This window comes from Siphateles boraxobius, unplaced genomic scaffold (assembly GCF_051911475.1).
Source record: "Siphateles boraxobius isolate OS27281-9 unplaced genomic scaffold, OSU_SipBor_1 66, whole genome shotgun sequence".
Lineage (NCBI taxonomy): Eukaryota > Metazoa > Chordata > Actinopteri > Cypriniformes > Leuciscidae > Siphateles > Siphateles boraxobius.
This window is the reverse complement of record NW_027509193.1, coordinates 12,672,535-12,744,623: the sequence shown is the minus strand read 5'-3', so window position 1 is coordinate 12,744,623 and position 72,089 is coordinate 12,672,535. Positions and strand designations below refer to the sequence as shown.

Below are 72,089 nucleotides of genomic sequence, written 5' to 3'. Positions count from 1 at the left end.
TTAGTCATTTCAGTACATCAATTTAATTAAATTTTATTTTATTTCAGTTAGTTGCCAGGGCAACATTTCCAATTTTTGTTTCAGTTTTAAGATTGTTTTTTCATCTAATAGTTTTATTTAGCAAGTGCCAGGTGTTCCAGCAGGATCTTGTGTTAGAGACTGATGACAACTTTATTCACTAAAACACTGTTATCATTTAGTGTCCGTCTGTTTAAGTCTCTATAAGACTGGGTATTCTGGTAGATCACTGCAAGTCAATGACAGTGGTTTATTAAAGGTGGTATTGTTTAGTAAGCTATAGTTTCATGTCCAAATGTCAACTAATTATTATATAAATGTGATCACACCTTTCTTTATCATAATCTGTAAAAATAAATACCAAATGGTTTTATTTAAAAACATAATATTCTGAGTGATTTAAAAATCCAGACCATTCAGATCAGAGCCGAGGTCCAAACTGGTTGATGTTTTATAACAGAAGATGACTAGCCATCATTCACTTAGTGTCAGTGACTTTTTGACACCGACATCTCTCTCTCTTACACACACACCCTGCGGCATGTGCCCAACTCTATGGCCATTATCTCTTTTGGTTGCTATGGTAACCCTAACCTGCGATCGCAGGCTTTAGGTGGTGATGACTGTGTGTGTGTGTGTGTGTGTGTGTGTGTGTGTGTGTGTGTGTGTGTGTGTGTGTGTGTGTGTGTGTGTGTGTGCGTGTGCAGTTATAAGGTAGGCTATGATGGTATTGGAATATTGAGTTCATTTGCAGTTACTATTTTTAAAAGTAATGATGTCACTCATGTGCCTTCAAACTGTGACAACTCACAAACTTTGCATGTATAAACATACAAATGCACACACATAATCCACAATCATATCAGTTTCATCCAGTACGGAATGGTGTTAGTGAATGTGCTTTTTTCACTTGAACACACACTTTCTAAAGCAGTCAGTTGTGGCTGACATTGATTCTATGTTCTTCTGGAAGTCTTTGTGGAAGTCTTTCATGAGTCTTTGAAACCATTTTTTATTTTTTTTATTTTGCAGATATGGTCAGTGTTGATTGATTTATTAGAAATAACAAGGATTAAATTCATCCATGACACTATTTGACCTCCTTTCATTCTCCCTCACCTCGATCTGAGTTTTGTGGTCCAAGTTGGCAAGCTACTATAAATCCTCTAAGCATGTTTTTTGGCTGGTCATTTCACATTTTGTTCTGCCTAACTGATGTTGGCCTGGTGGACACTGTACGATTTATAATAGTTCTTTACGACTGTTGCTGGTCAGACTGTAAAAACATGAACCTCTCTATAAGCCATGTCACAGAGTTGGATCTCAGTTGTCATTAATGTCAGACTGTATGACAGTCAAGCCACGTTAAAAACGGACACATGCAAGAAGACTCGTCCGAGTTTTACATCATCTATCCGTGACATGTTCAGTGACTGAGCTGCATTTACATGCGGAATAGAAATGGTGGCTAGCAATCAAAACAAATCTCTAGCAATAATTTTGATCATGGCCTGTCTAGAAACGAAAACGAAGACTATGTGTGTGGAACTATGTGTGTGGAAGTGTTTTTTTGTAGCTGACACACTAATTGCTCCATTAGGTTCGGCGCTCCTATTGGTTTTTTGATTTGATGGTTGTCGTAACAGAAGCCAAACTGCAGGACTGTGTGTCAAATCTTCTGACACTGCCAGAATTTCATCGAAGGTAAAATTTGATTGCAATGGTCATTAATTGGCTGTCAGCGAATGTGTCAAATTATAGCGATCAAAGACATGATCAAAGATCTGAGGAATCTTTTAGGATTCACAAAATTTGCCTCAGACAGCCAAATCTTGGCCAAAATTGTACAGTGTGAACCTGGCTTAAGACAATAGGTCCCAGTAAAGGACCTTTTTTTGGGCACACTGTCTTCTGTAGTCTGCTTAGAAAGACTTTGCCTGATAGAGAATATTCAGAGTACTCAAATGATGGAGTCACTGTCAGTGACTGTTTTTCAGTAGTTAAAGGTTTAGACAATAAATCGCATCAGTTTTGGATGGACTAAAAGTGAGCTTTATGGTCTTGGATATGCCTAGTGCCCTTACAGCACAAGCTGGAAGCTTTTTAATGTTCTGCTGTTTGCCATAAGCACCGGATCATTAACACAATATGGCTTAAGTACGTAAAATGGCTCAAGTACCTAAAATTCTTGAGGTTAAGCATATCCAGGGTCACTTCACTTAGTAGCAGTAATGAACCGATGAAGAGCCTGCCTAAATTGCCCCACTATCTAAGGAACCCATTAGTCCTGATTCTTTGAGCACTCGAACTAGAGAAGTAATGCTCTTTTGTACCCTGTTAACCATGATAAATGCCTTTAACTGTTCAATAGCACGAAAAGCTCTTGATACATATCACACAAGATTAATCTGCCAGCCTTTTTATTCTCCTTCACATTTTATGAACACATGCAAAAACAAGAGAGAATCAACAAAATATTAATAACTGATTACGTTGTAGTGTTTTTTTTCTGTGAGCTTTTTGTTTTTCTATGCTTGGTGCATGGTAAAACAAAACCTGTAGCTATGGTTTGCATTTTTTTTAGCAAATAATTTTGTCAGATGAGTACCTTAAAGAAATTTAGTTTTGTTCTTCCATCATATTTAAATATATACTATTTATCTATATATATATACTATTTTGATAGTTTAATTGAACTTGATATATATATATATATATATATATATATATATATATATATATATATATATATATATATATATATACATATAATATTTTGATAGTATAATTGAACTTGGTGTCATTAATTAAACAAATATCCCCCACTTGTTACAAATATTCTGTTGTGTATGTCCTTAGTTTTGGGTTCCCTGTGTTCCTTTGTTCTTTTCCTCCTACTCTTGTGTTGTCATGGTTACTGATGTCATTAGTTCGTTTAGTTCAGCTGTGTTACATTAATTACCTCATTTGTCAATATACTTAAGTTCAGCCTTTTCCTGTGTTTAGTGTCTGGTCTCGTTTGCAACCTCCTTTTGTTCTGTTTCATTCTGTGGATTACTATTAAAGACTCATGTTATAAACTTTATCCCTCTTCATCGTCTGTCTGTGCGACACATGCTGACAGAAGGCCGGACCAAAGAAATTGATTATGCTGCTTAAATTGTAGCAATTACACAAATGGTGTAATTAGACTTTCTTAATTTCACAGAGCAGTTCTGCCGTCTTGCCGTCACCTGCCCCTATGACAACGAGACCATCAAATCGAATTACCATCACCCTGTAGACCTCCCAGACACCTCAGGACTTGACTAGAGGGAGGCCATTATCAGGTGTCTGGAGAGCGTCTGTTCCCGATTCCGGACACAGCTAAACCCAGAGCCCAGCCCACCACCACCCTCGACCGCGGCGAATTCGCAAGAGCCCACCGTAGACGGAGAGCAACTGCCCACCGTGATGAGTGAGCCAGAGCCTGACATGGGAGGCGCAGCGCCGACCATCGAGCCTGAGCCGGAGACCCAGAGTGAGCCTGACCAGGGGTGTGAGCCAGCGACATCGAGGACTGGCTGATCAATTTGGACACTGAGATACTAACTCCCACCATGCATTATCTGCTTGTACTTCATCATCTCTGTTTCAAGACAGCAGTGAAACTGTATCATCGAGGGGAATTGGAATTTCCCTCATTGATCCCGTCAAACTTGCCTCTGTCACCATTACCTCAAAGCTCAGCCAGTCCTCCAGCCCCGCCTCAGCTGGATGCCTGCAGCTGTTAGTCTCCACTGGGGATGCCTTTCTGTGATGTGAAGCCTCAGGTTGAGCAATCATCAGCCTTGCCTGAGTGAGAGGATCCTTTGGCTTAGCCTCCGGCCTCATATCCCATCGCTCCACCTTGGCCTGTCGGCTCTGCCTTGGCTCCTCCCACCCTCTGCTCCACCAGAGATCCTCAGGCTTGCGGCTTCACCAGGGTTCCCTCGTCCCACTGGCTCCACCTTGGTCAGTCGTCACTCTGCCTAAGCCATGGACTTGCGAGCCTTCCGCTGCGTTCAAGGCCTCTACCCCAGCGGCTACAGCGGGTTCCTCCTTCCCTCCGGCTCCGCCTTTGTCCTCAGGCACTCTGGCTGCTCCTCTGACGCTCGTCGCTGCGACTCCACCTAGGTCTCCAGTACCAGTGATCCATCAGCTCTCTGTCTGCGCCCTGGGATCCATCGATTCCTTCTCCGTTGGTCATCGCATAGATGTCGTCAGGCCTGTCTACAACTTGGCTTCTCCCTCCCTCGACTCTGGCGTGGGCTGTCGTTACTGCTATGCTCTGGGTCTGGTTGCACGAGCATCTTCCATCGTCACCGCCAGGGTTTTGACATCCTCCATCCACCATCCCATCGATTCTGAAGGAAATTAAATGGAGTTAGTTAACAGTATAAATATTTAGGTATAATCATTTATTTTAAATTGTGTTTCAAAACTCATGTTAGCAATCTGGTTTCTAAGCTCAAGATAAAGCTTGGCTTTCTCTACAGATCAAAATCATGCTTATCCATTCGTGCTAGAGAATACCTGGTGACGGCCACTTTTCTTCCCATATTAGATGGTGATCTGATATATGTGAATGCTTCTGCCCAATGCCTAAAGAAACTGGATGTTGTGTATCCTTGTGCATTGCGTTTTTTCACTGGCTGTAATCATAGGACACATCATTGTACCCTTTACTATAAAGCTAAATGGCCCTCTCTTTATGCAAGAAGGTACACTCGTTGGCTATGTTTCATCTATAAGGCACTTCTTGGACTAGCTCCTACCTATCTGAGTATCTTTTTAACAAGTACTCACGCCCATTATGGATTACGTTCAAAGGACATCCTACACTTGTTGGTCCCCCGTGTCAAAACAGAATTAGGTTAAAAAAAAAACTTTATGTTCGCTGCAACTTCTGATTGGAACCATCTTCAGAACTCGCTGAAACTGACTACCTTTATTTCTTATGGACAGTTTGTTTCAACTCTGAGGGATATGGAGCAGATGAATATTGGTCAGTTGTTTATAAAGTTGTATTATGTCTTATTCAACATAGGGGCTTGTGTTATATATGTATATGTACTTGATGTCTTTTATATGTTGAAAATTTTTTTTATGTTATTTTATGCTGCGTCTTGGCCAGATCTCTCTTGCAAAAGAGCTTTTTAATCCCAATGAGACTCACCTGGTTAAATAAAGGTTAAATAAAATAAAATAAAATAAAATAAAATAATCGCAATCTCCTTATTCTCCTCCTAAGCCAACTCCTTCTCAAAGGTCGTGCCTTCCTGGAGGGGGGCGTTATGTTATAAATATTCAATTTTGTTTGTCCTTAGTTTCTTTTTCATGGACTTTTAGTTTGTATTCATGAATTTCCTGTTTTGCTCTTTTCCCGCTTCTCTTGTGTTGTCATGGTTACTGATGTCATTAGTTCGTTTAGTTCAGCTGTGTTATATTTATTACCTAATTTGTCGGTATACTTAAGTTAAGCATTTTCCTATGTTTAGTATCCGGTCTCGTTTGTGTTAATTTGTGTATGCAACTCCCTTTTGTCCTGTTTTATTCTGTGGATTACTATTAAAGACTCATGTTTTGAACTTTATCCTTCTTCATCGTCTGTCTGTGCAACACATGCTGACACCACTACTGTATAGTGAGTATCAGTCAGATCATGATGCTTTAAGGCACACTCACTCTGTGAGGAGATCCTCTTCCTGCAGAGTTCAAACTAGCTCTGCACAAACATCAAACACAAGATTTCTACCTTCTGCGTTAATTGTTCCTGCTTCTTTTTTTGTCACTTTTCAGCCCTCTTCTGGGAGTACACATCACACACTCGCTTTATGTGGTCAAAGATCAGTTTCTCCACCAGAGCTCAATCCAAACACGTATTATGTGTTATTAGCCCATGCTGACCCCCAGATCGGGTCTGGAGCTCGGCAGATCTATTAGGCATTTCTTTCTGAACACAAAAGTGCATGAATGAAAGTGGAGTCACAGGTGAGTAATGGAGATTATTGAGGAAGTATTGTCAGGAGAACAGAGGCGCAAACACCTGCCAGCACACAATGGTGCAGATCAAGCCTGTGTACTGTGGCTTATCCCTCAACTTCTCTATCTCAAACACAATTCCACAATTCCAGCACACTAAGCAGTAACTAAGCAACAGACCAGAGAGGGGAAGAGGAAAAAACGGAGACACACAGAAGGGATGGGGTGACAGGTCCAGTGGTATCTGCGGTTTCTTTAGCATTGATCTAATCAGGCCGGTCTAACTTTTTGTACAAGAAAAAAACAAGCACTCTTTATTTCCCCAATTATTGTTATCTCACAATAGATGCTGTTGTTTTGATGCTTTGATGCACAGAAAACAAAGATACTCATTAAACACGTTGAACTTTCTGTGATATTATATAAAAAGTAAAAAAAAAACACATAAAACAGCAAAAAACAACAACAAAAAACAACACTTAAAACATATAACAATTTTCCCCAATTTCATATTTAAATAAACTCCTTTTTCAGACTAATTCAAATTTTCAGTTTAAATTCACAAGTTCAAGTTCATTTTATTTATATAGCACACTCTATAACAACCACTGACTGACCAAAGTGCTTTACAGAACTACAAAATCTAAGGACAATAATACCATGCATAACAGCACAGCACAGATAAGTACAGCAAAGCTAAGAACAGCCTTAAACAGGAGTAGCAAAAATATTGTTGGACTTAAAATATTAAATAAGAAAACAGAAATGGCAAAAACAGTATCAGACTCATCAATAATAAAACAGAAATGGCAGTATCAGACTTGGATACAAAGGAAAAACAGCATCATACTCAAAGGAGAAATGGTAAAACTACCCAACCTTATTTATAGGCCAAGGTTTAAATTTTTTTCAGTTTAAATGTATCTTCATTATTTACTAGTTGTCCTCTCCTTTGCAACGTCTCTGTATTCATGCTTCTCTGCTACAATACTGTATACTGGAAAGAGAAAGGAAAGTGAATTAATTATTATATTAATAATATTATTTCATGTGATGTGAGTTGATGATTGGAGATGTCTTTGGTGTCTTAGAACATTCTGAAAACCCTTCCAGCCTCCATTCATGTCACTAAATTAACTTTGTGTTAGACATATAATTCAGTTCCAAGCACCGAGTCATTAAATCATGTGACCAGCGTTAGATCTAATTGATCTAATTACCAAACTCCTTGCTGAGTGCATTTCATAACATCAAATCAGTATCCTCCTGCCAGAACAATTTTATGCAACAAAAAAAAAACCCTGCAATGTTTTAAATGCGATCCGAAATACGTATTTTCATCTGCATATGACTGTAACAAAAAGTAGGGCTGTAAAAACTGTAACGACAAAATCGATTATTATCGGTAATGAAAATAATCGACAACAAATTCATTATCGATTAGTGGCGTCTGCGCGTTGTGCTCGGAAACATCAGCCAGTCATGACCATAGACTGTAAAAGGTCGTGACGCTTTACAGTAGCGAATAACGAATAACCCTTTTACCCAAATATGTTTTGTCTGTGAAATATGCTGAAATATTAGTTTGACTCTTGAAAATATGTTCTGATGTAATATTTGTATTTTAACCCTCTTTTGCTTATAATGTACAGTCTAGCTAGATACATTCACTATACAGGTCCTTCTCAAAAAATTTGCATATTGTGATAAAGTTCATTATTTCCATAATGTAATGATAAAAATTAAACTTTCATATATTTTAGATTCATTGCACACCAACTGAAATATTTCAGGTCTTTTATTGTTTTAATACTGATGATTTTGTCATACAGCTCACGAAAACCCAAAATTCCTATCTCAAAAAATTAGCATATCATGAAAAGGGTCTCTAAACGAGCTATTAACCTAATCATCTGAATCAACTAATTAACTCTAAACACCTGCAAAAGATTCCTGAGGCTTTTAAAAACTCCCAGCCTGTTTCATTACTCAAAACCGCAATCATGGGTAAGACTGGCGACCTGACTGCTGTCCAGAAGGCCATCATTGACACCCTCAAGCAAGAGGGTAAGACACAGAAAGAAATTTCTGAACAAATAGGCTGTTCCCAGAGTGCTGTATCAAGGCACCTCAGTGGGAAGTCTGTGGGAAGGAAAAAGTGTGGCAAAAAACGCTGCACAACGAGAAGAGGTGACCGGACCCTGAGGAAGATTGCAGAGAAGGACTGATTCCAGACCTTGGGGACCCTGATAAACATCCAGAGCCACCGTGCACAGGCGTGTGCAGGAAATGGGCTACAGGTGCCGCATTCCCCAGGTCAAGCCACTTTTGAACCAGAAACAGCGGCAGAAGCGCCTGACCTGGGCTACAGAGAAGCAGCACTGGACTGTTGCTCAGTGGTCCAAAGTACTTTTTACGGATGAAAGCAAATTTTGCATGTCATTCTGAAGTCAAGGTGCCAGAGTCTGGAGGAAGACTGGGGAGAAGGAAATGCCAAAATGCCTGAAGTCCAGTGCTGCTTCTCTGTAGCCCAGGTCAGGCCTTATATAGTTTACAGATTTTTCATCGGACTAATTAAAAAAAAAAAAAAATACTATCGCCAGATTAGTAGATGGTCAAAATATTTGTTAGTTGCAGCCCTAGTTCATAATTTCTTTTTGACAGCCTGGACAAAATTAGTCCACACAATTTGCTGTGTTTCATTGCGTTATCGCTAATTAAACAATTGACTTTAAGCACAACTATGCAATATGCTTACAAAATCTTTAACAAAACATGTTATTAACATTAAGCGTAGCATCAGTTCTGGCAGGTCACGTTAGTCAAGCTCGCATCAGCTGACTCACAGCTGATCCACGTCTACCTATAATATGACGCATATCACTGTATACATATATAAGCTCCTTCATTATTATCAGCAACATCCCCAACTCCTGTCAGGATTTGGCATTCTGATTCCCCCTGAATCAGAATAAATTCTTGAATTAGCCTATGTTGTACTTTAAGATCTTGAATTAATGAAATCTGCAATACTTTTATGTTGGTTTTATTCTGTTTACCCTAAGGGGGGTTATTGCTGCTCTTGCTTTTATCCATGCTGGATGAGCAGGGAGTTCTTGCCCAGAACAGAACCATACCGCCAGTCCTAACTCTATTGCCAATCGACAATAGTGGTCCTGACAGAAATCCTGTTAACATCTAGTAAACAAAGTATTTTGCATTGACATTAAGACATTTTATGATTGGAAATGTATTTTCTTGACCTTTTAAGAACATTTTAAATGTTCGTTTTATATACAAAATACGAAATATTTGTTTAACCCTCTGGTGCTCTTTTTACTTCATCTGAATGGTACGGAACTTGGTAAAGTTTTTGGCACTTGCTATGTTAACAGAAACAAAAAAATCATGGACATGTTTTGAAAAGGTTAAATGGTCCTGAAAAAAATGGTCACACTTGTACTATTCGGAGTCAAAAATGACCGCAGTGGAAACAAATGGTAAGCAAATTTCATCTAGTGGAAACATTTGGTACTGTGCCCAAACAAAATATTACTGAAAGCTCATTTTTTGAGATATCAACCTCATATTGGAGCACAACTCGTTTAATGTAAACGATTTTTTATGCATTTTTCGTAATAATAAACTTTTTTTTCACTTCAGCACTTTATTACTTCAGCGATAATCTGCTGTATCTTTATCAATAAAGTGTCTTTTATAAAAAGAAACCAAACCTAATTCTTTAGGCAGGCCTATGAAAGTTTAAGTCATTAAAGGAAGTTTAAGAAGTTTTTTTTATTTTAATGCTCAAAAAGGGATAAAAAGGTAATAAATGGATAATAAGTATTGCATAAATATAATTTAGTACCATAAAATCGCTTAAAAATACAACATAAAAAAACATTTATCGAATTAAAGTACAGTACAATACTTTTTTCCATTTTTGTCTGCCACACGACAAAGTAAAAAAAGGAAAGAAAAGTGAAATATACTCTGAAACATATTTTGGGAAGATACATTTATTTTCCCTGCAAATAAATGCACATAAAAACATGCACAGCTGAATGCCTATGGATGGAAAAACTAATTGTGCTTGCTTTGAGAGATTGATGCTTATTTTTTGTTGTTGTTGAATAAATAATGTCAGTGACGCCGAGTCTCTAACACAAACTCAAATAAGTCAGAAACAGATGTGAGCGCACACAGCACCATGCTGCGAGACCTCTCTGGGTCTTCTGGTTAGCACTATATTGCTAATGTACTCGCTGGGTGATCTCGGCAAAGTGCCATTTAGATAAAGGGAGGAGATTTTAAACCCCCACAGACAACAAACAGTTGTAACTATGTGGCAAAGGAAGGTTAAAAATCTGTGATCTTTCTGTTTTATTCAGAATCAACTGCAGTAATTATGCTGAAAACTGAATGTGCATCCTGTTCAACTGTACATATTTGTTTGTGTACATTTTTTTGTCTCATTGCATCGTTGAACTTTACCGCTTTAGTTTCTGTGTGCAAGTATCTGTGCAGTAAGATAAGAGAGTGAAGCCTACTTGGTTGCTAGGGGACATCTTTGCTTAAATTTTGTTGCTAGGCTGCCAATTCCCTCAGTTAAGTGGAAACATCTCCCCACTTTTCTGACCGTTCACCCTGCAACCTCCTCTGTCTCTATCCATGCATCTCATTCCTTTCCTCTATCTATTTCTTCCAACCAAAATAACCAGCCATCTGTCACTATGCATAAAGGTTGCCTGTTGCTAAGAAGTGAAGAGAACCGTCAGTATCTAAATTTGTGAAATACACAGTATTTCTGCTGGACTCATAGAAATAGTAATATATGTGTCTCATCTTGCCAGGAACTGCAAGAGAGAGCACTAAGGAAGTTAGTAATGTGTGAAGTCCACTGAAACTGTGAGATATATGCAGCATATGTGTTTATGCTCTTAAGCTTCTTTCATATTAATCCATGCAATAAATGATGAAAGCACAAGGCAAGTACACAAAGAAGGGTTGGAAAACATGGCAGTGCAGTCTTATTTATAGCACCAGCTGGGCTAATTGCATTCTAAACAATGATGGAATTTGACCACATCATAATGCTGAAGGGTTTGGTGATTATAGTCTGTCTGTAAGAGACCTTTTCACAAATTAATTAGGCACTTTTGTTAAACCAGCAAATCATTCTTACAGGCAGGTTGTCTGACAGGTAGAAAATAGATATTTACTTGGAAGTAGAATAATCCTATAATCCTGTTATTATATTTCAGTGCCTCAATTAATTAAAATACGCTTTTTTCTCTTTTTTTGGCAAAGAAAGTGAAGAATCAATGGTGAGCGCAGAACAGCTTGACTTTCACAGAAAAGTTTGCTGTGGTTTTATCGACACTTCGTTTTTCATTTCTTAATTTATCCCCGTCTCTTCTCTCCCACGTTTTTTTCTGTCAGTATGACATTTGCCAGCCACCGCCCGTCCGCCCGCGCGCTCTCGACACACTAGCACTGTCCTCGCTTTTTCAAATTATTGTCACAGCTTCACTGGAGAATACTTTACTCTGTGTAAATCAATAAAATAGACTTTGTTTGTTTCATAATTCTTGTGATATTTGGAACTACATTGGCTGGGTCTCTTGGGAAACCAGATGTCATTTTAACCCGTTCAAACCTTATAGTCAAGTGGCCATTTAAATGTTATAGATTTTAATTGACTATGCTTTAAATGCAGCCATAAAATATATTCTTTAGAAAATTGCTTGTCCATACAATGCAATGCAATTGGGTTCAATGTTGTGTTGGGCCCCATTCATATTTATTGAGTCAACACACACACACACACACACACACACACACACACACACACACACACAAAACACCAAGACACACACAAAACACCAAGACACACACAAAACACCAAGACACACACAAAACACCAAGACACACACAAAACACCAAGACACAAAATATCTTTGTTTTCAACAGAAAAAAAAGTCATACAGGTTTTGAATGACATGATGAGTATCATTAATTTTAGGATGAACTATCTCTACTAGATATTGTAGTAAATATATAAAGTAAATCTTCTATATGCCTTCTGTCATCTGATTGATAGTTTATACTACTTTTATTATCAAGTAAAAGGCCTTTTTGCATAATTGTAAAAATGTGAACCTTCATGGCGTGGGACACGTCTCTTTGCTGTTGTCACTAGTAGGCCTACAACTTCACATTTCGAGTTGACTAAACTTCAAATTTTAAGACAGCACAGATACTTTAAAGGGATAGTTCACCCAAAAATGAAAATTACCCCATGATTTACTCACCCTCGAGTCATCCTAGGTATTATGACATTCTTCTTTCAGACGAATACAATCGGAGTTATATAAAAAAATGTCCTGGCTCTTCCAAGCTTGATAATGGCAGTAAATGTTGCCATTTCTGTTTTGAAGTCCATCAAAGTGCATCCGTCCATGATAAAATGCTCCACACGGCTCCCAGGGGTTAATAAAGGCCTTCTGAAGTGATGCATTTACATTTATTCATTTAGCAGACGCTTTTATCCAAAGCGACTTACAAGTGAGAACAATAGAAGCAGATAAACTATAGGACAACAATACGTAAGTGCCCCTCTCAGTTTAGTTTGTGCAGTTTTTTTTTTTTGCGTTTGTATAAAAAAAATATCCATATTTAAAACTTTATAAAGTAAAATAACTAGCTTCCGGTCAAACGAACATACGGATTCGACCAAACTGTAAAGCGCAACTTATGCGAGTAATGCGACGTACTGCTGATATTTATGCTACGCGTGATGCATTACGCTACTTCTGACGTCACAAGTTACGTAAGTTGTGCTTTAGGCGTAAGTACGTAGACTGTGTATGGCCGTTTGGCTGTAAGCTGGAATTTTACATTGTGGTAAGGTGTTAAATATGAATAATTTCTTACACAAACTCATTGCTTGATGGATAGATACACTTTTATGGACTTCAAAACAAAAACAGCCATTCACTGCCATTATAAAGCTTGGCAGAGACAGGGAATTTTTTAATATAAGTCCAATTGTATTTGTCTGAAAGAAGAAAGTCATATACACCTAGGATGAATTGACGGTGAGTAAATCATGGGCTAATTTTCATTTTTGGGTGAACTATCCCTTTAAGTTTAAACAATTTATTAGAGGGTAAATGCCTGATGTATCAAATATGCTACTCAACAAAAAACAAAAATGCAAACTTTTTTTACTTTTAAATAATTCTTTAAAATATTTTGTCTATAAATTCAATAAACTGTGCAATAAAAAAATCTGACTATTAGTTCATATATTTGGCTTTACAGGGTTAACAAAGGTATTGTGTCGTAGGCTGCCATGCTTGATTTCCAAAGTTTTTTATTTCAAAAAGTGCAATTGACTTAACTCTAAAAACACTACAAAAAAGTGATGTCCATTGGGATAAACGCAGGGTCTGAATAGGACAACATGAGACGGAAAGACTTCAAAAATCGAGGTACATCCAGCTCAAGGCGTGCATGATGGGCTTCTTGTGATTTTCCAGAGCGATCAAGGTTTGACATTTTTGACCACCGGATCAATTAGAGCATCCTCTCTAGCTCTGACACAGAATGGTCTCCCTGGCGACATCCAGGCTGATCGCGCTCTCTCTCTCCCTCCCGGCCCCCACCGTCTCCCACATGGACCACACGCACGCGCGCAAACACACGCACGAAAACTGCGCGCAGATCTCAGCTGAGTTGCATTGGCTTTGCAAGTGCCTTGGGCGTTGATCGTTCTTGTAAACACCACTTATTGACAGCCAAGTGTGAGGGAACGCAACAGAAACGGGACACTTTTTTATCCAAGTTGCGTGTAAACTGAAGGCATGAACCATTCTAAATGATTTTAGGATATACTTTTATTACTTTTTCTCTTCATAAAACTTACTCGACTCAACAGGCAGTTGCAGAAAGTGAGTTGATGCGATAAGAGGCTCGATTGTCTTCAGCGTCAGTCTTCTGCGTCTTCGTTCAGGATGAACGGAACGTTTTTCAACCATACGGTGTTTACGCACGGCGTTCTGCTCAACCGCAGTCAAGAGCTCGCGGGGACTCTCGTTGACTGCTGCACGGGTAACGGGAGCGAGGTGACCGCAAACGACGGCGGCGGGTCTTTAGTTCTCGCTCACGACGAGCGCAAGCTGTTCGTTACGCGCGTGGTGCAGATTGCGGTGTTGTGCGTTCTTTCACTCACGGTGATGTTCGGGATCTTCTTTCTCGGGTGCAACCTCATGATCAAGTCCGAAAGTATGATTAACTTCCTCGTCAAGGACCGGAGACCATCCAAAGACGTCGAGGCGGTGATGATCGGACTGAGTTAGCCACGGGTGTCACCTGTAACCGGCCTGCAATTAGCCTATCCTCAGATTGGGAGGCAGGAAGATATGCAACTTTTATGTTCACGAGTGCTCTGGGAAGAAAAGGTCATGTGGATGAACTGTTCTTGAAACAAAGATGACAGAGATGCAACTGCACGTTTACAAAATAAGAATGTATTTATTCATGTTTACGTAGTTTTTTGTATTTGAGGTCATTTTGCTTGTGATTTTTTACAGTGAAGTGTTTACACGTTTTTACCTCATAAAAAGCAGAGTAACTATCTACTGCATTATTTGTAAAAGAATGCGAACAATTGACTAGTGTGAGGGTGCTCGACGGCTCGTCTTGCGAAACGCAAATTGTAGCTTCTTTGGGCGCAAGAAAGTCCCTTATTTAGAATATAGAACACAAAAGTTTTTTTCATAACAAAGTGACACACGATAACTTATGATTTATTGACTCACCCGCACAAACTTCGTCATAATGGAAAGCGCATGAGCTACGTGTTGTCATGGTTACTTCCTTGTCAGCGCAATTCAGCGACATGTAAAAATAATTGGTCTAACTTTTATTATTAATGAAAACAATATGTGAAACCTATATATACTTATACGAAAGGAAATATTTACATTTACCAAGACCCTCTAAATTTTGTTTTGACTCCCTTTTCGGGGTGGGGGGTTATAGCCTTATAATTGGAGAAATTCTGACTTCCCAAACCCACCACCACCCTGGTTTGTATTAGACAATCACTTCCAAAAGAATGTTGTTTTGTGAACGATGACTTTTGTACCTTGAATCGCAGGTGTTTTGAAGATGTCAAAATGTATTTTTCTTGGAGTTTAACTTGTGGCCGAGTGCTCGCCGAGTGCATGCGCGGTGCTCGCTGTGTGTCAGAAACTTTATAAGTAAAACCTCAGTGAAGCATGGAGTATTTTGTAATATTGACTTGCAAACATGAAATTGTGCAGCATGCTTTGAATAAAGTTGTTTAAAACATTGCACTGCCTTTTGTTTATTTCTCTCCAATGGTCAGCCATGCAGAACAGTGTAAGTGAAATAACAGGCCAATTTTGCCACATTAATAAAAAATCTATAAAAAAGGTTATTCTTCGTGCATCATCTTCGATAGTTAATTGGCATAGATAATCCAGTGATGCACCTTAATCTCTGGGAACCAATTTTTAATTTTTTTACAAATGTGGATTAATAAAGCTGATTGGAAAGGATTAGCCTTGAAAATGAGTAGTATGAAAATCACTTTTTTAGACAAAATTTTACAAGTCAGAGAAAATAATATAGATTTTTCAAGTGTATGATATATTTGGTGATAGAAGCACACTGCAAACCCAAATAAACTGACAAATCTCAGTTACGTCAACGTAGTTAAGAAATTCAAATTTTAGGCAAGTTGAACTGACAGATTTAGTAATCATACATTTTAATTGCTCAACTTAAAATAAACCAACACATACATTTCAGTTCAATTGAGATATGAAGATATATAACTTTTGTCATATCACTGGTCATGATGGTAACCCCCCTAAAAAACACATAACAGAACATATAATATATAAACATATAACAGAAACTCTTCTAAATTAGCATAGCAAAACATTAAACACTAAATCGCACACTTAACATTAATCTTGCACAAAAAAACATTATACAACACTTAATTTAGCATTTACTCTCCCTTTCCAGCATCACTGGCAAAGCATGTTGGGAAATAGAAATCCCTGCCCATGGAGTTTCAGTTAAATTTAAGTTTGTCTAAATTAAAAGAAACAAGGTTATAAAAGTCAAAACAATGAAAAATTTCAGATTAATTAAATGTCAGTTTATTTGAACGCAAAATAAAAATAAACTTCTATATACTCATAAGTTAATTTAAGTGAACTGATTTCTTAAAATTAAGTTTACCCTACTCAAACCAATTAATTATTTTGAGTATGTAAAGGTTGAACTTACAATATAAATATAACCAACATTTCTGTCATGATCATTGTAAACGTGCATCTCATGTAATGGATACATGATGAGTTACGTAATTAGATTACTTTTTTTAAGTAACGGGTAAAAACACATTACTTTTAAACTTACAAGAAAATATCTGAGTTACGTTTTCAAATAAGTAACTCAAGTTTTCTTTGTTTCCCATTTATTGACTGACACTTTTCCTGACTCCATGAGAGAAATTGGGAGTATTGTGCATGTGTTTTGTGTGCGGTGAATATGATGGTTATTGTAGTTCAATGTGAGCAGGCATTTACTCTCACTTGCAGAAAAACAGAATCAGTATTCCTCAAAATAAATAAAAACAGCGAAATGAAAACTATTAAGCAAACCTGAAAGCATTAAATGTTAAATCCGAATTTATGTATTTAATCTAACTTTATTAAAGTCCCTCTGTGGTGAAATATCAAGCTTTTAATGTTGTTTATATGTATAGGCCTATGTGGTGTTTTTAATGTGCTTTAAGACCATGTGCTATGGCAAGCCGTTTTAGCTTAAATTGTACTCAGCCTTCCTCATTGTAATTGCATTTTTACTAGTCAGAATTCAATTAGAGAGCTCGTTAATGCAATTCTAGTAAGAATTACATTTAGAGAGCTCTGCAAATTAATTTTTACTAGTCATGTCTCCATTGACTTCCATTCATTTTTAATTAAAGAGCTTTACAATTGTATTGTTACTAAGAATTACGATTTAAGAGCTCTGTAATCCAATTATGACTAGTAACAATTAAAATTATAGAGCTCTTGAATTGAATTAAATAGCTCTGCAATTGCATTCTTACTAGTAATAATTAAATTAGAGAGCTCTAATTCAATTCGTACTAGTAACAACTCAACTGCAGAGCTCTTTAATTCAATTACAGAGCTCTGCAATTATACATATACATATATTTTCAATACATTTTTTTCTAGTAAAAATTCAATTGTAGAGCTCTCTAATTGTAATTCTTACTAGTAACAATTCAATTGTAAAGCTCTAATTAAAAATGAATCTAAGTCAATGGAGACATGACTAGTAAAAATTCATTTGTAGAGCTCTCTAAATTGGAATTGTTACTAGTAAGAATTGCATTAAAGAGCTCTCTAATTGAATTCTTACTAGTAAAAATGCAATTACGATGAGTAAGGCTGGGTACAATTTAAGCTTAAACGGCTTGCCATACTACAATTCAATTCTTACTAGTAACAATTACAATTAGAGAGCTCTCCAATTCAATTCAGGCTTCTGTCTCATGCTCAGCGTGGAGTTTTTTCTCTAGCGTGCATCTCATCCTTTCCTCCATTTCCACTTCCCTTAATGGACTGTAAAAATTAAGGTAAGTAGAGGGAAAGCTGAGAGCTGGAAAGAGAGAGATTCACAGAGTTAACCTGTTTGATAAAATATTAACCCTCTGGGGTCCTTCATTTCAGGGTCACACTCAGGGTCTTCGGGACCAAATGGTCCGGAAGGGTTTGATTCATATTTATTAAAAGAAAATCATATATATTTTTTTTACTTGTTTTTTATAATATTTTTTCTTTTCTTTTTTGATGTTTTGAGATAATTTAAGATTTATAATTAATATTTATGCAATAAATATGACCCATTTTCCCCCCATTGAATATAATAGAAAATAAAAAAATAATTTTTTTTTTTTTTTTTTTTTTTTAAAGCTGTACTTCATTTTAGAGTCAAGCCTAGACCTCATAAAAGCAAATTTTGAAATTAGATGGATGCCATCTGGTGGACAAACTGAGCATTTTAAAAATGCAAAACCCATATGTAATCTGAATTTATTCGTTTGTTTATGTATAAAAGTGTGTTTGTGTGTGTGTGGATGTGTCTGTTTTGCACTCTTGATGTTTTATAGATTCACCCCTTCACTGTTGTGTGCTTTTTTTCTGGATCGTGGCTGATTTGTAGATTGTACGCACAAAAAAACTCTGTATTGTCACATTTTTGCCAATTTCCCATTCATTTCCTATGGCGGGACCATTTGGACCCGAAGGCCCTGAGTGTGACCATTTTTTTTACAACCACTTAGACTATTCTAATCCTGTCCCCAATTTTTTGGGGTGTTCATATACCAAGTACCAACAAAGTCACCAAACTTCGGACCATTCCGATGAAGCTATGATTTTACACATTTTTTTATTTAAATTCTTCGGGACCATTTGGTCCGAAGAACCCCAAAGCAATGAAAGAGCTTTGCCGTGTAAGCGCTGGATGTTTATAAAGTATTTGGCCAAATAAAATTTCAGGAGCATGCACACATAGCCCTACATAAGTGCACGTATGAAAAATGTTTTTGTCTATGATTCTCTATTTTTTTTTATTAACAGTTTACTTTCTCATATATTATAGTTTGTTTGTTTTTATTATAAATTATATATTTTCATTACAGCGGAAAAAATATATATATACAGCCACATTTTTCTGGTTGTCTTATTCTGCCTTTTTTATTGTGTTTATTTTATTATATGACCATGGCGTACTTTTTTCTTTCTTTGATCTTGTTTTTGACCAGTTCGTTTTTTTAAATGCTTCCATTTACTACTTTATCAGACCTTAATCGTGCCAGTAAAATTCCGTAATTTTCAGGAAAAAAATTCATAAGTAAACCTTTATCTCATACAGGAGTGAAATGCATAAATTGCCTTGAAATATGCTGTGAATGCAATCAATATAATTGAGGTGAATGTTTGGCATGCTTTTCTGCAACATTGATATGGCCACTAGATGGTAGCAAACACCTGATTCAACTTTGTGGCTAAGAAGGTGTAAGCTGGTTATTATACACCTTTATGTTTTTTTCTTTAAACAAACGTCTTAAATAACTTAATAAATAGATCAAAAAAACAAAAAGAATACATAGAAAACATGGCCCAAAGAATAGTAAATGCCTCATATTTAATTATGATTTTAATATTTACGCCCCAGACAGTTATACGCCCGTGTTGTTGTTCCTTATAGGTCCAGTAGGGGTAGGCTGCACAGCGACACGAATTGAGTTATGTTAAATAATCTGCTAAAGTTAATGTTGTTTAGCAATGGTGCAACATTTATTATTTATAAACGGTTAGCTAGATAGAGCTAGGGTAGGTAGATATTAATTCGTTTCTACATATCAATGGATGGGCCAATCATTTATTTCGAGAGACTACAAATCTCTCTCTATAAGTAAAGAGTTGAACTGCACACTCACTCAAATATTTTGATTATTTCCAAGGTCATACTATCCTGCCTCTGCCCTCCTACGTCCTTCCGCTCAATTTTCATTTTCCTTCAGTATGTAGCCTACAATATGTACAAATGAAATGAAATGTACGAGAGTCTGGTGGGATCAGGCTAACGTCATACATGATACCACAAAACTTTGACCCCAGTCTATATGACCCCAAACATGTATAGAGCGATTGTACAAAAATATATATATTTCAATATATATCATTTTTTTTTTGTTTACTTCTCATCTATATATGTGTTTTGGGGATATGACTTTTTTTTAACCTATTTACTGCAAAATTCCTCAACTACACCATTTGCATTCATATTAAATATTATTTTTTTATGAAAAAAACACATTAATGATGATCAAATTTAAATTAAACATTTTAAAATACATTAAATTAGTATTTTGTCAAAGTTTAGAATTATTTTTGTTGTTGTTTGAGGTCTTTTGAAGTGTCTTGTTATTGCAATAATGCTATATAAATTTACAGTAATGCCAAATAAATTTGCAATAATGCCACATAAGTTGCCACTAAAAGAAAATACTGGATTGCAATTACATATTATTTCATAATCGAAATGTATAAAATTATTAACTTTAGAATTAGAAATTAATTTTTAAAAAGTAAATAAATAGGCGGATAGGAACAGGAGTGAAGAGTAAACACACCTGTGTGTCTGTGTGTGTTTGTGTGCACGCATGTACGTGTGTGTCTGCGTGAGTTTGTGCATGCGTGTGTAATCATGCTCATTCCAAATTTTTTTTTTGCTCTAGTACCAGGCCTTCATTTATGTGTGAACATTTTTAGATTCATTCTGGAATTATTGATTTTATTTGCCAATTTCAATAAAAATGCTCTATTTTGCTGTCACACCTGTTTGTTTGTGTGTGTCTCTCTGTGTGTATGTGATCTGTGTGTAGTCATGTTCTTTCCATATTGCAATTGTGCTCTCATACCATACCTTCGTTTATGTGTGAATTTTATTTCCCAATTTCTATAAAAATGCTCTCTATTGCAGTTACACCTCTCTCTATCTGTGTGTGTATTTGTGTCTGTGTGGGCGCACATGTGTGTGTGATAATATTAATTTAAAATTGCATTAGTGATCTAGTACCAAGTCTTCATTTATGTGTGAGAATTTTCAGATATATGCTGGAATTATTGATTTTATTTGTCAATTTCTATAAAAATGCTTTCTATTGGAGTCACACCGTGTGTGTGTGTGTGTGTGTGTGTGTGTGTGTGTACGTGTGTGTGTGTGTGTACGTGTGTGTGCAAGTGATCATGTTCGTTCCACATTACATTTGTGCTCTAGGACCAGGACTTCATTGTGATATGGAAATTTTCAGATTTATTCTGGATATATTTTTTTTTATTTTTTTTGACAAATGAAAAATAAAAAACAATTTTTTCCCATTAAATTCAATGTGGGGGCATATTGACCCCAAAGTTTATGATTGTGATTTTTTTTACATACCTTTAGAACAACCAAATCAAGCCCAGTTTTTTGTGTGTGTATAGATAGATAATGTTGAAAAAGTGACAAAATTGCATGCAACTGAGATGAAGGGAACCATGTTTTATTTACTACTAAGTCAATTGGGGTCATATAGACCCCATAGATAAATGAAATGAAAATCTTTCTCTCTCTAAACTTGTATGAACTATAAACACCCATCTCTTTTTGACTGCATTCCAAACCAATAGCTTGTCTAAATAAATGACTTTTGAGACATATATGGACATGTTTTTAATGTCATTTTCAATTTTCTCTGCACAGGCCATCATCAGTGGCCAAAAGAAATCAAAGTGGCTTGACACTTTCCAAAAGTATTCCACCAACAAGTCCCTGTGCTGTTGTAATTTGAAGATCAGGAGCAAATTGATGCAATCCACACTCACCTGACATCAATTCTAGGCTGCACACCCACACACACCCACAGTGACAAGATCAAATTCACCATGGATGTCCTTTTTAAATTTTTTAATGTTTAATTTTTTTTTTTTATCAGTGAGCAGGAGCACTTTGACAGGAGGATAGAAAAACAGAGTGGCAAGCAATAGAGTCATCTACGGGAGTCATCATAATTCATAAATGGTGTTAATAAATCTTTTTTTTTGTGAACAACAATATTGTCTCTTTCTTCTAAATGGCCCATGGAATTTTAGAAAAGGTATAACTTGTGTTTTTCTTCATAAAATTCTATGCAGGACACTGTTTTGTAGCTGTATGACGACCAATAGAGAATACAGCAGTTTCATCGAGGATCCACATGATTACACGGTACTGTATGTCTAATGGGCTAAATATGGTTAATATCTAAATAACTTTATATAAATTCACAACAACATATTTCACTCAGTCTCCTGTATAACCTACGGTGAATATAACTATTTTACAGTAGGTCATATATCATTACTTGTCATCTGATCTAACTATGTGTATTATTGTTTTTTTAATTGACAAACACAAATAGTCTTCTGTAGGCTGAGTGAAGAGGGAAGCCCAACAGATGTTAATATCTGTAGATATTAACATCTGTAATATCTACAGATATTTTAATCTGTAGTGCAGATCTACACTGTAACGTTTATATTTAAATTAACAAAAACACAAAATTGGTCGAAGTCTATGGATGGGAAGGTTAATAATGTGTAAGTTTCGAGCGTCGATTTAAAGATGTTATTTTAGTATATCAGTATATTCAGTATATCCCCCCACTGGACGCATCAGGAACAATTCGTACAATTTGTCTAAATCGAATAATAACCAACTGCAGAACCGCAGAACCATACGTCATAGCAGTGTGAGGACTACAGCTCCAGCCTAACAGTGGGCGGAGTTCATGTTTAACTATGGCGGAGCAAAAAGTGGTTCTATCTTTGATGGATGCAACATACTTAACTTTATACTTAACTTTATACGCTTATACAAAACGGCTCTAAGTATTTTGTAAGTTAATATTCAACAATACTATTGATCTTTTTACATGTTTGTTTGTAAATTGTTTTTCTTTTTTCCCTTTTCTTTTGAAGTTGACCCAAATAAAACTTAACTAACTCAAATCTGTCATTGACATCATTATATGGGAACTGAACTGAACTGGATGATGACATCACTGTTTTCTCCAGAATGGCTATATAGATTAATTAACTGAATTAATAACTTTTTTACAACATAAATGAATCAACACTGAACTTACTTAAGCTGAATTATGACACTATTTTGTTCTAGATCTGCAGAGACAAACTTTGTTGCACTATTTTCCTATTATCCCTGTAAAGCTGCTTTGAAACAAACTGTATTGTAAAAAGTGCTTTTTAATAATAATAAATTATATTGTAAATAGTCTATTAAATAATAAATAATAATAAATTTGACTAAGTGAGATTTGTGACGAAGGCACTTGATCATGTATTGTTATTTTAAAGTATCACTTTGTTAGGTTACATATTAATGACTTGTGATTTAATTTGTTGTTGGCGTTGTATTTTACAGCATTTGTTATATTTTCTGACCATAAGAATTGCATTAATTGTATTTTATTTCACCTATAGAAGCAAATAACGATTCAGAGAGCTTCAGCACTACCAACTTTGGAGCAATGCACAACATGCTGCAGAAATACTCACTGCCCTTTTTGTGATAGCAGTATTTTTAAACTGACAAGACGGGACAAATTGAATAATCACATTAAAATCCACTTTAAAAAGGCTGTTGTTCATGGAGGTATGAACATCTGGAGTTATTTTTTAATATACAGTGGCAATAGATATTACTTTACATTTATGCATTCGGCAGACGCTTTTATCCAAAGTGACTTACATTGCATTTCAAGGTAGGCCTATAGTCCCTTTGGAATTAGATGGTTTTCTGCATGATTTAGCCATAAAAAATGTATTTATCTTCATTAACGTTTAAAGGTTACAAAAGCAATGCACACTGAAACTTAAGCTAACAAAACACAAACAATTATATATATTTGTGTATTTGTATTTTGTTATAATAATATTTCATATCTATGAAGGCATCTTAAACATTTAAGCACACAACAGGGATAAGTTTGGGTAGGGTTGGAGTTACACTCTGAAGCACAGGAACTGAGTGTTTCCTTTTTCCCGTCATATTTCACATTTCATCATATAATTGTTATGTATGGTCTATGAAAAAAATTGTTGGTTGAGTATTAAAAATTATTTTCAATTAAATCAAATGTTCAAACGCTCAAGCTTTTTTTCATTGTATTATTTTTGTTTTTGTTTTAAGCTTTGTTAAGCTAACAATTTACATTGTTAGTCATTTGACTCAACAAAACAAATGGATAAAGTATAATTTTAACTTTTAAAAACCGATTAACATTTGTTAATAGTAGGCTACTAGTAGACTATATTATCTTTTGTTAATAGGACAGAACATAATTCTTATCTTTTATACTATTTGATATATATATATATATATATATATATATATATATATATATATATATATATTTCAATTAAATCGTTTTTAAAAAAAAGTCTTTATAATAACGTTGTTTTAAACTTTAAAACGTTCCAAAACACGAAAGTAGCGCAATGCCTTGCCGCGCCCACTTCCGGCATCAGACTGCCGCTGTCGTCCTCACACTGCTGTGACGTATGGTTCTGCGGTCAGTGATGGGTAAAGGTTTAGGGCGGGGTCATACGTACGAATTAATTCGAATTGGTCAAGCCTACACTAAAGAAACAATGCGTAAATTTTACTTTATTTCTTTATAGGCTATAGATAGGCTACATATATTTTTTTAAGTAGATTGCACAGGAAGCAAGTGTTGCTGGGTCTTTACTTGCCTGTGGTTATACATTTCCTTGTGTCTTGATGATGAAACAGACAACATTTACGAATGCTGAAACATATTTGGTCATCTGTCCTGACATGTTCCGGAACGTTAGTTTCCACTCCCAGTTTGTGCATCAGAGAATCAGAGTTGAAAGTTTCTACAGCAGGAGGCATTCAGTTTGGTTCTGTTAAAATGGGAATAAATTTGATGGAAGTTTGGATACCAGTTTTACTTCTAGTTTCCTCAGCTACAAGTAAGTTTGCCTTTTGTTATTGGCTGTTTAGTTAATCACACAAAGAATGCATGTGCTGCAAAGATTTTTTATTATTATTATTTCCTATATACATTTGATTAGCCTACTCTTTCACTTGTTCAACAAACTATTGTGGAACCTGAAAGAAGAACTTTCTAAAGAGGCTATAAACCATTTAAAGCATGTAGATCTATATGAGATTAATGATAGTCTTGTTTCTCTAGGCTCTAACATTTGCACTTCCAGAGGAGTGAGTAGCTGTAAAGAATGTCTGTCGATCCATCCAACCTGTGCCTGGTGCACTCAGGAGGTAATAAACACAATTTCATCCACATGCACAAATAAACACACTCGCATAGACACACAAATAGCTGCTTGAAATGTCTCACTCTGGTTGTTATCACAGCCAACTCTCACGCAATGACACTTTTACACGCTCTCACGCCACACATCAATTTTCTTACGCAGAGAATAATTGCGAAGCAAAGAGGACACAGACACCGACAGACAAGAACAGGTTACTTTTGATATGAAACAAATTCCCAGCTCTTAATATTGTATCAATTTTATCACTAAGTTCAAACAATAAATAGTAGGCTACCGTGTTGGAGCTAGGGTGACCAGATGAGATTGGTTGAAATTTGAGATATGCTGGGGGGGGGGGTAGGTGTAGTCTAATATGGAGACATTGTTCACTTCTGCAACTTGCGCTCTCTTCACGACTCAACCTCCACTACTCAAGATTTTGCTTTAGTAGAATTTTTGGGACAATCAGAGCCGGATTCGGGAGTAGGGAGAACTCAGAACTGTTAAAATTTCGAGACTGTTCCGAATTTTTCGGGACTTCTGGTTACCCCAGTTGGAGCTTGTAAATGTGACGTGACAGATCGCTGTATCGCCTCAGTTCAAGCGGCACCTGAACCGATCGCTTTATGTTTTTGCTTATACTCATCTTTTACAAATACATTTAAGGAATTATGTAATAAGAAATAAACCAATTTTTATAAATCTGAACATGCATTCCTTCTGTAGATCTCATAATGTCACATCTACATAATGCTCCGGTATACAGCGTCTACACTACTGGAGTGTCATAACATAACGTTACGCCGACATGTACCGCGACAATGGCACATGAAGCATCCATCGACAATTCCCAAGTTTTATTGGCACATGCCACTATCCACTGACACATGTCACAAGTTTTAGAGACTCTAATGACTCGTTTATTTAAATTTGATTTTTGCTGTACAGTTGCTACTCAAACAAATGACAAATATACATAGCAAATACACCACCCGTAGATGTTCCTCAACTGTCGTAAGTTTTAGGTTATTTTGCGCTGCCCAGTGTGGACTGACTGACACCTACTGGCGTGCATGCAGCATCATGCAAAAATAAAGGTCACAGTAACAGATGCGACTGTTAATGCGCTATTCGTAGTAACTTCGGATTTTTCCGTTGTGTTTCCTAGGATGGGCAGTTTGCGGGATCAACAACATTAGCATTACATATTTAACATTCAGTGGCTTATATGCCACTCAGACAGGCTACTGATGTGTCACAGTGACACATGTTTGAGAGAAAAATTACTGACTTTAAAACGTTAAATTGACATATATTTAAAAAATATCACTCATATAGGCGTTTGTTTCACAATTACGTCAGTATAGCTGCTCAGCTCATCTGTCAATCACTACTGTGGTGTCACAAGACGGCAACCTGTTCCGCGACAGTGTCAGTGTTCCGCGATGTCAGTGACACGTCACTATCCACTGGCACATGCCAATAATGTCAGTGACACATGTCAGGAGACCGGATGTGCCCATACGCATAGTGCCATGTGCCATTGGCTTCTGTGCGTCAGATGCCCCTGTCACTTAATGTTTATACCCCTCCTCTCAGTAAGTCTCAAGTCCCTACCATCAAGTCTCAAGCAAGTCTAAGTCGCAGTACATACAACCAAGTAAAGTCAAGTCAAGTCAGTGGTTCACTTCAAGCAAGTCAAGTTAAGTCCTGTTAAGGGTCAAGTCAAGTCGAAGTCAAGTTACAATACCATACAGAAAAAAAGTGTTTATATTGGCCTCAACCTTATTAATTTTCCCCTCAGAAATGATGATCTTTCTTATACATTTATATTGTAATATTAATAATATTCACATAATTTATTATACCATGTATTTATGATTATCAAAATTTGGAATTATTATTATTATTATAATAACTAATTATACGAAAAATGTTGAAGATAAATCATTTGAAGGCAAATTCATAATTGTGATGCATTAATTATATTGGTTTTATAGTAAATGTCATATGTTTAACTTTGCTTAGGCTATATATTTTTTTATGGAATATCACACCGGCAGACATTCTAACAATGTTTTTTCTAACCATGCATTTATACTGCAATTACAACACCATATATAATGTTATGAGATTAATGATTTAAATATAATCATTTTAATATAGAAATAATTAGATGCTAAAAATAATAAATTATATATTTTTAATTATGAAATTAAAACTGCCAATAGGTGGCGACAAATCACCGTCTTGTACGAATGTACAAGACTCGGCTCGACTCGCTTTTCGTTCCGTTTTCCATTGCAGAAAGTAGCCACAAATAGTACCCGGTTGTCATAGCGACGCCTTTCGTTCCTCGTTGCCCCATCAAGCTCTCGCTGGATCCTCTCTTCGGCAACCAAACAAAGGAATGTCTGCACCTCCTCGTTTGACCACGGCGTATTCTTCCGAGTTGCCATAATAATAGTAGTAAGTTTAGTAACTATCTCTGGCTAAACTATTTAAAAAAGGCGGGGTTATTCTGGATACTCCATCTGGCGCGTGCAATGATGACGCAGTGAATAGTGACGATTCTCTCTGACCAATCAGCAGTCGGCATTGTTTGCACGTCACATTTTCGTATCGCCTTAGCTCGCCTCAGCTCGCTTAGAACCTCGCCGGAGGTGGTACGAAAAAAAGTACCCGAAAGCAGATACAGGTACAACTTTTACACAGTGGAAAACCAAACAAAGGCGAGTCGAGTCGAGCCGAGCCGAGCGAGCTGGTACTGTGTAGTGGAAAAGCGCAATAGAAGCATTCATTCAACTGATTCGTTTAAAACGACAGATTCATTCTGGAACATTCTGGAAGCCACTCTTTGTTTACTGAACTGTTGTATAAAATCATAATCACTTTGGCAATCGCGCCAATATTCTGGAAATATTTTTTAATATCATATGTTATAAATATAAAAATAAATCATTCTACGGCCATTTTTTCCACCACGTCTTGAATTTTGGGTCCATATTAATTCTGCTGGCATTTTGCCCCCCAACCAGGGCCGGATTAAGAGTTCAGAGGCCCCTGGGCACAATGTCTTGTAGGCCCCCCCTTAGGCAGGCCAAATGTAAACTTTGTCCAAGGACATTTTAATATGGCATTTACAGTTTAACTGACTTAAAAGGAACCTTGTTGTACTATGCTGGAGTAAAGTTCATAAATGGTTGTTCTTTCCCATAGGAATTTTGTAAAACTATATGTTGGGTGGACCTCTGTGCCTCTATGGGGGTTCGGGGGCATGCTCCCCCGCAAGAAAATTTTGTACATTTTAAGGTTAAATGCATCAATCTCGTGCTCTTTGAGAGATCAAAATTAAGAGCTTCAACCCATGCACTGCTCGTTGAACAAAGAAAAAGCATTGATTTGTACCAGGAAAATAAAGAGGGCTCAAACATCTTTTTAGTTATGAGAGTCTCAGTCTACATTACATTATCAATGGTGTTTTAGAATGCCAAACAATTATAATAATAATGTAATAATGATTTATATAATTATTCCTATGACGTAAAATCCATATAGCCTATAAATGTACTATATAAGTGAAAATGAATATTTCAAAAGTATATTTTAGTCTACATTACACTATAATACAGGAAAATTAAAATACTTTTGTCCTAATTTCTTCACTTGCAAGAAATAAACCCTTGAGCTTTTATTTAGGAGAAAACACGAGATAACCATGCTGTTCAAAGAGCGCATCAAAAGCAGCTTTCTAGCACTTCACGCGCCCGCGTGCGCCACTGTAGTTATTCCGTGAAGGGCGTCTTTTTGCTAAAAAGACAGGCACTTAGTGCAAATATACGCTCCGTTATCTAAAATATTTGTTTTCTTCCCCTCGCTTGCGCCACAATTGCGCATGGCGAACTTGCAATGAATACATTTGATCAGATCGGCCCTCGCGGCCTCGAAACACTGCTGGCCCACCGGGGAAACTCCCGACTGCCACTTCGCCCCTGGTGCCCAGGGCCCCTTAGATGTTGTGGGCCCCTGGGCAAGTGGCCAGTTGCCCTAATGGTTAATCCGGCCCTGCCCCCAACCCTCTGATAACATCTGACCATGCTTCAAGAGAAACATAAAACAAGACAAAACATCATTAACAGTTTTCTATGTTGTTTTTCGTCATTGGAAAGAGCGATTTGCGGGTGTCTGTGTGAATTTATGCACGTTATACAAAACATATGCCATCATTAATTATTATCATTTTAATCTATTGACAGCCTTAAGCTACATTTGAAAACATAATTTTGTATATAGAGGTAGAGGCATGCTGTTTTGACCACTGTTCTCTCTAGATTTAACGTTAGTCAAATCAAATTAACTATCAAACCGGTTAAACAAGCCACAGCTTACTTTTAGACGTGGTGAATGAAGTTTGAGGTTGTGATGGTCGTGTCCGATATTCCTTGCTTTCATTTTGTTCATCAATTGATGTTGCGATGATTTATATAAAAATGTATATAAAGTCATTGTCGAGTCATACAGTTCAAGTCATGTCAAGTCTCGAGTCATTGGATCTCAAGTCAAAGTCAAGTCATTTTCTTAATTTAGTCAAGCAAGTCTCAAGTCCTTAAATTTGCACTCGAGTCAGACTCGAGTCAAGTCATGTGACTCGAGTCCCCCATCTCTGGTATAATATAATGTACCTAATTTTTATCCAAATGAATCGATATTGAATCAAGATCGGAATCAAATCACAAGAATTGAATTGAATTGAAATCGTGAAATTTGTGTCAAGCAATAATAAAAACAGTAGCCTACCAGTCATTGTACCATGTAAACATTGTTACATGTTGTCACTGAACTTGATTCTGTCTAGTTACCAAATCTTTTGACAATCACAATACACTCTTTTTTTTTTTTTTTTTTACATCTCCCCAATCCACCCCTGGTTATCAGTATATGTATGTGTGTCTCTGTTAGATCTTCGGAAAGGGAGGGTCAAGTTTGTCTCGGTGTGATCTCAAAGACAGACTCATTCAGTCTGGTTGTGGCGTAAAGTTTATTGAGTTTCCAGTTAGCAGCATGAGGATCCTAGAGGATGTACCACTGAGTATCAAGGCAGGGGTTTCAGCCAGCGACATCACTCAGATCCAACCACAAAAAATCCATCTGACCCTCAGGCCAGGTATGATACTTCAACAAAACAAAATGTGTTTATTACAGATGCATATTCCCTCAATAATATTAACTCATATTTCCCACTGCAATCCAATTACATATTTCTCATTGCATATTTTTTTGGTAAATTTCCCATAGCTTTCCTTTTCTTTTCCTTTCTTCTCTTATCACTTCCCCTTCACCTTCACCTTCACTTCACTTCACTCCACTTCACTCGTCTCATCTTAAACCCTGATACTATGTTCTCGATTTTTGGGGTCCCAGACAAAAATATTATTAAACTTTTATTTTATTATAATTTTTTAACAACAACAATAATAGTAATAATAATAATAATGTTAAAAATTAATTTTATGTTCTTGATCTTTGGTGCCCCAGATAATTTTGTTTTAATTTTGCCATTATTATTATTTTTTTAACAACACTGACAATAATACCACAGCAACAACAACAGTAACAATAATTTATTCTTATATATGTTGTGTTTTAATTTATTTTATGATCTAGATTATTGGGGCCCCAGAGGAAAAAAAGAATGAATTTTTACATTGTTTTCATATATATATATATATTTATTAATAATAATAATAATACAAATTGTATGTTACTGTGACCACATCAAAACGCACTAGTCCAATATTATATTTATCATCATATTTCAGTTTCAGATTTCAGGATCTGTTTATGAACAGATCATCCCTCGAGTAGAACAACTGATTTTTAAACCTTATATTTAAATATTAAGTATGTTTCATGGACTAGTAAAAGGGTCTTATTGTCTCTCTGACCCCAAACAGATCATGTTCTCAAAAAAATCCATGTCCATTAGAAAAAGAAGTCAAAAAGATGAGTTTTGTCTTCAAATTTAGATAGTTCTAACTCCTTCCCTCCGATTTCTTTAAGCTGGTTCAAAGCAATTCACCGTCAATGTGAAGCAAGTATCAGATTACCCAGTTGACCTGTACTACCTGATGGACATGACCAATACCATGAAGGATGACCTGCAGACGCTTTATGCCCTTGGCAATGATCTGGCCAGTGCCTTACGTGGCGTCACCAGTAATCTACGCATGGGATTTGGAGCTTTTGTAGACAAAACGCTCTCACCTTATATGTACATGTACTCTGAAGAAGTCATCAAGAACCCTTGCCATAAGTAAAGTCAAATTCATCTCACATTGTCCTGTAGAAAAGCATATGACATTTAAAGAGAGTGACTAAGTTGAGTGATATCTGTTTCTCTGCTGTGTGTGGTGTAGGTCTTCTGAACCCTGCCCACCACAATTCGGCTATCGCAATGTGCTGTCTCTGACGGAGCAGGTAGAGCGGTTCAGAGAGGAAGTGAAGAAACAGAAAGTGTCCAGAAACAGAGATGCCCCTGAGGGCGGATTTGATGCTATCATACAAGCAGTAGTATGCAAGGTAACAAAAGCACACACAAAGAAAAACTGCCAATATTCATCCTTTACACAATACAAATAAATATGTAAAAATAAATCTGTAATCTGAGTAAAGCTGGTCTGTTTGTAATCCCAAATCTTAAAGAAAATTAGCATTTTGAGCTACAACATAACCCTAGGAATATGGGTGAACGGGCATATGTGATTGGGTTTGGTCTACTAATTAAACAACTCTATGATATCCTCGTACTCTCTAATATTTTCTTAGTTTGTGTCTCATCCATTTCATCCGTTCTCTTTACCTTTCTGTATGACCTCCTTTATCTTTTTTCCAGGAAAAGATTGGATGGAGGCCTGATGCATCTCATTTGCTGATCTTCACAAGTGATGACAGAAGTCATTTGGCTTTGGATGCCAAGCTGGCTGGAATCGTCCAGCCCCATGATGGAGAGTGCTATATCAATGACAAAAATGAATATGATAAGTCCACTATACTGGTCAGTCAATAAATATTGGACAAATCTCTCTCTCTTTCTCTCGCTATGTGTGGTGTATATATATATATATATATATATATATATATATATATATATATATATATATATATATATATATATATATATATATATATATATGTTTGTGTGTGTGTGTGTGTGTGTGTGTGTGTGTGTGTGTGTGTGTGTGTGTGTGTGTGTTTGTTTGTGTGTGTATAACCTTTCAAAGTAAAGACCTGTAGTCGAGACAAAAGTTATCTTAAATAAATGCTATTCTATTGAATCTTCTATTTATCGAAGAAACCTGAAAATAAGTATTGTGTTTTTTCACAAAATGATTAAGCAGCACAACTGTTTCAACTGATTATAAGAAAAAAATTTATTGAGCTGCAAATCAGCATATCATAATGATTTTTACGGTGGCCGAGAGAGCTCAACGCTCTGCAACTGAAGAAAGCACATGCAAATAGAAAAACACCCGCAAATTAAGAAAACACTTTCATCAGTTTTACAACACACGGGTGCTCCAAATAATCACAACACAACCAAATACAGAAACGCGCTGCAAATAGCACAGACCACAATGGAAATATTTCCAGAGGATCCCAATAAGTCACGAACCGGCTGGGACATGCTTAAAGCTCTTATAGCTTACAAGTCTAGTTGTTTTTTTTTTTACTTGTTTTTTTTTGCAAAACATACAGATATGACATGACAATGTTTTTTTTAATCACGCAGTGAAACTGCATGGCCATTGGTTCGTGCAGAATAATAAAACAAACTAATGGCGAGGCAGCGGAGCTGCACGAGCCTATGGCAGAGAAGCCTGCCAGTGCGCGCCAATATGGGCGTGACATCTGGCTATAAAAGCAGGCGATCTGGCATAGGCTTCAGAATTCTGAGAAAATTGAGTTTTCCCCATAACAGTACGAGTAAAGTATCGAAAGGGAACTGTGGTTGTCATTATCTGTGGTTGCGCATGTGTTGGGCAAACTGAACCAAGGGGCAGACATGCTGTCTCGAACAACGTCCCCTCGGAGGAGTGGATGCTTCACCCCCACATGGTTCACAAAATATGGGAGATCTTCGGAAATGCAGAGGTTGACCTCATCACCCATGACTGGTCCAGCCTTCTCCTTTACGCTTTTCCCCTGATCGCACTGATCCCTCAGGTCATTAGACGAATTAGGAAATACAAACATGTAGTCCTCTTCATGGCCCCTCTCTGGAGGAACCTTGGTTCTCAGAACTGACGCAGCTGCTAACAGCAACCCCGTGGCCCATCCCTCTGAGACGGGACCTCCTCTCTCAGGCGAACAGGACGATTTGGCACCAACAAGCTTTCAGTGAGGCATTGGGGCTGCTAGTTCCAGATTGATTTGTCTCTTACGCAATGGAAAATCCTCCATCGTTCCTCTGGCATGCCAGAATTCCTCCTGCTTGACAGAAGGTTTAAAGGAGTAGTTCACCCAAATTATCATTTTGTTATTTTGTCAAAGCCTGGACCTCAGACCAGCTCTTGTCTGTTACGGAGACCAACAGAAGTGAAGGCTGTTTCCAAGCAGGGGTTGGCCCACTACATGTGGTTACCTTCATCTTGGTGATTTCCCAAGGTGCACGTGCCCATCTGGGTGGTGAGCTCCTCCTAAGTGAGAGTATTGCTCCCTCCTAGGCATAGACACAGAGTGCCTCACTGAAGAGATGATAAATAGAGTTGGGGGCTGGGCGACACCTATCACGTTCGCTAGAGAACTAGCCTATGTGTCAACCGCTGCTTCCCGTGGGCTCCCTTAATTCACATGAAGCTAGTTTCACTGTGAGGCCGGTTTGAAGTGTCGGCTTACCGTGCCATTCCCCTCCTATGGACTGGATACGTGTGCAAATTTTGCTTCATTGAGTACCCCTTATTAGCCGAACCCTGTCGAGTTCCTCCATACCCTTCGGCAACAGGCGTGGCGGAACAGCCAAAGCCAGGCCTATCACTCGTATGCACAGGTGAACCTATGTTAGGCTGGGTCCATATGTTGTGATCCCTGCGGCGATCCCATATGTGTATTCTTCCTCGGTACGCCTCCCTGTGGCGAGCCCGTCACTGTCCGGTTGAGTCTCCCCCCCTGTCATAGGTTGGAACCACCCCAGTGACATTCCATATGCTGTACTGCCCGGTAATCCGCCCAGTCCATATGTGCATCTCCACATGTTTACCTCCCTGCGGGCAGGATGTGGCTTCCGCAGCGTATTCCTTTCCAACGAAAGAGAACGAATTCCTGGCGGTCTCGTTTTAACAGTACTCGAAGATGACAGGCTCACTAAGCGTGATCCCAATTAGTCGACACGTCGACTATGTCTCCATTCCCTCCTTCAGGGAATGAGGGTTACATACGTAACCGAGACGTTATGTTGACAATAATAAAAAGGAAATTTCTGTCGTAAGAACAGAACAGCTGATGGACACCATGCTGCATTGTCATGGGAACATCCCAGTTGAAAATAATGAGGAAATTACGTTGTCTTTTGTTGCTCCCTTCGCCATGTGCGTTCCAAACGGCTACATGATGGCACACAAGTGCCCTGCTCACTCCAAAGTCCCCACTTCAAGGGCTCTGCCCTTCGAAGGGAGTAGGCCAGGGCATAGGGAGCTCACGAGCAATAAGCATGTCCCAGCCGGGTTCGTCACCATTGGGATCCCCTGGAAACATTTCCGTTGTTGTCTGTGCTATTTGAGAAAAGAAGCGCGTTTCTGTATTTGGTTGTGTTGTGAGTATTTGGAGCACACATGTGTTGTGAAACTGTTGAAGATGTTTTATTAATTTGCGGGTGTTTTTTTATTTATATGCGTTTTCTTCAGTTGCAGCTTGTTGAGCTCTCTCGGCCACCATAGTATTTCTGAATTATGAAGGTAATAAAACTCATTGAGTTTTTCAAGCGCGAAGAGGAGGGCGGGTCCACTTTCTTCATGCAGCCAATCAAATGAGCTTCTCGCTGACTCTCGATTTACTCTTTTCTGATTGGTTAAATAAATACGCCAGTCGCCAGAACACATATTTTATCTTCTTTTGGCCCAGCATCGTTCTTGTGGCCGAAATGGTACCTTAAATGCACACATACATGTTACATAAATAAACGAGTGAGAAAATCGTCCCAAAACTGTAAGCACAACTAAAAGAAAGACGCAACTGTACAGGGTTATTTCGGGAACTTTTTTGCCCCATGCACACAAAAGTCATTTAGGCATCTGCAACAGTTTATTTTTTTACTCAAAGGTTTGTTTTACGCAATCAATCTGTTTGGCAGTTCCTGACTCTGTTGTTTTCGCTTGCAAATTTCTGTTCACAGGTATGCAATGCTTTTGGCCAGACGTATTTTTATGAAAAAAACATGCAAAAAGTGTTAGCGCGGACAAATGAAAGTCAGAAGAATACAGATCATATTTATTTTGCATTAGCATGAAGCGGCAGCTTCACAATAGTTGAATTACACTGACAAAGCTATTTTGACAATAATGGCTGTGTGTTGAGTTATTTTCAGAGGACAGTAGATATATACTGCTATATAAGCAGCACATTGGCTACTCTAAAATATATCCCAAGTTTCATTTCTATAGTATTGTCCCTTGTGAAAATATACTAAAATGTTTGCTGAAATGTGAGGGGTGTACTCACTTTTGTGAGATACTGTATATAATTTTTGTTTTGTTGTATGTGTATTTGAAGGACTATCCCTCACTTGGCATGATCTCGGACAAGATATCTGAGAATAACATCAACCTCATCTTTGCTGTAACCAACACTATGGTGTCACTATATCGTGTGAGTTTACTAGATTTTTGTTAAACACATTCTTACAACACGTTTGTGCATAACATTTACACACATTTACACACATTAATGGGATTTTTCATGTTTCCTGCATTCTGACAGAATTACAGTGAGCTGATTCCTGGTTCTGCAGTCGGAACGCTAACTAAAGACTCTGGAAATGTTGTGCAACTCATTCTGGATGCATATGCGGTAAGTCACTTTGGCAGGAATTTGTTGGTTATGAAAACTTTTTTGTTTTGCTTTGAATTATTATGTGTTCTCTGATATCTTTAAGGTTAACCTAGGCTAACCTAAAAATTAACCAGATATTAGTATTGTAAATATATACAGCATCCAGAGTCAGTGTTCTCCAATTATATTACAAAAATACAATGTATATGTGCATAAAGTATACATACTTTCATTTAAATCGTAGTAGGTTGTATGCCACTCTGATTAGTCTTATATTTTACCATTCCAAGCCAGCAGGGCTTAAACTCAAATAAAGGGAGAAGTCAGAGAGGTTGACCTTTGATCTATGTGCCATTTGTCTTTGTAGAAGATCAGGTCTAAGGTTGAGCTGGAGCTGTTGGGTGTGCCAGATGAGTTATCGCTGTTCATCAACGCAACATGCCTGGGTGGAGACGTCATTGCAGGTGTCCGGTCCTGCAACGGACTCAAAATCGGAGATATGGTCAGCATCTGATGTACTGATGTTAGAAATTTAGCAACTACAGTGCCCTCCACAATTATTGGCACCCCTGTTTAAGATGTGGTTGAGGACTTCTAAAAATTCTCCTTTTTTTAAAAACAACATAAAACCCAAATGCAAAAAAAGAGAAAAAAATCCAACCTTAGATTTAAGTACATTACTTTTTTGTAAAAAAAAAAAAAAAAAAATGAAATCATGTGTCCCACAATTATTGCCACCCCTGATGTTAATACTTTGTACAACCCCTTTTTGCCAACAAGACAGCACTTAATCTCCTCCTATAACATTTCACAAGATTGGAGAACACAGAGAGAGGGATCTTTGACCATTCTTCTTTGCACAATCTTTCTAGATCATCCAGTGTCCTGGGTCCTCTCTTATGCACCCCACAGGTTTTTGATTGGGTTGAGGTCTGGGGACTGAGATGGCCATGGGAGCTGAGTTTGTGACTGCTGAACCATTTTTGTGTAGATTTTGCCACATGTTTTGGATCATTATCCTGCTGAAAGACCCAATGACGACCCATCTTCAGCTTTCTGGCAGAGGCCATCAGGTTTTTATTTAAAATGTCCTGGTAGTTCAAAGCGTTCATAATGCCATGCACCCTAACAAGGTTCCCAGGGCCTTTGGAAGAGAAACAGGCCCACAGCATCACAGATCCTCCACCATACTTCACGGTGGACATGAGGTGCTTTTCGGCATACTCATCTTTTGTTTTACGCCAGACCCAATTTGAGTGTTTGTTGCCAAAAAGCTCAATCTTAGTCTCATCTGACCAAAGCACACGATCCCAGTTGAAGTTCCAGTGCCGCTTAGCAAACTCCAGACGTTTACGTTTGTGAGTGTTAGTGAGAAAAGGCTTTTTCCTTGCATGCCTCCCAAACAGCTTGTTGGCATGTAGAGAGCGTCTGATGGTTGTTTTGGAGACTTTGTGACCCTAAGATGCCACTCTTTGATGCAATTCTGTGACAGTGAGCTTAGGATTTTTTTAACTTCTCTTACCATCCTCCTCACTGTGCGTTGTGGCAAGATAAACTTGGGACCTCTTCCAGCCTTGTTTGTCACTGTTCCAGTTGTTTTAAACTTCTTAATGATTCCTCTGACTGTAGATACGGGCAAGTTAAGGCGAGTGGCTATTTTCTTGTAGCCATTGCCTGACGTACGAAGGTCGACACACATCTGCCTTACTTGAATGGTGTGTTCTCTTGTCTTTGCCATGTTGACAAATGGGTAAGAGAATTAGGCCTCTGTGTCACGTCATATTTATACCCCAGGGAAACAGGAAGTCATGAATTACTAATTAAAAGTTCCTAGATACCTTGACCAACTTTAGCAACTACAGAAAAATATATTTAAAAAAAAATCAATTAAATTTTTCAGCGGAATTGTTAGGGGTGCCAATAATTGTGGGACACATCATTTCAAGTTTTGTTTTCTTCTAAATGTGTGATTTTTTTTTTTTTACCACTAAAGTAATGTACTTAAATCAAAGGTTGGATTTTTCTCTTTTTTTGCATTTGGGTTCTATGTTGTTTTAAAAAAAAAAGGAGAATTTTTAGAAGTCCTCGACCACATCTTAAACAGGGGTGCCAATAATTGTGGAGGGCACTGTATACAGTTTGTTTACCCATCAGTATTAAAATCACTCTGTGAGGTACATTTAAACACTGTTTACTTTGTAAACAAAGAATATACAGTCAAACCAAAAATTATTTAGTCATCAGATATGATGTTTTATATATTTTTACTAGTGGCGGGTGCAGGAAACTATAGTTCATTTATGTAAGTGAGGATAGCAAAACAAAGTAAACTGTGACATATTATACCCAGAAATTCTTCATACAGTGGACTACAAGTAAAATGTATAAAAATTTGGGACCAAAAATTATTCAGACACTTTCAGTCTTGACCTGACCATGTTTTGCTGAAGTGTTTTTTCTTTAGTTGCTAATGCAACCTTTTTACACTGCAGACTGAATAAAATTAAGCATTGCTTGGTAATTGGTTGACCTAAAATGGTATTGTCTAATTGTGTTCTTAAATTTAACAGCTGACAGATATTCAACCTAATTTATTTTTGAGACAGTCTAACAGAAATATGGCCAAAACCAGTGAAATATCATCTGATTTGATAACTCTGAGTTCTTTTCATATTTTATTACCATTTTCTAAACTATAGCGAAAAAACTGTGACTATGTGAGACATGTTGAGGGTGTCTGAATAAATTTTGGTTTGACTGTATTTACATTTAACAGATGCTTTTTTCAGAAGTGACTGACATTGCAAGCCACACGTTTTTTCATGAATCGAACTCATCATCTCAACATTGCTAGTGCCATGCTCTACAGTTCCTTATCTTACTTTCCCATAGGTTTCATTTAACATTGAGGCGAAACTACACAGCTGTCCCAAAGAAAAGAGTCGGACCTTCATCGTGAAGCCAATGGGCTTTAAAGACAGCCTTCAGGTCACTGTGGACTTTGCTTGTGAATGTAGCTGCCAACAGTCCTCGATGCCCGCCAGCCCGTCCTGTCATCACGGCAATGGAACCCTGGAGTGCGGCGTGTGCCTGTGCGATCCAGGCCGACTGGGCTCTCGATGCGAGTGCTCCGAGGGCGAATATAAACCCAGCCAACAAGACAGCTGCAGCCCCAACCCAGAAACCCCGGCCTGTAGCGGACGCGGAAACTGTGTGTGCGGCCAGTGTGCCTGTCGCACGAGTGAATTTGGGAAGGTTTGGGGGCCGTACTGTGAATGTGACGACTTCAGCTGCCTCCGTTCCAAAGGACTGATGTGCTCAGGTAAGGTTAGATACAATGGCATTAAAAAGAACAAATAAAGCATTGCATGTTTGTAAAGGATCACTCACAGATTTTTGTTCTTGCCTCATCGTGAACAGTGTTTCACCATATTAGGCAATTTGATCCACGTTTACAACCAAACAGCGACTCAGTCTGACTCAGATACGCTGGATTTATTAGATGTTATGGGAGGATGATCTTCAATTTTGCATGTCTGTGCACATCCTGTTTGGAGTGCCAGCAGCCTGAAGCCTGTCACATGATTTATGTTGATCACGTCATATTCTCTATTCAGCTAAACATTGAGTTAAATACATGAAATAATGTATTGGTTGGAAAAGGGAGACTTTCAGTAGCATGTGTGATGGGTATTGTTAGTTAAATGCCTTGTGAAAATAGTTTGATTAGACAATAGCTCAATATTTGAGCTGATGTGTGGGTGGTTGAACTATATGAAGAATTAGAGTCAAAAAGTATAGCCTCTGGGTATAATGAACACGTACACACACGTACACACACACGTACACACACACGTACACACAGCGACGTTGGGTTTCATGTTTTATATGGACTTTCCATAGACACAATGATTTTTATACTGTACAAGCTGTATATTCTACCCCTTAACCCAATCCCTAAACACTACCCTTCACAGAAAACATTCTGCATTGTTACATCACTTCGTATGACTAAGTATGACTGGTTACTCCTTGGCTAACTGCTAGTTGGTAAGGCTAGTTCTTAAGACTCAGTCTTAACATAGTGACTGTGTTTAAGCAACTGCTTTTCTAATGAATTCTGTGTGTTGAAATGGTGAATGGGGAAATGGTGATGTTTTAGTTAAAAAATCGGCATGGATTGGATCATAAATTGTGATGTGAATTGACAGTAAAGACGTTTATAATCTTACAAAAAACATTTATTTCAAATATATGCTGTTCTTTTGAACTTTCTATTCATCAAAGGATCGTGAAAAATCTGTCACAGTTTCCATAAAAATGATTAAACAGCACAACGGCTGCCCAACGTTGACAACAATAAGACAGATTTTGAGAAGCAAATCAGCATAATGACTTCTGAAGGATCATGAGGACTGGAGTAATGATGCAGAAAATTCAGCTTTGCCATCACAGAAATATTTTAAAATAGAGTAAAATAGAAAAAAGTTATTTTAAATTGTAATAATATTTCTCAATATTACTGTTTTTACTCTATTTTTGGGCAAATAAATGCACCCTCGGTGAACATATGAGACTTCTATAAAATATGGTCACACTTATAAGTCACACAATAAGTCGTACTTTAGATTAGGGTCCAATTCTCACTATTAACTATATGGGCTTTTGCCTCAATAAACTCCTAATTACTGGTTATTAATAGTTAGGTAGTTGTTAAGTTTAGGTATTGGGTAGGACTAAGGGATGTTGAATATGGTCATGCAGAATAAGACATTAATATGTGTCTTTTTAAGTACTAATAAACAGCCAATATCTCAGTAATATGCATGCTAATAAGCAACTAATTAATTTAGACTTGCACCCTAAAAAAAAAGTGTTACCAAAAATATTTCTCACTTTTGAATAGTAGTTTATGTTCACGCATCTTAATGGTCCACATGAGGAAAACAGCTTTTGGATCAAATGATGTTTTTTTTTTTGGAAAATGTAACAATACATGTAACACTTATGGCCACACAAAGTTATTAGAGGCATTTATAATTATATGGACCATGTTAATGATACTTGTCTATACTTTTTTTTTTACAGTTTTGCTTTTGTAGTCACTATGAACGGCCATTGTATATCAAGAGCTGCTTGTAGATTTCTACTTTTATGTTCCATTGAAAAAATAATAGCCTACATTTCTTTTACAGAATTTTCATTTTGGGTGAAAAAACCTTTAATGAAAAACCTCATGATCACCTTCAGCAATGCCCTGAGATTACTTGCATATAAAGTCATTAACAGCCATTAATATGTTTGTTGTCTCCGTTAGGTAAAGGTGAGTGCAACTGCGGGTCCTGTCACTGTAGTCCGGGATGGTCCGGCGAGACCTGTGACTGTTCGACCCGCACAGACACCTGTATGGGGAGTGGAGGAATAATCTGTAGTGGGCGTGGACACTGTGTGTGTGGTGTCTGTGAGTGCACTCAGCCAGGAGCTTATGGATCAACCTGTGAGAAGTGCCCCACCTGCCCAGACGCCTGCACCATCAAAAAGTGAGTGTGTGTGTGTCGGCACGCTTTCCTATCTTGGTGAGGATGAAGTTCAGATCAAGGTTATTATAGATTTTAAATTAGTTTGTATTTCATCATTTTCAAATTTCCTATAAATTTCAGTTTAGTTTTAGTTTAGGTTTCATTTTGTGAACACATTTATATTTAGTTTTTATATATTTAGTTTCAGTTTTTGTAATTATAGTTAAGCAGAGTTAACAGAATACTTCCAGTAATATACATTTAATTTAGCAAAGTTTAATGTTTGCAGTTTACAGTTAACTTGTGTGCTAACATCTTAATGATAAAAAAAATAGTTTGAGATTGAACAAAGAACCAAACAAGTGCAACTTAACAGTATAAAAGTAAAAATTATTCATCTATACTCATTCATATTAAAGATGAAATCTTGTTAAACATGTGGTGTAAAAGAAAGAAAAATATGCGTATGATAATTATGATTATTCTTTTATGGTTATTTCTATGATTAATCATTTTAAATATTATTCTTGTATTGCTCAATTTATGCTTTTTGTCCATTGTATATTTTAATATCATATACTCACAGTTATACTCGTATTCATGACATTTAGTATACTTTTACTTTGACAAATGTATGTCTGTTTGTGGGTATGCTATTTGTTTTTTCCGTTTTCTCATCAGTGTGGTCTTCTGTCTAATATGTGTGGTATCTTGTTGATTTATTAAGTTTCGATATGAGATGGTTATCTTACCTGGAATTAAGGTAGACCTACAGCTGTTTTCGCATACGGTCTAGACATGATCGAAATAGGCCTACTTACTTGGCCATTTTGGCTTCTTAAGGCTGCAAAAGAGTCATACATCTGTCCTATTTACATTGAAAAATAAAGTAGCGCAGTCCAATGGAAAAAACTTAATTTTCCGGTACAGGATGAGAGCTTATTAATTACGAAAACTAATAAAAATAATAAAATTATTTATTTTTGCTAATTATTATTTTATTTCAGTTTTATTTTCAGTAACTGTTGTTAGTTTCGTTTCGTATTATTTTTTCATTTATGTTGACATTTCTATTTTATTTCAGTTTACGAAAATGTTTTTTGACAAATAGTTTTAGTCTTAGTTTCAGTTTTCGTTTACGAAAATTAAATGAAACTACTTTGGAGTGATATCTCAACAAAAATGTATATATTGTGACCAGTGTTCGAATTATACCATGAGCTTCGGGGGGTACATCTATTTCGACTGGTGACGTCACTCTTCATTTTATATAGGCCTACACACGAGAACCACTAATCTATATGTGAAATTCTGTGAAAGCTTCTGTAGCAGTTCAAACACGCACATTTGAGCATGTTTCCATCCAACAACCTTGTCCGTGAGATAAATAACTGCTTGCATTAATGCAACCATTCTTGGCGTAGTTTCACCAAGATACGGACAATATTTGCTTGGTACAGAGAGCTTCAGGAGATGCGTGAACTTTTAGCTAGCTAGACTATGACTTCATTATAGAAGAGAAATACTATGAACAACCAAATTAAGAGAGTTCTGAAAACCTGTTTAGATGACAAGCTGCTCATAACATACAAAGCACAACGCATGATGATATACATGGCAGTAAAAACTATAGGCAGAGATTAAAGTTGATTCAGCCATTTACTCTTAATTTTTTGCTGACACACCAGGTACGTACGATTTGACAGCTATGAAGTGATATCAAAGAACCATGGCAAAGAACACAGTCTGAACGGACCAGAGGAATGGTTCAGCGTAATGGGGTGTAAGGGGTTTGAAAATCGTATTTCATTAGATTATTTTCTGAATTGTTGGTATGTGTTGGTAATACTGCATCTAAATACATACAATTTTGGATAGGCTAAGATTATATTTTATTACATTTCATTTCATTACATTCAGTACCCCGAAAATTATTATTTTCATCCCTTTTGGGAGGGTCCAAGTCTCATGTATGAGGGTCGGACCCCCCCCAATACCCCCCGTAATTTGAACTATGACTGTGACTTAAAGAGGGTGAAAGTTTTGAATATTTATGTAAAAATCAATAAACCACGGTAAATCTTAATTTAGGTAGCTTAATGTTTGTCTGTGGACATTGAGTATGTTTAGGTGCTTTTTTTCCCCTTTCTTTACTTAACTGTTTAAAGTGGATTTATGTGTGCCTCTGCAGGGAGTGTGTGGAGTGTAAACACTATAAGAGAGGGGATCTATTTGAGAAGAACTGCAATCACTTCTGCAGAGATGAGATTGTGCCGGTGGATGAGCTGGGTAATCTCTATCTCCAACCAATCCACAATACATGCCTTCCAACCGCAGTAGCCTATATTAATACACTCAGATTTTTAAAAATGTTTCTGAAACAAGTCTCTTATGCTCAACAAGGATGCATTTATTTGATCTAAAATAGTGATTTTGTGAAACATTATTACAATTTAAAACAACAGTTTTCTATTTTACACGGACAAAGTGTATACGCCTAATTTCAGTATTTTGATTTCTGCTAAAAATGCCATTATTTACCTCCGCTTCATTTGGCTATATGTGACTTAATTTTAAGGTTTTCATGTAGTATATTGTGTTCAGTTGTTGTTCTCGCAGAGTTAATTATCATCTGTTCTCTCCAGTCTTTCACGAGAAGAACGCAGTGAACTGCAGCTACAAGGATGAGGATGACTGTGTTCAGAACTTCCAGTATTATGAAGATGCCAGTGGAAAATCCTTTCTCTATCTTGTTAAAGAACCAGGTGAGCGAAGAGAAGGGGCAGAGAGAGACAATATGTGACATGTAGCTGTCAAACGCTCCTCCTGCTAAAAAAATCTCTGTGTTTCTGTGAGAGACTGTTAAATACTGGCTGTACCTCTCCTACTGTCACAGATTCTCTCGCTGCGTCTGAAATAGAAGACTGTGCTCCTGAGTGTTTTGTTTCTTTTATTAAATCTAAACTGATCTCAAATTGGATCCTCATCCCCTCTCCATGTGTGACCACACGATGACACTTAGTTATTGAACAGAATAATAGATCTTGAAGAGATCAGTTCAAATGGCAACTGAATATAAAGTATGATTTCTTTCTTTTTCACAGAGTGTCCGAACGGTCCTGACTTCTTGGTGGTTGCTCTATCGGTTGCTGGTGCGGTCCTGCTGCTGGGTTTGGCTGCGCTTTTGGTGTGGAAGCTCCTGGTCACCATTCACGACCGTCATGAATTTGCCAAGTTTGAGGAAGAGAAAGCAAAGGCTAAGTGGGAAGCGGTGAGACGAGCATTCAGACTATTATGCAACACCATCCATATTCTGTTGGTATTGTCTTATCAGGTGTTATCAGCATTTCTCTAACACTAGTCTTTCTTCCTCTCAGAACTTCCAGCATGCTCACAGTCTTGCCATGTTTAATCTCAGACAAAATAACACCACTGTCACCTAAGAAAAGGTTCTATATAGAACCTTAAAGGGTAACTAAACCCCTGGTCAGAGCCTGACTCCACCTACAGGCAATATTTGAAAAAAGCTGGAAAAGCGGAGGGGGAGGGGGGGCTCGCACCGTAGGCAAGGGTGTGGTTAGCTGGTACCCTGTGACGTCAGAGGGTACCATAACTTCCAATAGGAAAATTCAACTGCAGTAGCCACCGTTCAACCTGAAGAGGGCAGCACTCAGACGTTTTTACACCATATAGGCCTATTGTAGAATTAAAACACTTTAAACACAAATGTCAAAAAATTTACTCGATTCAATGAACAGCATTTATGAAGCTCCATTCTTACATATCATTAACTAAATAAAGTTGTTTTAGTGTTTAGTTACCCTTTAAAGTTTTCTGTCTGTTGCTTCATATATGGAACATTTTAGGGTTTCCCATCATGGGATAATTTTATGGCTTTATCTTTAACAAATCAATTTAGTTTTAATTCGACAGCACATAAACATACTGTATTAATAGAAAAAAACTTTAAATATGAAGTGACATTTGTCTTTTATAGAACCTTTTTGGTTTAAAAGGTTCTTTAAAACTGAGTCAAAAACCCTAGGGTTTTATATAGAACCCCATTGAACCTTTTTTCTTAGAGAGTAGAATCATAGAGGTGTAATATGATTTTGATGGTAACTACAATAAGGTCCCATTAATGCATTAACTAACAATGAGCAACACATTTCTAACAGTTTATCTTTGTTTACGTTAGTTAATAAAATAAAATACTCCCTGTTAGTTCAGGTTAGCTCAGGTCCATTAAATATTAATAGATCCACTTTTGATTTTTAATTACGTTTGAGTAAATTAATTAAACATTAAGATTTATTAATTATTTCATTGTTAGTTCATGTTAACAAATATAAAGTGTTACGATTTTGATAACATTCAGGAAAGATAAAGTCATTCAACACCAAGACTGGTGTGAAATGGACACCAAGTGGTCAAAGTGAGAAGTACAGATGTGCTTGTGGTTAATCTTGCAAACTTTAAAGGTGCAGTGTGTGATTTTTAGCGACATCTAGCGGTTCGGTTGCGAGTTGCACTGAGGGCTCAGCCCACCGCTCACCCCTCCCTTTCGTAGAAGCTACGGTGCCTGAAACTGGACAAACATATCGTCGTCTGAGACAGCAGAGAATAGCCAGAGTAAGCTAAGAGTGTGTAACATTGTCACTGTTTCTGTACCACAGTCCATTATAAACCACATCATGGATAAAGTTTACAAAGCCATAGTCAGGTGAGGATCAAGGGTCTTAATATATAATATAATAATAGTAATCAGCTGATTGTCACACAAACGTAACCAGCACATTTCCCCCCACATAGCAAACCCATAATACAGTGAGGGAGAACCACATGAAACTATGCAACTATATTTTTTTTCTAACAGGGTAGTAAAAGTTTAGCTGGCTCAATATGAGCTGTTACTGTGGCTGAGCTGGTTAAAGCGTAAAGCCATGTTTAAACTCGACGCGTCCGCATGAGCCCAAAGGTGCGCGCGGCAAAAATGGCATGATTGTACAGCGCGCGCGCCTCCGCATCCCCTAGTCACCATTTACTACACACAATAGGCTTTTTTTCTCTGATTTTGAAAACTCTTCGGTATCGACTTACAATGCTTACAAGATCGACTTGTCGACCGCGATCGACGGGTTGGTGATTCCTGTAACGTTGTATTACAGTCAATGACAAGAGTACTAATCAGCTGTCTCACGAACATAACCACACAGCGAGGGAGAAGAACTAAGTTACATGAAACAATCCAACTACATATTTTACACCACTGACAAGGGAAAAGTCACTACTCACGGTGTTCATGGCTAGCTTCTAGCTTTCTGCTGCTTCTCTTTCAAGGTAGTGACGAAACGCGCTCTGTAGCGCTGTTTGTTCGTGTTCAGCTACGGTAGAAACATGACGTCACAATATGTCGACCTTCTTAGAGGGGGGTGCCCGCGGTTATGTAGATGTAAATGTCTCATTCTTAGGTAATAAAAACATTACGGTTTATTAAGTAAGTTCTTTATACACCACTGAAAACATAGTTATGGATGTCATATTGCATTTCTGTTAATAGATACTCAAAATGTTGACACATTGCACCTTTAAAGGGTTAGTTCACCCAAAAATGAAAATTCTGCTTCGTTCATCTTCGGAACACAAATTAAGATATTTTTGATGAAATCTGAGAGCTGGATCACTCCTCCATAGGCTTCTTCAGGGATTGACACTTGTTCCCCGAATAGTTATTAAAGACATCATTAAAATAGTCCAAGTGACTACAGTGGCTCAATCCTAAGTTTATCAAACAACGAGAATACATTTTGTGCACAAACCCCCCAAATATAACGACTTTATTTCAACTATTCATTTCCTTCTCTCTGGGCCTCGAGTCAGGTTACTAGTTTAACAGCGCAGCGCTTCTGTTGTTGTACGTCACACGCATCACCCACATGACCACCGTCGGCCAATAGTGAGCCTCCGTGTGACGTAGCTCTACGCAATCACACTAAGTTAACTGACTCGAGGCCCACAGAGAAGGAAATGAATAGTTGAAATAAAGTCGTTATTTTTGCGTGGGTTTTGCGCACAAAAAGTATTCTCGTTGCTTGATAAACTTAAGATTGAGCCACTGTAGTCACTTGGACTATTTTAACGATGTCTTTAATAACTTTTCGGGAAACAAGTTCAATCCCTCAAGAAGCCTATGGAGGAGTGATCCAGCTCTCAGATTTAATCAAAAATATCTTAATTCGTGTTCCAAAGATGAACGAAGGTCTTACGGGGTTGGAACAACATGAGGGTGAGTAAATACTGACAGAATTTTCATTTTTGGGTGAATTATCCCTTTAATTATTAATACATATGAGCTCTGCAGCACTGGTCATTATGAAACTCTTTCCTGTCTTTAAGGCTAATAATCCACTCTACAAAGGAGCCACCAGCACCTTCCAAAATGTGGCGTATCGTGGCAGTTAAGAAGGAAACCACATCTGCTTCTGTCAAGAACAACTACTGATCATCTCGACAACACGTCTCAGCCAAGAATACGCTTTAATCTTATATGAATGTGTATAGAACAGGATTAAGCACTCAGGAGTGACAATTATAGCTACAGTGTGTGAACATGGTCAGTGCAACAGCAATTACAATTTTGAATAATTCAATGGTCCAAAGTCAGTTTTTCCACTTATACCACAGTTACCTCCACGGTGTCATTTTGTTAATAAGAAATGTTGTTATATATGTTAAACAAACAGTTGTTATTTTATGATATTAATTATGCAGCATATGACAATGCTGTAATGCTGTTGTGGAATTGGTGTGACTTTAAGGGTACGTTTACATAACAATTTACTGAAAACAGAAAAGTGTTTCCTTTCCTTTGTGTTTTTCGCATACAGACGACAATGTTGTCGAAACGATCCCGCTCACACTGATCCGCGAAAACGACTTAAAATGCTGTATTCTTCATGCCAGGCCAGTAATTGGCGATGTCACTTTTTAAAGAAACACTACTGCCTGAACATGTAATACACATGCGCTGGTCAATTTTCACTGACTGGCCGGTAAGTTTTCACAAATTCACGTTTTTGTAGTTTACATGGAGGCGATAACGGTATCGTTTTCAAAAGTTTGTTTTCAGGCCCCCAAAACACTGTTATTGTGTACATGAACAGACAACTTTTTTTCCATTTTTAGTTGAAAATGGTGTTATGTAAATGTCCCATAAAATTATTCTGTTCTTATGCTACATTCCTGCACTAAATACTTTGAGTTGCTCTGCTGGTATACATTTACTGTATTTTAACTCTTTCTACACCAGCGTTTGTGAAAAAATGTTGCCTGCCAACGCCAGAATTTTTGATAATTTTCACATTTATGATTTTGTCAAAGACTACATCTGGATCTGATTCAGAGAACGATGATCAAAACATAAATGAAGTAGATTGAGTCCATCAACACCCCTAATGCTTGCACAGTCCTATAGCTCGTCCTGGGTCGACATTTCATTCGGTAAAGTTAGGCAGTTTTGATTTTTATGCTGTTTAATGTTGATGATTGCGTTATTTTACAAATGGATATGACTACATATGTTATCGCTGGTTTCTGCTTTTTCTGCACATGTGTTTTGATCTGGAGATTCTCTACTCTTTCAGAAGAAGAGTCTAACGCCCCCTAGCGTATAACCTGTCTACAAATTGCAATTGTTTTTGCAATTCCATTTGGTAGAGAAATAAGACAGGTCCGGTCTAACTTTTTTGGAGATTTTGACAGAATCTAATGTTTACAATTCTATTTAGCCTAATTTTCAGTGAGAGAATCTTCTTGATGAATGATTTCTACAATTGTCATCTTCTGAATTTTAATTCCATGCTGATCCAGGAGCATGTCCTACTTGGCAAAATCATGAATGTAACAGACACACTTCATCGGATAAATAATTTAAGAGAACTGAACTGGTTTGCTATTTCTCTGTCCAACAAACAGTTTTCAAATAAATCTAATTTCCTCGAGTCATGATGAAACGGGTATGTGAAATTCTGGAATGCATATGGCTCATCAGACATCGAAATAGCAACAGATTCTATTTCCAGTTTGTTGATCTGTTTCTAGGCTCTCCTCTCACATTTGCACATTTTATTGAGAGACTGAAAAGACAGTCTTTCAATTCTTCCGATGTGTGCATGATTCTCGGATGGATCTCCACGCCAGAAATGTCAGAAATATCAGATCTGACTCCGGATGCCGAATCCCTGACAGAAGATATCAGTCTTTTATCAGCCTGAGAGTTTGACTGAGCAAGCCAGGGAAGAGCAGAAGCAGGAGACGAAGTGATGATACTAAAAAGATTAGGCTATATTGAATTTAATCTTAGCTGTGTATGCTATAAGTTTCAATACTCGGACTTCGCCTGACTTTCTTGATGCTCAGACTTCGTCTGGATGTTTGACAACTACATGACTCATTATAAAATTAAATCATATAAAAAACAAAGAAAATAAAACAACACAGATGTATGGTTGATCTATTAAAGTAACATGCACGTAGGTTGCTAATGCTATTGGGAATCCTTAGATCCTTCACACAGGAGGTAATAAGCTAATGCAGTTTCATCAAACACCCGCAAATGACTCACATTATACTTGTGTAAGACACAGCTGTGTTTGGGCATTAAAATTGCTTTAGACACAATGTTATTATTCACTTCCTCACTTACATCAGCTTCACTTTATTTGTACTATTTTGTTGTTGGCCCTTTAAACTTTTCAAATGATGATTCATATTTTTTTGTGATTATGCTCATTTAGCTAAAATTCCTAATTATCTAAAATCTTACAGACCAAAAATAAATGGAAAACCTCAAACAATTTAAATGTAATAATATCAGAATGTGCCACCTTCTATAAAACAATGCATTTTATCAGCAGGAAATGTTGATCAGATTGTAGGCTACTGGCAGATTTTAAAACAAAATCATACGGAAATGTGAAACGTGCATATTTATAGGAAGTAATATCCTCCTCCAGATGGGAGTGAACGTGCACGAGGCAACAATAGCGAACGCTTCTTCTGTGACTCGTACCAACAGGTGGTGAGAAAAAGCATTTAAAAAAATGAAACACAAATTACATCTTGTGCAACTCAACCACTAGCTCGATCCCCTAATTGCGGCGAGGACACCTGTTCCTACTCTCTGTAAAGCTCAGATGGTCATATTTGTCAAAACATTTTGGGAACTATGACTGTTCTACAGGTGGAATTCAGGTATTATTATGATAATTTTCATTGCAGTGAGAGGCCTTATGCTTAAGTTTAAAGTGGTTGGCCCTATTGCTAACTTTTATTTTAAGGGTAAGTTCACCCAAAAATGAAAATTCTGGTATCAATTAATTACTCACCCTCATGTCGTTCCAAACCCGTAAGACTTTCTTTCATCTTCGGAACTCAAATGAAGATTTGATCGCTTTCTGTCACTCCACTGGCAGCTATGCAACTACCACTTTCAAGCCCCAGAAAGGCATGTGACTCCAGTACTTTAACCTCTAATAAATACAATTTAGTTTAATTATTTTTAAAATTCGTCGCCGGAGTGAATGGGAACATGATTTATTGAAAATATTTGAAAATAAATAAGTGGTTCTTAAGTCTATACTTTTTTTAATGGCTTGTCAACTTTCCATTCGTCCGCTGCGTAACCACCGGATTGTTCTATTGGAGAAGCGCGTAACACATTTTTTAGCATTTGAATGCTGATTTTTGGCAAAGCTGGATTCTTGTCAGTGCTTGAGCGCTGGTCTATGACTGGATAAATAATAGAGTCGTTGCAAAAGAAACGATACAAAGCGCATGTCGCACTAAACCGGCAGATTTAAGAATGTTGTAGGCAATTATTTTGCAAGTAATTACATGTTGTCTTGCCTGGATCTTTGGTGTAAACTCGTGAACGCCCTCCTTTCAAAAATCGTGTGCTGACCAGTTGAGCCCTATCTTCACACAGGTCTTCAACAGACGACTAGACTTGTGGGATGTTCCTTCCTGCTTCAAATGCTCCCCCTTCATCCGCATCCCAAAGAAACCCAAAATCAAATGACTGAATAACTACAGACCTGCTGCATTAACTGCTGTGTTCATGAAGTCATTTGAAAGACTGGTGTTGGCCTACCTGAAGGACATTGCTGGACCTATAACGCTTATTTACCGTCCCTTACATTTGTATATAACATACTGTACATATAGCCTACATATCGTCTATTTTGTATATTGTGTATTTTTATATATTTTTATCATGTATTGTCGCTGTCATTGAGTCTGTGCACTGGAAGCTTTTGTCACCAAGACAAATTCCTCATATGTGTAAACATAGATACTTATCAATAAAGCTCATTCTGATTTTGAATCTAATATTTAACTATTTCATGCTAAGACTTTCAATAGGTTTTTAAAAATATAAGGATTACAGATTTAATTTTGGGGGCCCAATAATCCGCCTTTAGATTTTAAGCTCTCTAAAAAGAAAAACAGAACAGTTTTAGGACATAAAAAAATGAAAGTCACTTATGCAATTACTACACAAATTCACATCATGAAAAATGAAGACTAAAAGAGTTCAGTGTAAATCCCTATACACTGGTAAAGACTCAAGCGAGAGGAAGGGAAGTGGGTGAGAGGGAGGCTGGTTGAAGTTGTCATATATTATTCAGAGACACTCTGCACGTCATCTCTCATTCTCATAAACTGCCATATGAGTTGGTATATATACATCCCAATCTGTCATTTCTGGTCTATTTTCTGTCGGTCCTGATGTCATGGCGGTCTCTCTGTTGCTCTTTGTGACTGCAATGAAGATGCCTTTGTTTGAAGAGAAGCGTGGGGTCTGTCATATCCCAGTCAGGCACAGATAACATTCATATCAACAACAATCCATGTCTTTATCAATCACAAGTGAGTTCATTAATGCATGAAATGTCAAAGTCCAGAAGAGATTTTAAAGAAAACATTGTTCTAATATGACCGCTCTTCAGTTTGACAATATGAGCAATGACAGCCGTCTTATGACAATGATGTGTCAGCATAGTGCAAAGCATGACTTAAAATAATGTAAACACTTTTACATGGCTCCCAGGCTTAGTTTGACACATTCTTGCAGCTGCCTCTGAAACTTTTGTTGCCATAGATACAAGACATGCACTTGCTTCTGGAGTTTCACAGAACTCTTCTAGAACTGTTGTTTCCATGGCAGCACTAGAGGTTCTCTGATGATGTATTAAATTGCATTATTACCTCTCTATGAATATATATATATATATATATATATATATATATATATATATATATATATTAGGGCTGTCAAAATAACGCGTTAATTTCGATTAATTAATCTGAGAAGAAATAACGCGTTAAAAAAAATAACGCAGATTAATCCATTCCGTTTTGACCTTTGCGGAGCCGTTCTAGCATTCGTGTAAAAAGGAGGGAGACAAGAACGCGCTGCTTGGATCATTGTTTGGAACATTTACTTTTAACAAACGGCGTTCGTCAAACTCTAAAGTACCACATCAATGCATCCAGGAGTGTGTGCGTGAGTCGGCGAGTGTGTCTGAGAGAAAGCCCGCTTGTGTGTGTGTGTGTGTGCTGTAACTTTTCACGCGCTCTCACGTCACACAACCATTTTCTCACGCACAGAAAAATCGCGCACCAAAGAGAGGACACGGAAACAGACAAGACAGAGCACGTTACTTATGATATTAAAAAAATCTCAGCTCTCAGATTCTGTTAATTTTTTTTACGAAAATCAAGCAATACCGTTTTGGTTCTTGTAAATGTGTCATGACAGATCCCTATAGCGGCACGTGAACCGATCATCTCTAGCTAATAGTAAATAAACACGAATGACCAATGTTGAAAGATACAGTAGGGCAGCCTAAAACTTACCGAAATGTATATTCCTCGATCAATCCGTGTTTTTCAACCGCGAAAAGAGGTCAATAAAACAGCTGGAGAACAATTATGTCACATAACATTTAGCCCTAAGTTACCTCAGGAAAGCCATTTCATGACCATATAGCATGTTATAGTTGGCTATAAAAAAAGAGCTATAGAGAGTATTTTTCAAAATTTATGTAGTCTAGGGCCTACTAGTATATTACGTATGGATTATATTTTTACTTATATCAAAGTTGTTATTTGTAATAAACACGCATTATATTTAATTTGAGCTATTTTTAACCTTAAATACTACCAGCTGATATGGTTCTCTGTATTTTTACAGCATTGGGTGAGATTTTTTTTCTTGAGAAAAATGAATGCCTATCTTGTGTACCTAATATTTATCCAAATGAGTCAATATTGCATCACATCACAATAATTAAATTAAATTGAAATTGTGAAATTTGTGTCAAGCAATAATAATAAAAACGTAGCTTACCAGAAATTGTACCATGTAAACATTGTAAAATTGTGTATGCGATTAATTTAGATTAATTAATTACAGAGTATGTAATTAATTAGATTAAAAATTTTAATCGATTGACAGCCCTAATATATATATATATATATATATATGTATAAAATACAAAATTATATATATATATATATATATATATATATATATATATATATATATATATATATATATATATATATATAGTAAGAAACGTTTTTATTTTAGATGTGTTCTTAAGAATATAGATGTGAAACTGCAAGTTGCATCATCTTCTAATACAATAGAAGAACAGGTCAAAGGGACGTGTGCAGAAGAACAGCAAGTTCTGTTCTTCTCAAAAACAGACATGCCTGCTTGCACCAAGAGCAAAACATATACTTATTTAGTGGTTTTTAAAAGGTTGTTTTTGAAATGACATATGTGTGTGTATATACTTAGATAAGAAGTGTTAGAATATGGGGAACTAAGAAATGTGTACGTGTAAGCGGCCTCAGGCTAGGAGAAAAGATGAGCTCTTGAACAAAGATAAGCAAGGGAGGGGTATGATTTTGGGGATGTTCTTTGGTCTATAAACTGTGTAGGCTACAATGAGAAGACCTTTGCCCTTCTCATGTCAGACTCTGTCTGTGTGTGAACTGCCTTTCTTGCAAGAAATAAAAACTTATACTTATGATTTTCGAGATCTCCAGTTGTCTTTCAATTGTTATTTATGGTCTAGAAAAGAATTTCCACGACAAACATATATATATATACAGTATATATTGAGTTGGATATTGATATTTACCTGTTTTAAAGTTATTTTGCTTGCTTATGATTTAATGCCATACATTGATATTATTATTTACCTGTTGTGCAAATGGCAACTCAGAATGGTGTTGCATTTTGTGTCTAATTAAAACAAGATGAGATAAGCAGAAAATTGTAAAAGTTGTAGTGTATGAACTCTTTGTAACCGGCAACCACAAAAGGTTAACTAGAAGACAAACCGGGGTGAAGGGAACATGCAGCAACTTCAAGAGTTGAGCCAGATGAAGACTTCAGTGAAGAAGAGGTAAAGAGATACAGAGACTGATACTCCTACAGCAGGAAGATTGGATCATACAGGACATTGATAAATGAATGACAAATATTTAGGGTGGAATTTACTAAAAAATAGTATAAAAAGTCTGAGGAGTAAAGGCCTCCTCAGATGCTGCCTGTGTGATATGAGGGGTGCTTAACAGCATCTCCAATATTGCTGGTTAAAGGCTAGATTTTAGAGCTTTTTAGCTTAAACTGATTTTAAGTTTTATTTTATTTCGCATTAACTGCTTTGTATCGTAACCAATAAAATAAGTGTTTTTATTGTTACGATTGACTCCTGTGAGACTTATAACTAACTGAGCCTGAAATTGTATAACCATATTAATCATGTTTGTGCTGAAATTTTCCAATCAAAAATTATTATTTTCCAATTGTTAGATGCTACATAGCACCACTGAAATCTAATCAAATGAGTCATGATGTCAACTTGTGATATACAGTATTGTGATAAAAGAAACCGCTCTCCTCTCTCACGATGGAGTCTATGCGTAATATCTGATAATGGTCGCTAGGCGGCGATATTTGATGGCGAACAGCAGAACTGGGCGGAGACACTCGCACTGAACAACCATGTGCATCCGGTTCGCATGATCATGGCGGCGCCTGCTATTGCGGCTGATTCTTCCTCCGTGGAAATCATGCCAGAAACTGCTAATGGGTCCACGGAGGACTTCACTGAGGCCCAGAAGCGACCGCAGTTCGGCACTCGCTTCCTCACAGACCCGCGACAGGTGTTTCAGCACAACGCGTGGTATGTAAGACTGGCTATCACACACACACACACACACACACACACACACACACTGCAAACACAATTATTACAGTAATCACAAATGAATGGAAAAGTCATGGAAATTGATTACACAAAGTGGGTGGGAACTTAATTCTTTAGAAAGTCCAAAAAATGTAATATTTTATATTGTGGAGTGATTAAATTAAAGGACTTATATTTGACCATTATTAGAATACCGAATATATGATATAATGAATGTATAATATGAATATAGGATGTATGTAGAATGACAAAATAAAGCATTGATTAGCTGTAGCTTATGTAAAGTTATGTAGTATATATAACAAAAAAGGATTACCGTTGTAGTTAATCAACATAATTGTAAAATGATATGTGTCCGTTATTTTAATACACCTGATTTGTTTTCGTTCTCACTCACTGTGATGGTGTTTCACCTCTTGTAGGGATAATGTGGAGTGGTCAGCAGAACAGGAGGAGGCTGCCCAGAAGAAAGTGCAGGAAAACTGTCAACCTCTCCCAGCAGAAAAACAAGGTATCAAACGCTTCATCTATCACCAACCTATTGTTTGTAATGCTTTAGTTTATAATACAAATACAATTTAAAGATGCAAAAATACAGTTTGTTACATATTTTGAATTAGCGTTTAGTTTTTCTTTATATTTTTGATATTTTTTTATGTGCTTTTGTCTTTTTAGTTTTAGTTGTTTTATTTCTATATCAATTTTAGTAATTTTAATATATTAACTCAAACTTATTTATTTTTTAGTTGCCAATGCAAATTCTTTTTGGTTTCTTTTAAGTTTAGGTTTTATTCTGTTACATTTCAATTCAGTTTTATTACAATTTTCTATAAAACAATTTTAAATCATTTTAATTTACAATAAGAACACTGTCTATATCAGGTGTTGTTTTTTTTGCTGCCTTGGTTACAAAGACTTGCTCAGAGGGATTTTTCTTCTCTTTGTTCAAATCTCTCTTTCAGAGGAGTTTGACAGCAGAGCTAATGAGTACTGGAACGATTTCTACACCATTCACGAGAACCGCTTCTTCAAGGATCGCCACTGGCTGTTTACAGAGTTCCCTGAGCTGGCTCCTCGACAAAAGGCTCCACAGGACAGTGAGGAGATGGCAACCACAGTTCAGTATCTGTTAAATGGAGAAGATGTTCCCTCGTCACACACAGACACTAAATTTCCTGGAGCCTCTGCATCCTATCGCATCCTGGAGGTGAGTTTTGTAATACAGTAGATGCATTTAAAGGGGCTTTTCACCCAAATAACTATTAATCTCACTCCATTGACTTTCATTATATGGAATAAAGGCCTATTCGCAGCAAGAACGATTGTAATTATTAAAAAAATGTTGACTATATTAAAAGCTGCACCAGTGGGCAATATTGGTGCAGTTTAGCCTGCCCTTCTGCCACTTTAAATCCTTGAGCTTTTTAAAGCTAGATTGATCCTGATTGGCTGTGGAAAAATTGTTCTTAAAGTGATTCCAACAATATTGTTTCACTGAACTGTTGTCATTATAGCTGTGGTATGGACTCTATTTTTGTTAATATGTTTAGATCTTAATTGTTAACATTATAGTTATCATCGTTTGTGTGAATGGGCCTGAAGAGTGAGCAATTACATTTTTGGGTGAACTGTTCAGTATTCAAAGGAATGCCCTGTCAGTAGAATATGCTCACTTTCATCTTTTGTTTGTGTGTGTGTGTGTGTGTGTGTGTGTGTGTGTGTGTGTGTGTGTGTGTGTGTGTGTGTGTGTGTGTGTGTGTTTGGGGGTCTGTAGGTTGGCTGTGGAGTAGGCAATACAGTATTTCCCATCTTAAAAACCAACAAGTGAGTCCAGATATAAATCAACCAGACCTGTCCATAGTGTTTGTTACTCATGCAGATGAAATAACTTATTTTCTATTTGCTTTACAGTGACCCAGGTCTCTTTGTTTATGGTTGTGATTTCTCCAGCACGGCTGTTGACCTTGTCAAAGTAAGTAACAGGAAGCTTTTAATTAAGAAATCTGTATTTAGCTTTCATAGCATGCCTTTATTTAAACTAGTTTGATTAATTTTTTTGGCAGTCAAACCCTGAGTATGACTCGTCGCGCTGTCACGCATTCGTCCATGATCTGAGCGATGCGTCTGCAGAGTATCCAATGCCAGACGCCAGTCTGGACGTCATTGTCCTCATATTTGTGCTGTCTGCTCTGCATCCACAGAAGTGAGTGTTAATGACACCATGGGTGAGTTTTGAATTAGGACAGAAATCTATTTCTCTTGTTATATTACTATTTGTATCCCCTCCCTCTAAAAAAGTATTATTATTATATTTTCAGTACTAAATAGATTTTTTTGTCTTCTTTAAAAAAACTTAATGTACAGAATTTAACAGAAATGTGAAAAGGGTCCAGTGTTCAGTTGTTTATCTCTGTTGAGCAGGGGGATTTTTGTTTTGAAGCCTGATGGAGTGATGTGCAGTTCTGAACATTTTTTGTAAAGTCTTTGTAAAGGTCTTGAAAATGGTATTAAAAAATACCATTTTTGTATGTAGATGTATGTATGATCTGTTTCCATCATGCACGTTATATTTAAAAGTGGTTCTCAACCAACTTCCAGGCGGTGCCCAGTAAGTCTAAAATGAATTAAATTTAGTTATATAAGCATAATTTATTAAATGTATTAATAATTTATTCACTAAAATGCTAAATATTTATTTTAATTACAACACAGGGCTCAACGCTAAGGATTTTTTCTACTGGCCCGGTTAGGGCAAATGGTTAATTTTTACTTGCCCTGCCAGAATTTTCACTTGAGATTCAACCGATTCATTCAAACGGTTGATTCATTCAGGAAGGAAGCATGTTTTACTGTCTTATTAGCGAGTCATTGAATCATTGTTTCAGCTGATTTGTTCAAAAAGCTGATTCAATCAGTAAAGATACACCATCGTGTGTTGCTCAGAGACGCAAAACATTGCTGTGGACTTTTTTTGGAACTATTTTCGTTGGCGGAATAGATGGAAACGGGCGATTTTTATGTCTAAAATGTAAATTTTTGTTTTAAATTGAACCGTGTAATAAGTGTGCTATTGTAAGTCGGCTGACAGCAGGGTCAATGTCATCACACAATAACAGAGTTACCTGTCGTCCCTCTTGATTGTTGACTTAACTTAACTTCCATCTGTTTCAGGATGCAGAACTCCATTAATAGATTAGCACGATTGCTGAAACCCGGAGGAGCGTTACTGTTGAGAGACTATGGTCGCTATGACATGGCACAGCTTCGTTTCAAAAAAGGTAGATGTTACATCCTTGTGAAAAGTCAACTTTTTTTTGTCATCACGACAAACTTTGAAGAACTTTTTTTGTATAAAATTTGAGTACAAAAATGTAGTATTTGTAATTAGATAAAAGTGTATTAAATGTTTGTATTTATTGACTGCATCTGCCTATAAATGGCCTGTGAAGCTGATAATGCAGTAAACAACAGCAATACAACAACAGGCCTAATTGTTTGTCCTTTACTCAATCAGGGAGGTGCTTGTCTGAAAATTTCTATGTTAGAGGGGATGGGACACGTGTCTACTTTTTCACACAAGGTAAATGCATGTTTATACTTGAATTGTACACTTATAAGAACCTCTATTTGATGAATAAGCTTTGGTTGCACAATATATCATGACAAAATAATAGTGTAATATGAATACAGTTAATAAAAGAATGGCACACATTTTACAGGGATATATGTTTTTTGACTTTTGTCATTTTCTTCTAGATGAGCTGCATGATCTGTTCTCCAGTGCCGGCTTGGAGAAGGTGCAGAACTTGGTGGACCGGCGCTTACAGGTGAACAGAGGAAAGCAGCTGACAATGTACAGAGTCTGGTTACAGTGCAAGTATCGCAAGGTCCTGGCGCCGCCTTAGAGTCAAGGTTGCTTATTTGGAGAGATTGAGAACATCGGGACTGAACCATGAGAATGTGGTGACATGGTTGTTTTAAAGATGATGGACAGGTTGTAACAACTTTGATGATGGCGGTGCTGAAACATACCATTAAGCGTGCTGAACGCACTGAGTGGAATGGAGACTCAATCTTATGCAGCCTACTTGGGAATGCTGATGGAGGACATGAGTTCCCATGATGCACCTGAGGACCATAAACTGTTTGTTCATCATACTGAGTGATGGTTTTAAGGACTTTTTTTTAAATCTTATGAATAAACTACATGATGGTATAAAATCAAAGCATCTTTCTGATTGTCAGCTACTTTTTTTTGTCTTTAGTTCTTTACTTGACACAAAGCTAAATGTGGACTGAAAGCCACAAAACTCCAATGCTGATTTCATGGGCTCTGAGGTCGATAAAACAGGATTCCAACATTCATGGAAAACCTGGAAATATGAGGAATTTTTTTAATGGTGATGTCACGGAAATTGATAAAATCTCACGTTTTTATTTATTTTGCTCTGCTCAAACAAAGTTTTTGTTTGGCTAAAGATTACACTTTGTAAGTGCGAAAATTATTTCCCAGTAATTGCAAAATGGAAAAAAGCTGAAGTTCACAGTTAAATTATTCCTTTACATTTATCAATTTAGCAGATAATTTTATTGAAAAAGTTACATTTTACACGGTATACATCCATTGAGAAGTGTAATATTATACCAATAGGAGTAATCACCATTTCTGTAATTTCACCTAAATAATCACTATAATACAGGACAATTTGAGTTACTGTCCAAGAAGTTACTTTTCCTTTTCAAGTTGTATACCCTTTATTTGATACTGTTTGAATGCAAAAGCTGGGGAAAAACATGTCCACAGTAAAGTTGACATTATATTTCTTTAAAAATGCTGCATGTGCACAGCATAAAACCCCTATGATAAAAATATAGAAAACAAACTTTATTTTTTCTTTCACTGATAAGTGTTTGCTAGTGGAAATGGGCGTGGTTGAAAGGTAGAATGTCTTGCACAATCTCACGAGAAAATATGAGATTTACCGATTATTGTTTACATTGCAAAAAATGAGAACCGAATCGATTCTGATTTCGCGAATCTGATTGGGAAATTATTCTTTTCGTCTACAACAACTAATCTTTCCAAAAGGAGACGTTAGGCTGGAACGGAATTTAAAGAGCCAATTTATCATTCCAGGACTTGATCCCGGTTCGGTGCTGACCCAAAGCAGCGAAGACAAACAAGAGAAACAAAATATCTCAAAAACAACACCACAATTAACTAACTTCGAAGCGAATCGAGTAATTTTGGATGGGGAATCATTAGGTGTTAATCTGCAGCGAGGTACCACAACCCTCAGATCTGTTAGAAAATAGATATCGCTGAAGGCCAGCGGAGAAAGGCGGGTTCGGGAGATCAAGGCCTCGGAGGTCTCGCAGTCCTCGGACTACAGTAGGACGCGGAGCTGGCGTCCCCTAGCGACACAGCAGGCAGCGAGCGCAGGCGAGGGTCGGGGTTCCGGCAGAGGCCTAGCCCTGAGATGTCGGGCTGAGACGGGAAGGGCGAGACTGGAGACCAGAGGAGGAGAACGGTCGCAGAAAGGAGATCTAATTAACCGGCAAGAGGGAGAAAAGACCCAGATAAAACAGGTACAAAGACAGATGTTGCGGTTTAAGGAGGCTAGCGGAAGAATTCGCAGGGCAATGTAGAAACAACAGGGGAAAAGAGATACTTGACGGTATTTAGATACTGTTTCTTTTGCTTTGCTCCTTTGTGATACCATTTGTCCTTTAAAACGTTATTTCTTCTGATTTTTATCAGAATTTAATCAATCGCACACATCTAATGATTGGACTAGAATGAGAACTTAACCATCCCAATTCATCAAGTAACATTCTGAAATAATGTGTAATTTTCAATCTGAAACAATATTACAAAGGGAATCCTCTTTAAATCATTTTAGACGTGCAACGGTTGAGATTTATAAACTAACTAAAATATAAATCGGTAGTGGGGTGGCTCTAAGGTTGTAATAGTTTGGTTGGTTGGTTAGTTAGGAAGTAGAAATAGAGTTGTTCATTGTCCATGTTCCCCCCCCAGCCTCCTCCTCGGATAATATTAATAACAGTGTAACGTTATGATTTTTAGCATTTGTTTTCTAGTCGCGAACTAGACTGATTAATAAGAAACAATGTTCCTTTGCTAAAAGCACTGCAGGTTATGTGTTGCATGTGGTTTGACATGTCTTAAGATCTTGCATGATCATGTTGTTTTCCCGTAGGTTATCTATAGGATAAATGTCTTTGGGTTGGGAGTGAGTTATGACTGAATGAGTGGTGGTGGCGAGGCTGAGTCATGAATCTCAGAATGCTCTCGAAAACATGTATTGGGGACACATGACTCAACGTCGTACACATCACTGTCCGTCAATCTGTCAGCATCACTATGGCTACATAATGCTATGCACACTCTCTTCCTCTCTTTCCAGCCATGATGGAGGAATTGCACAGCTTGGATCCTCGCAGGCAGGAGTTGCTGGAGGCTCGTTTCACAGGAGTCGGAGTTGCCAAGGTCTGTCTGGTCTCAAACTGATATTTCTGCCCCCATCATCCCGATCACATACCTTATTCTCTCACATTAGACCTCATCTCTTCACTCATTCATGTGTTTTTCAAGGCCAGGGCCTGTCTGCTTTCGTACATTCAGTTTCAGTTATATGTTAAGTTCATTTTTCCTCTTGCTTTTGCCCAGCTGCTGTTTCACTCATTTTTCACTCACTGTTTTTTTATTAAAGATTTAATTTAATCGAAAATGTAAACAAAATTTTGGTAATTAAAGTAGGCCTGAACCGGAAGTTGCGATAGTCTATTCTTCCCTATTGTGCCAAATATCCAAGTGAAACGGCTTCTCGAACAGGAAAAATTGTAAGGCGGGACTTGATTTTGTCGCTTGGAATTGATTGGATGGATGTTGTTTGCTATTGCCTTGATGTCACGTGAGTGACAGGTTCTCACGTCATCAGAGAAGAGATGTCACTGCAAGAGAGAGGGGAAGTTATTTTGATAAAATATTAGGAGGGCACATGAATAAAAAAAATGATGTACACAAATAAATAATTTATAGGAAATATTGCAATTAAAAAAAACAAGAATTGTCAATTTTTATTTCATAGTGACTTTAAAATGTGGGTTACTGGGTAACTGATTTGGGTGTCAATTTGTCATATGATAAATTAAACCAGTTGTAGTAAAGTTCTTTGGCAACAAGCCACACCTCAATATTTCAACCGATATTTTTTTCTACTCTAGCATCTTTTTTGATCACAGTGAAGTGTGTCCACACATGTTTACCTGTATAGCTTACCCACATTGTGTGCAAAATATCGGAGAAACTCGAATTAAACGTCTCTGTTACAGTCATTATTTTGGCCCTCCAAAACTACTTGATTACTTCATTTTTAATTCCTTTTTTTTCTGAATATTTTTGCTAAGAACAACACATTTTTGCTGAAATCTTACTCTCTATCTGAGGCGTTTCATTCAAAGTTGAATGTACCCAGATAGCACATGTACATCTCCAAGATGTCTGCTTAAGAGCAATTCATCTAATGTACAAGCATCAGATAAAACATTTTTGGGTAATTGCTGTTTTACATGCATTCTAAATAATACATTTCTAAATGCATTGCGAATTAGTTATGATTTTGTATTTGAACAGCTTTCGGACTGATCCGTATCAGTTTTCCTATTGAATCAGTCATTTTAGTATTGGGGAACCACAGAAAGATTTTGGATATCAATTGGCATTTGCAATACGTGTGTTTTACTGAGGAAAATATTTGGATCAGTTCTGAGTAGGACAATAGGTTTTTCAGTGTCATTTGTTCATTGGTCACTGCCATGGCCACGAGAGTCCTCCCCCCTGACTGGCCAATGCTGGATGTTGTGTGAGAGTTAGTATGACCGTTTTCCGGACCGGATTGCGGAGGGTTTTAGCCATACCTGACCAGAATGACCAGCATTTGTCACTCTTTCTCTCTGTATCTCATTGCATGTTTAGCTCAGAGCAGGAAGGCTTTATTTGAGTTAACAAGGGCTCATTAATAACTAGTGGTCGAGCGATATTGTTTTTTTGATGGCCGATGCCGATATCTTAGAGAGCAGGATGGCCGATATAAAGCTGATATTTTTATATATATACTTTTTATTTATTTTAATCAATATTTAATAAATTCTAAATAAATTAGAAAACAAATCTTTAAAACATGATTATACTTCAGATGGCAACTTCTTGAATCTGGAATCCTATTACAGTATTTTTCACAAATAGAGTAATTGTTTAAAAATATATGAATATGTGAATAAAAACTGGAAGTAAACACTGTAACGGCACTCATTAATCTGGTAATTTTGTGCGCACTCGTTTAATATTTTTCCAAATAAAAACAACGCTAATATTACATAACATCACACAGTGAAAACGATATGAACATGACTCAGTGGGCAACGGGATATACCACAGCATTTAAATTTAAAATATAGCACAGCGAAGGATTTAAAGTTTTTCGATCGCGTCTCCTGTTCTGTTCGCATTCACTCACTTCGCACGGACCGACCGTCACTCACAGGAACACGTTTATGCAGGCTACAAATTCACACTTCACAAGATATCACAACTGGATTCGATTAAATCTACAAGGTTTGTGAAATTAAATGTTTATTAGATATTCAGAGATTTGTTTAAATGATGTAGATGCACATTTGCTGAATGTTGACGGTAAATGATAAAGTATTTTAGCCTGATTGTTTGCCTTTTCTGTTATAAATAATATTAAAGCAAGCGCTTTACTTTTTCGCATACCATTTACTTTATTTGTTTACCAGTTCTGTCTAACAAAGTATTAGATATGACTGACAGAGATCGTAAACTAATAAAGACTGCTGAACTGGTAGTACAGAGGACTGGCCTGGGTATATTCGGTACCCTCCGATAGACGCTGCTTCATGTTTGTTTGAGCGCTCTGTTCAATGGTTTCTATTTACAGCTGCTTCTTTAAAAAAAAATGTATACATGCAAATCACAATCATATCTGTTTAGCGCATGAGCACAATGGTTCGATCAGAACCTCACAATCAGAGGTTCGAGTCAGTAAGTTAGTCAGAATCAACTTAACACTGCTGAAAACTCACAAGGTTTTGTTTTTTACAACGTGAACCACACGCTTGTGATTCCTTTTATTATAACCAACAAAGTGAACACATAATCGAAATAAGAGATTCATTGTACAAGACAGCTTTTTTTATTATTATAACAGGAGTTTTTGCGAGAGCGCAGAATTCATTGCTTTAGAGATTGACCGCTTTAGTGATCATAAAGGACTCTTCTCTTGCTTTCTGTTTATCACCCATTCAAAATCTGAAGGCAAGTTTAGTTTTTCATGCTGCTAAGTACACTGCAAACAAAGTTTCTGGATTGACAACCATATTTAACAGCGTTTTTTGAAAAAAGTTGCCAGCCACCACCAGCATTTTTGATAATTTTCACAAAAGATTCATGGCCTCCAGAATATTTTGTTGTATGAATATCTGAGTATGCAATATATCAAAAGAAAGAGCACTCTTTATTTTACCCATTTTATCCTAGCTTCATGTATTCCTTTATCAACACTTGAATTTTGGTAAGTTTCATAAAAAAAGCAACATACCTACCGTACAACAGTGAAAACACGGAAAGGTAGAAATTTCTGTCAAGGCCGGGAGAGAGTTAAGTGTGCGATTGAATCGGAAACTGTCTTGTGCATTGGTTATATCCCAGTTAATCATCTCAAAGTAGGACACATTTTTATCTTTGTAGACTTTTATCACTGTTTTTTTCCTGCCTTACAAGCACCGATCTTTCCTTTTAGGAAATGCAAATCCAGTTATCCGTTGTCTTCCTCTCTACAGGGTTCTGGACACAACGAGTCATCTAACCAGAGCTTGTGTAGTGTGGGCTCCCTCAGTGACAAAGAGCTGGAGGTTAGTACACATTTTGTGCTCATGGTGTGAAAAAGTAATTGAGTCTCTAAAGTATCTCTGCTTCGGTCTATAGTAGGTGATGCAATTGTTTGCCATTGTGCACATAGTATACGTCATTTTAATGTAGAGAAAAAATTAACAATGAATTTTAGAATGTATGTTCTCTCAAAGAACTGACTGATGTTACAACTCTAAAGTGTACAAACAACAGAAAGCAAGACTGAAGTTCCATTCACACCAGAAACACTACATAACTAAAAGTCTCTTAACAATGGCATGGATGATAGCATTCTGTTTATTATAAGCGTAGTGCAGTTATGGCGTCTGTTGCTTTAAATGTTTGTGCTATTGTTCATCAGCTGGAAAAATATTTCCGAAAATTAGGGCTGCCCCCGACAAAATATTTTTTAGCGTCGACTAGTCATTCATTTAAGCCATTAGTCGAGTAGTTAACTTAATTATTGCTTGGAAAAATAGCTAGGAGACATTTCAATTATTTATTTGTTTTCTGAGTCCGTGTCGATGCTAACTCTCATCTTCTCAGTATAGTCTCTTTAGATAAATGCACCTTTCATACAGATTACATAAGCAGAGAGTAGGCTATTTGTTTTGCTCATGTCTGAGGCAAGTTTAGTCTATGCTGAGTTTCGTTTCATTTTTGTGACGTGCTCCAGTTCACGGAGACAGACGAGTTTACACAAATGAGTTTCAAATGATGTATTGCTATTATCTGTATAATGATAAATTAGTATTTTAAGCTATTTCCTCTGTTATCAGGAAAAATGCTAGTGATTGTTCTGGTGTTCTAACTGATAATGCTGTCTAGGTTTAACCTTGTAGCAAGCGGCCATATAAAGTTGCTGCTACTTGCACGTTTCAATTTCAAATAAGCCATATTTGAGGTCGATTGATGATGGCGAAGGTCTGGATTTCCTAGCCGACATACTTTAATTATCACAAGGACTCACCGTTAACGATCTGTCCCTCACGGACTGCGAGACATCGCCACTTCCTGTGGAGTTTTTTTTTTCCGGAGACCAACCGTCTAAAGAAAATTTGGTTGACTAACGTTTGGTTGATTGTTAGGGGGCAGCCCTACTGAAAATGACTCCAACGAGATCATCCCTCTGTGTTGTTATTGTTCTAGTTGTGGTCTGGACCTCGAATTAGAACAACTTTTTAAAATGTTATGGTTGTCGTCCATGTTATGAACGGGGAAGTAATGAAATATGAATATGAAGACCAGTTAAAGGGCTACTTTACCGCTTGCAAAATGGGCTTTCAAATAAACTTGGCTGCCTAAACAGTAGAAAGGTGAAAAAAAATCTGTGCTACCTGACTAGAGAAAACGGAGATATAAGGCTGCTGTCTTCCTTCTTGCCAAATAGTTAGGAAAACAACATCCATAATGCCAAGTAGTCCTTCTTTGTGAACTTTTAGTCATAATGTTGTTGACTTGTATTGTTCCCAGGTGTAGACGTAGTATGATACAGTTTTCAGTGATAGAGCTGAAAAAGTATAATCTGTAGTTTTCACGGAAGTCCAGGTACAACTACAACATGGACAACTAGTAACCATTGTTTATTTATATGTATATAATACCGAAATTGTAACAATAGAAAGCGGGTTGAAAATTGGCAGTGTTACACTTTAACCATTTTGTTCAAAAACAGCATTACTAGATGTAAACTAAAACTGATGCAATTTATTTGAAACCGGGCAGATATACAGAGATTGTGTCTTTGTATGTTGATGTCCAGTTTTTAAAGTTGTATGAGCCTCTAATATTTCAATGGAAACTTCTGGAATGAATGGGGTTTTGGAATGAGGTGATGTCATGGATTCTTGCATTCGCCTGGCAGCTTACAATGTCTGTCTCTCTTTCTCTCTCTCTCTCTCTCTTCTTCTGTCTCCCTACTCAGACCCCAGAGAAGAAATCTAATGACCAGAGAACACGTAAAAGGAAAGGAGACGCTTTTGACAACCAGGGTAAGTTGATGTGATTGATAGACCTGCTATGAGAACCAGAGTATGGCAATGTTAAATCTTTTAAAGTGTCTTTTCTTTTAATGACTATTGTTTTGATTTCCCCCACCCAGGCAAAGGAGGAGGGAGAGGACTCAAAATTAGTGATTATTTTGAGGTAGGTGCATGTAGTTCATGCATTTTGTAATTTATAACCATTGACCCCCATTCTGGTTTGACTTCTATTCCCATGCACTTTTCTTCTGATTTAATCAGAATCATAAAGAGCTTTATTGCCAAGTGTGCTTGCACACACAAGGAATTTGTTTTGGTACTGAGGCTTCCAGTGGACAAATACAACACGAAACATAATACTAAAAATTATAAGAATAAAAAATAAAAATATAAATAAAAGTATCACAGTTGGGTTTAGTCAGAATAGACATTTTCAGATTTACAGATTATGAACATATTTACAGTGTTTTGAATATTATAAATAAATAAATATCCTACAACTCAGGTGATACTTATATGTAGATTTATTGCACTAAACAGTGGGAGTATTACACTTAAAGGCATATGCCTTGGGAGGAGTGTTAACTGTTCAGAAGGGAAATGGCCTGTGGGAAGAAACTGTTCTTGTGCCGAGATGTTCTAGTGGCCAGTGATCTAAGTCTCCGTCTTGACGGTAACCGTTCAAACAGGTGGTGACCAGGGTGAGTGGAGTCTGTGATGATTTTGCCTGCTCTCTTCCTCACTCTGGAAGAGTACAGGTCCTGGAGGTTTGGCAGGGGGGCACCAATGATCCTCTCCGTAGTCCGGACTGTCCGTTGTAGTCTCCTGATGTCTGATTTGGTAGCTGAACCAAACCAGACAGTGATGGACGTGCATAAAACAGACTCAATGACGGCTGAGTAGAACTGAATCAGCAGCTTCCTCAGCTGGCAAAGGAAGTACATTCTCTGCTGGGGTTTTTTCACAATGGTGTCAATGTGATTGTCCCACTTCAGGTCCTGAGAGATGGTAGTGCCCAGGAACCTGAATGACACGATCATCTCCACATCTCCGTGTTCAGCTCAAGGTTGTTATAACTGCACCAGATAGCCAGCTGTTCAACCTCCAGTCTGTAAGCAGACTCGTCACCGTTTTGGATGAGACCGATGACAGTGGTGTCGTCTGCAAATTTCAGGAGCTTGACAGAGGGGTCTTTAGAAGTGCAGTCATAAGTGTACAGGGAGAAGAGCAGTGGGGAGAGAACGCACCCTTGAGGGGCACCAGTGCTGGTGGTGAGAGTCTTGGATGTGTGTTTCCCCAGTCTCACTCGCTGCTGCAGGTCCGTCAGGAAGCTGGTGATCCACTGATAGATCGAGGATGGCATGGAGAGCTGGGTCAGTTTGGCTGTGACAAGGCCAGGCATGATGGTATTGAAGGCCGAACTGAAGTCCACAAAGAGGATCCTTGCATAAGTCCCTGGTCTGTCGAGATGTTGCAGGATATAATGCAGTCCCATGTTGACTGCATCATCCACAGACCTGTTTGCTCTGTAAGCAAACTGAAAGGGATCCAGCAGGGGTCCAGTGATGTCATAACCACAGACGTGAGAGCGACAGATCTGTAGTCATTAAGTCCAGTGATTTGGGGTTTTTTTGGGGACAGGAATGATAGTGGAGCGTTTGAAGCAGCAGGGAACTTCACACTGCTCCAATGATCTGTTGAAGATCTGCGTGAAGACCGGGGCCAGTTGGTCAGCGCAGGCTTTTAGACAAGCAGATGAGATGCCGTCTGGGCCTGAGGCTTTCCTAGTCTTCTGTTTTTTGCAGACTCTGCTTACGTCCTCCACACAGACCTTAAGCTCAAGTCATTTAACCTCTAAGTCATGTGTTTCTGTGTAGTTTGCAGGAGGTAGTGGTACTGGTACCAGTCCAGCACGTGGCATTCCTCCAGTGGTGCGGTCCTCTCCTCAGCACTCTCTCTCCAACCCTCCTGCTGCCGTGAGTTTCTTTCTGCTACCAGACCTCTCTTTCTATTCATGTAGGGACTATTAAAGGGACCCAAAAATGAAAATTTAATCATTTATTCACGCTCATGTTGATCTAATCCCTCTGAACACCGTGTAACACCGGTAACATCGACTACCCCAGCAAGCCTACCTGAGAGTTTTCTGGTCCTCCATTGAAAGTCCTGGTAACTAAAATTTAGACAATCCAAAAAGTTCATAAAGGCATTGTTAAATGAATCTGTATAAATCGGACAGTTTAATAAAAGTCTTGTGAAGAGATATGATCGCTTTATATGATGAAAAGGTTTAACTTGCATACATAGAGCGCATCACATATGGTAAACACAGAATCATGTGTTTGGCACGCACTAGAACAAACCTTATTGGTTCTCGAGCATCTCTCACACACACACACACACACACACACACACACACACACACACACACACACACACACACACACACACACACACACACACGTGCTTACTAGATGTGATGTGCTCTATCTATGTGTGTTGAAACTGTCCATCATTGAGATGCAATTTAAAACTGTTTATCATATAAAGCGATTGAGACTGGCATTAAACTGTTTGATTCATATGGATCAACGTATTATGAGGTTTTGTTTACCTGGACATTCAATAGAGACAGAGAAATCTCAAGGTTTCATTAAAAAAATCTTCATTTGTGTTTTAAAGATGAACCAAAGTCTTATGGGTTTGGAACATAATGAGGGCGAGTAAATGATGATAGAATTGAAAGTTTTGGGTGTAGTATTTTAATAGATAATGTAATTTCAGCCATATATATATTTATATTATATATATATATATATATATATATATATATATATATATATATATATATATATATATGTATGTTTAACTTGCATTTAGGTAGTAAAAACAACACTTTAAGTGATGCTCTACAACAATAAATACTATAGATTATTAAAGAAAAGTTTGAAAAACCTGTAAACGGTATGGAGAGGTCAGGGATACACATAGTTTGCATTGCAAACTGTATATTGCTGTAAGTGATGCTTTGTAGTAAGATGACAAGTTATTGCTGTAGCTGTGTTGCAGTTCAGAAGCATTATAATCAAAGAAGTTATAATTATATTTGTTCATGTACTGTCACAGTAGCAGTAATTATTATTATAATAAAAATTATTATAGAGTTGCAGTGCAGAGGACTGGCAAGTCCAAAGTGGCATTTTTTTTTTAATCAAAGACCCTTTCGGGTCACTTTTTGGTTTTGATTGACAGGTGCAGCAAGGAAGTCCCTCCTCCATAGGCTCAGTAACCACAGACCTCTCCCACTCCTCCTGTTCCCACAAGCCAGCCTCTACACAAACTCAGCACCGAGCCACACAGGTAACACGCACACTTCTAAAAACACGCTCACACCCACAGACACTTTCAGATCCTCACGCTAACACCCAGCTTCGTTGTTCTTTCTCAGTCTGAGTTGACAATGGAGAAGTTAGCAGCGCTGGAGAGCAGTAAGAGTTCAGATCTGGAGAAGAAAGAGGGACGTATTGACGACCTGCTCAGGGTACGATTTTCACTCACGGCATCGATATGAAAATCTGCTAGATATTTTGCTGCCCCTATTTGAGAACAGAACCTGTGAAAACAGCATTGCTATTTACAATACTGTTCAAAAGTTTCAGGTCTGTACAATTTTTTTTTTAGGAAAAGAATACATTTATTTAACAAGGGCACTTTAAAGTGATCAAAAGTGTCAGTAAAGACATTTGTAATGTTACAAAAGATTTCTATTTCAAATAATTGCTGTCCTTTTGAATCTTCTATTCATCAATAAATCATGGTTTTTAGAATTGATTATACTAAGAAATGTTTCTTGAGAAGCCAATCAGCTGATTTATGAAGGATCACGTGACACTGAAGACTGGAGTAATGATTAAAAATATATTCAAATATAAAAGTTTTAAAATTATAATATTTCGTAATATTACTGATATTACAGAATTTGTTTTTAAATAAATGCAGCCTTGAGCATCAGAGACTTTTTTCATAAAGCTGAAAAAAAAACTGTTCAAAAGTGGGATTTTATTATGAATCTATAATCCGTGAATGCCACTGACTCAACATGAATGAAATCTGGCTTATATCAGGTTTTAAAGTGCACTGCTGAAGAATACTGTGTTTATGTTGGTGGGTTTTTGCGCTGCAGGTGAACTGTGACCTGCGCAGACAAATCGACGAGCAGCAGAAGATGCTGGAACGATGTAAAGAACGACTCAATAAATGTGTGACCATGAGTAAGAAATTGCTTATCGAAAAGGTAAATGTGTGTTCAG

At 37.3% G+C, this 72,089-nt stretch overlaps 4 protein-coding genes across 4 annotated transcripts in view; all 4 read left to right on the top strand.

The window, feature by feature from the left end:
- The first annotated feature begins 14,039 nt into the window (after positions 1-14,039).
- On the top strand, positions 14,040-14,384 carry rprml (reprimo-like). Its single transcript, XM_077213783.1, has one exon. The coding sequence runs from the start codon at positions 14,040-14,042 to the stop codon at positions 14,382-14,384; it is 345 nt and encodes a 114-aa protein (XP_077069898.1).
- Positions 14,385-24,209: 9,825 nt separating this feature from the next.
- Positions 24,210-49,554, top strand: itgb3a (integrin beta 3a). The gene is made up of 15 exons (XM_077212243.1): positions 24,210-24,686; positions 24,911-24,996; positions 29,952-30,156; positions 31,053-31,305; positions 31,409-31,571; positions 31,885-32,046; positions 35,757-35,852; positions 35,964-36,053; positions 36,403-36,537; positions 38,928-39,357; positions 41,353-41,575; positions 43,746-43,843; positions 44,200-44,319; positions 44,659-44,825; positions 47,951-49,554. Exons 1-15 carry the CDS (start codon positions 24,497-24,499, stop codon positions 48,014-48,016), a joined length of 2,484 nt encoding a protein of 827 aa, XP_077068358.1. The 5' UTR covers positions 24,210-24,496; the 3' UTR covers positions 48,017-49,554.
- Positions 49,555-55,621: 6,067 nt separating this feature from the next.
- On the top strand, positions 55,622-60,068 carry mettl2a (methyltransferase 2A, methylcytidine). Its single transcript, XM_077212242.1, has 9 exons — positions 55,622-55,818; positions 56,265-56,353; positions 56,805-57,049; positions 57,617-57,666; positions 57,754-57,814; positions 57,906-58,045; positions 59,014-59,120; positions 59,357-59,422; positions 59,599-60,068. Exons 1-9 carry the CDS (start codon positions 55,655-55,657, stop codon positions 59,745-59,747), a joined length of 1,071 nt encoding a protein of 356 aa, XP_077068357.1. The 5' UTR covers positions 55,622-55,654; the 3' UTR covers positions 59,748-60,068.
- Positions 60,069-60,758: 690 nt separating this feature from the next.
- The window catches only part of tlk2 (tousled-like kinase 2), a 22,257-nt gene continuing 10,926 nt past the window's right edge, over positions 60,759-72,089 (top strand). The window contains exons 1-9 of the mRNA XM_077212241.1: positions 60,759-61,431; positions 62,271-62,353; positions 65,728-65,799; positions 67,722-67,788; positions 67,899-67,942; positions 69,657-69,755; positions 71,032-71,139; positions 71,228-71,320; positions 71,963-72,073. Coding sequence (XP_077068356.1) covers positions 62,273-62,353; positions 65,728-65,799; positions 67,722-67,788; positions 67,899-67,942; positions 69,657-69,755; positions 71,032-71,139; positions 71,228-71,320; positions 71,963-72,073 — 675 coding nt within the window. The 5' untranslated portion in view covers positions 60,759-61,431; positions 62,271-62,272. The remainder of the gene's footprint in view (positions 61,432-62,270; positions 62,354-65,727; positions 65,800-67,721; positions 67,789-67,898; positions 67,943-69,656; positions 69,756-71,031; positions 71,140-71,227; positions 71,321-71,962; positions 72,074-72,089) is intronic.

Excerpts from the sequence above, each read along its gene's own strand:
- rprml (XM_077213783.1), top strand. The coding sequence starts at position 14,040 with ATGAACGGAACGTTTTTCAACCATACGGTGTTTACGCACGGCGTTCTG.
- itgb3a (XM_077212243.1), top strand. The coding sequence starts at position 24,497 with ATGCTGAAACATATTTGGTCATCTGTCCTGACATGTTCCGGAACGTTA. Across the intron at positions 24,997-29,951 it reads GTGCCTGGTGCACTCAGGAG|ATCTTCGGAAAGGGAGGGTC; the intron begins GTAATAAACACA and ends TGTCTCTGTTAG. Across the intron at positions 41,576-43,745 it reads GACGCCTGCACCATCAAAAA|GGAGTGTGTGGAGTGTAAAC; the intron begins GTGAGTGTGTGT and ends GTGCCTCTGCAG.
- mettl2a (XM_077212242.1), top strand. The coding sequence starts at position 55,655 with ATGATCATGGCGGCGCCTGCTATTGCGGCTGATTCTTCCTCCGTGGAA. Across the intron at positions 57,667-57,753 it reads CCCATCTTAAAAACCAACAA|TGACCCAGGTCTCTTTGTTT; the intron begins GTGAGTCCAGAT and ends TTTGCTTTACAG. Across the intron at positions 58,046-59,013 it reads TCTGCTCTGCATCCACAGAA|GATGCAGAACTCCATTAATA; the intron begins GTGAGTGTTAAT and ends CATCTGTTTCAG.